This window comes from Schistosoma haematobium, chromosome 1 (assembly GCF_000699445.3).
Source record: "Schistosoma haematobium chromosome 1, whole genome shotgun sequence".
NCBI classification, from domain to species: domain Eukaryota; kingdom Metazoa; phylum Platyhelminthes; class Trematoda; order Strigeidida; family Schistosomatidae; genus Schistosoma; species Schistosoma haematobium.
The window spans coordinates 35,286,961-35,359,049 of NC_067196.1; the positions used below are offsets into that span (position 1 = coordinate 35,286,961).

General features: G+C 35.6%; 3 protein-coding genes across 6 annotated transcripts in view; 2 read left to right on the plus strand and 1 right to left on the minus strand.

Moving 5' to 3' along the window:
* Nucleotides 1-538, plus strand: part of MS3_00008599 (uncharacterized protein) — a 20,047-nt gene extending 19,509 nt beyond the window's left edge. For all 3 annotated transcript variants that reach the window (XM_051216934.1, XM_051216933.1, XM_051216935.1), the window contains one exon: nucleotides 1-538. This exon is cut by the window's left edge. The gene's annotated coding sequence lies outside the window, so the exon portion shown is untranslated.
* Nucleotides 539-14,769: 14,231 nt separating this feature from the next.
* On the plus strand, nucleotides 14,770-42,541 carry MS3_00008610 (uncharacterized protein). Its single transcript, XM_051216942.1, has 7 exons — nucleotides 14,770-15,271; nucleotides 17,185-17,771; nucleotides 23,115-23,220; nucleotides 25,029-25,404; nucleotides 28,885-29,249; nucleotides 31,639-31,887; nucleotides 39,804-42,541. The coding sequence occupies exons 1-7, from the start codon at nucleotides 14,932-14,934 to the stop codon at nucleotides 40,268-40,270; spliced, it is 2,490 nt and encodes an 829-aa protein (XP_051073859.1). The 5' UTR covers nucleotides 14,770-14,931; the 3' UTR covers nucleotides 40,271-42,541.
* Nucleotides 42,542-46,398: 3,857 nt separating this feature from the next.
* On the minus strand, nucleotides 46,399-67,960 carry MS3_00008621 (uncharacterized protein). Of its 2 annotated transcripts, none has more exons than XM_051216951.1 (11): nucleotides 67,770-67,960; nucleotides 67,700-67,732; nucleotides 67,607-67,658; nucleotides 67,516-67,574; nucleotides 67,349-67,479; nucleotides 65,302-65,443; nucleotides 58,255-58,501; nucleotides 56,929-57,224; nucleotides 55,239-55,402; nucleotides 47,351-47,932; nucleotides 46,399-47,312 (listed from the first exon to the last, which is right to left on the minus strand). In XM_051216951.1, the coding sequence occupies exons 1-10, from the start codon at nucleotides 67,867-67,869 to the stop codon at nucleotides 47,720-47,722; spliced, it is 1,437 nt and encodes a 478-aa protein (XP_051073861.1). In that variant the 5' UTR covers nucleotides 67,870-67,960; the 3' UTR covers nucleotides 46,399-47,312; nucleotides 47,351-47,719. The 2 variants fall into 2 exon arrangements, with proteins under 2 accessions (XP_051073861.1, XP_051073860.1); XM_051216950.1 differs by adding an exon at nucleotides 53,304-53,462 and having other exon boundaries at nucleotides 46,399-47,932.
* Between the last annotated feature and the right edge of the window lie 4,129 nt (nucleotides 67,961-72,089).

Genomic DNA, 72,089 nt, shown 5'->3' on the forward strand with positions numbered 1-72,089 from the left:
ATTTCATGAATTTTGTGTGGGAATAATATAATTTATTCGCCAACTACAAGTCTATGTATTCGACTTTCATTATGAAGGCAAACTTATAACATTTTGCGCGACTTCTGAAACTGATGTAATTAAGATGAGATTCCCATCTGCATTCTAGGACATGAAATTTGAGTGGTTTAAATAAGAAATTACCGCTTTATATGAAAGTGATACTTCCTCAAAGATACAGAACTATCATACGACAATTAACCACTAAAAATTAGTCTTTTATTAATTTTATGTCTGGTTGATTATGTCAAACTCCGCCTGTAGTTTTTCTAAGGCAACTACCGGTCCCCAGCCCGGATAGATTCGGGAAAGATGTTGCTGTGCTCGCGTTACGAAGAAGAAACTGCTCCACACGCTCAGGGAGTTGTTCTTATGTTATCCAAAGAAGCATGTAAAGCACTCATAGGATGTCAGTCAGTCAGCTACAACGTAGGACCAGGCACATATATGCATCGGTCCAAGTTGCCATACCTCATTAGCACAACAAGATGAACACCGGATCCATAGAAGTAGTTAATTCAATGATGGTAATATATAAAAGAAAGATTGCATATAAGAACATAGAACAGGAAGAAAGATTTAGTACACAGAAAGAAAGATATGAAGCGATTTTATCCTCTTAGTTTAAAGGAAGACAGAGAGTGTATACACCGACGCCATTGTGATCGATTCTGAGCCATGTCACCAAGAGTCTCCAACCATTGGTTACGATAGTCACGCGAACTCCTACCAATTAGTCTGCATCTACCAACATGGCACAGACCAAAAGTTAGTGACTTCAAGCATTGATGCCACGTTGTGGTTTGGCCGCCCCTAACTTTCTTCCAACCATCCCCAACACCAGTTGTCATTGCGCGTCGTGATAAGCAGTGTTCAGGCATACGTAACACGTGGCCCAACCATCTCAGTCGATGAAGATTCACAACCTCATCAAAGGATTTACCATCGTTCCCTAATACCCTGTGTCTAACCTCATTATTACTTACCCGTGATCCCAGCAGATGCCAGCAATAGTTCTAAGGCATCTGTCGTCAAATACTAGTAGCTTACAGGTATCTTCGACTCTTAGTGGCCACGTTTCGCTGCCGTAAATTAAAACAGAACGAACTGCCGCGCAGTATACTCGTCCTTTTATTGATAGACGGATATCTCGCCTTCTCCGTAGGTGACGTAAGTTGGCAAAAGCCAAACGAGCTTTTCGAATCCGTGCTGAGATTTCGTCAGACACCAACCCATTAGGGCTGATCAGACTTCCAACATAAGTGAATTTGTCAACGTGTTCGACTACTTCACTCCCTATCCTTAGTTCAGGTGTTGACGCAGACCAGTCCTGAAGCAACAACTTGCATTTCGAGGGAGAGAAGCGCATTCCAAACATTCTGGCATTTTCTGCTTAGTGCTACCAGAAGACTGCATTTTATCAGCGTCTTCACCAAACAGGACTATGTCATCTGCGTATTCTAAGTCGATAAGTGGATCTCCTGTAAGGAGATCAATACCCGAGAATTCAATCGACGAGAATGTTATTTCCATCAGTAGGTCTATGATGAAATTAAACAAAAATGGAGAAAGTGGACAGCCTTGACCGACACCACTTGAGTCAAACGCTGCTCGTAAGTCAAGAAAGACCACCATTGTCGGACACCGATATGTATGCCTGTGTTCTAGAACCTGACGAATGGTGAATGTGTGGTCGATGCAGCCACGACCAGGTCTGAAGCCAGCTTGATTCTCTCGTGTTTGCAGTTCACGAGTCTTAGTTAGGCGTCCGATAATTATCGAGGCTAGTATTTTAGATACTATATTAGTTAAACTAATCCCTCTATGATTGTCACAGGATGATTTTGACCCTCTCCTATACATTGGGACGATCAGTGATTGTGGCCAGTCAGATGGAATTACGTCCAACTCCCAGATCTTAGCTAAAATATTAGTCAACCTAATCAATCACTGAAATTGGACCACCATCCTTAAAGACCTCTGGAGCCAATCCATCAGGACCAACTGCCCTTCCTCGTTTCAGATTAGCTATAACCTTTTGAACTTCTGCTAGATTTGGGAGACCTACTTCAATGTTCCATTCACACTGTCTGGGAATGGAGGGTATTTGTAGAGTAGCTGAAGGCCAGCTGAACTGTTCTCTGAAATGTTCCGCCCATCGTTCTAAACGTCTGGACTGCGAGCAGATGAGTGTCGCCTTTTTCCGAAATAGTCTGACTTACACTTGACTTATTAATTCCAGTTTCTTTTATTAGTCTGCAGAGCTGTCCTGGTAACCAGTGTTCAGGTATATGTAACACATAGCCCAACTATCTCAGTCGATAAAGATTTACAACCTCACAAAATGATTTACTATCATTACCTAATACCCTGTGTGCAACCTCACTATTACTTATAGGATGGGAATCTCATGGATCCAGGCTCATTAAAGCAAAAGAGGAAATCACAGTGAATATTATTCATTGTCATGCACCCACCGATGATAGCGACGACGACAACGATAAAACCCAGTTTTATAAGAGGCTAAAATCGATCAGTGAAGTTCTCAGGAAAGTACTTGACCATCGTTATGGGATACCCAAACGCCAGTCACAACGGACAACACCGGGTATTAAGATGTCATGGGACGACGTGGACTAGGAGGAAGAAACGAAAATGGTTGGAGATTTGCAAATCTATGTGCATTCAACAAAATGGCTTTATGTGGCACAATATTCCCATACAAACACAAATACAAAGTTACATGGGTCTCACCGGATCACACGACGGAAAATCAGATAGATCATATTTGCATCAGTAAATAAATTCAGGTCAACGGAGAACATAAGAACTAGGAGAGGAGCTGACATACCTTCAGATGATCACCTGGTGGTTGCCAAGATGAAACTGAAGCTAAAATACACTGGACAACAGGAGAAACAGCATTCAAGACGTTCAGTACAGCCTTCCTTCGACACACTGAAAAACAAGGAATTTGAGATAGCTCTCTCAAGTTTCGAACCTTATAAGATCTACTGAAAGAATAAGAAACTACTATAGAGGACTACTGGAAAGGAATCAAAGTAGCACCAATTTCAGAGTGTCAATAAGTGCTGGGTCGCAAGAAGTATCATTATAAGAAACGGATCTCTATGGAAACCCTGAACATGACTGAAGGAAGAAAGAAGAAGGAGACGATTAACAACATCTGAAGAAGAACAGAGGAAATCAAGGCATCGGCCGAATACATAGACACAAACAAGTAAGTGAGAAGGGACATTACAGCCGACAAGTATAAATACGTGTTAGACGTAGACCTGGATAGCAACGATAGCATAAAAAGTTGCAAGAGAAGGAAATATGAGACAACCTTATGACACAACGAAGAAACCGTTAGGGAAATATAGTATACCACAAAACATAGTATACAACAAAGCAGGCAAGTCAATCACTGAAGTTCAAGGACAGGAACAGATGGGTAGAATATTTTGACGAACTCTTGAATAGACCAGCTCCATTGAATCTATCGGATATCGAAGCAACACACACAGACCTTCCTATAGTTGTCAATCCACCAATCAGGATCGCCATCAGACAAATCAAAAGCGGGAAGGCAGCAATATACCAGCTGGAGCTCTAAAACCAGGCATAGGTATGACTGCAGACATGTTCTACGCTCTATTCAGGAGGATTCACGAGGAAGAACAAGTGACGGTAGACTGGAAAGAAGGACACCTCACCAAGATACCAAAGAAAGATCTGAGCAAATGTTAGAGCTACAGAGGCGGCACACTATGTCATTACCGGCGAAAAGTTTTCAGCAAGGTGTTGCTAAGCCGGATGAAAGATTCAGTAGACGTCCGACTTCGAAATCGACTGGTCGGATTCCGCAAGGATCGACGTTTGACAGTCTTGATGGGACCTTCTTCGATACTATGGTGTGAATGTCTGGGAAAATTATCAACATCATACGGAATTTTGACGATAGACTACGCTGCAGGTCGTACGCGAAGGACGATTGACAGATGCATTCCGTGTGAAGACTGAAGTCTGACAAGGCTGCTTACTCGCACTTTCTCTTTCTTATCATGGTTGACTGGATCATAAAAAATACATCCACATGTGAGGGGAATCACGGAATACAAAGAAGAACTTTTAATCAACTAGACGATATGGACTTCATAGATGACCTGTTTCTCCTATCCGATACACAAAAACAAATGCAGATGAAGACAGCCAGTGTAGCAGCAGTCTCTGCATCAGTAGGCATCAATATACACAAAGGAGAAACCATGATTCTTAGACACATTACGGATAATATCAACCCAATCACATTTGATGGAGAAGCTCTGGAAGATGTGGAATCTTTCACGTACCTGAGAAGCATAATCGATGAACAAGGAGGATCAGATGCAGACGTAAATGCGAGGATTGGCAACACAAGGACAGCATTCCTACAGTTGAAGGACATAAGGAACTCAAAACAACTTTCAACCAATATCAAAGTGAGAATCTTCAATACGAATGTCAAGGCAGTTCTACTGTACGGAGTTGAAACTTGGAGAACTACAACAACCACAATCAAGAAGGTGCAAGTATTTATATATAGCTGTCTACGCAAGATACTCAACATCCATTGGCCGGATACCATCAGCAACAGCCTACTATGGGAAAGAACAAACCAGCTTCAAGTTGAAGAGGAATTTAGAGAAAGACTCTGGAAGCGGATAGGACATACATTGCGGGAACCATCAAACTGCATCATGAGGCAAACGCTAACTTGGAATCCTGAAGGGAAATGGAAAAGAAGACCAAAGAACACACTGCGTCGGGAATTGCAAGCAGGCATGGATGGGATGAACAGCAACTGGAAGGGATTGCCCAGCACAGAGTTGAATGGAGAATGCTGGTGAGTGGCCTATGCTCCTTCACGGGAGTTAACAGGTGTAAGAAGTAATTCCGACTCACTAGTCCGAAGGTGATTTATTCAGTGTGAGACTTGAAGTTGCGTTTTCTGGATTATATCAGTCAGTCATACGCAATGTAGAACCTAGTACATAGGCTTCAATTGAAATTCACACAGTATGTCAGCACAATGAAATAAATTTAACAAGAGAAATCGCTTCTTAGAAAAAGTAGTTACAGTTATCAGTGGTAGTAGAAAGAATTAAGAATAGGAAACGTGTTCGTGGAATAAAAGAAGTTTAAGATAAGTGGTTCATTAATGTAGGCAGTGGTTGGGCATAGGTAATACATGTCCGATTCACCTCATTTAATGAAGATTTACATCTTTACCAACCAATTGGCCTTGTACTCTTAGTCTAACCTTAGCTTTATTCACTCAATAGTCCGGAGATACATGTGATATGTTTCGAAGATACTTGTGATAAAATACTCGTAATCTACAATCGTCTTCCATTCTTAATAATCAGGTTTCATATCCATAAAATAGAACAGAGCAAAAAGCTACTCAGTCGACTTCACATGTAACGCAAGCTGGCATAGCCAACTGATTTTGTTAAACCCATACCAAGTTTTCGTTGGATGCCAGCCAACTAGGAATGAAGAGATTTTAAAAATAATTGTAGTCGATACACTAAACTACGTCTTTCTCTATCACTTATCATTTATTGACGCAAACCAGTGCCGAAGTAACATTTCGGATTTAGAGAGAGAATCGCACCCTAAACATCCTTTCGTTTTTGTTTAAGGTGATCAAAAGACACAACTTCGTCAGCATTCTCATCAAATAGAGTTATGTCATCGGCGTACTCCTGATCTACAAGCAAACCTCCTAGTGTAAAACTAGACGGTTGATAGGGGGAAGGTACATTTTATGTGAGAAGTTACAAAATATGTACATATTACATATACATAGCTTTTAACCTATTTACATATTTCGGTATGTTCTGCAGTCTGAACCGTCTTCTCATCTGGTTTCTGTTATGACCTTGGATGTCTGACTTTTCGATCACACGACTTATCTACCAATCCGAATACGACTTATACGAATCTTCACACTAGGCCAACCAATGACGTTCAACCGGTGTGGGCAGTTTAGCGTCCTTATTGGTCCTATGTCCTACGAGCCCTTCCACTTGAGTCCAGAACACAATACCAGCTTCCGAATCAGAGCAGATCAGACCAGAATCAGAGCAGATCGTTTATTTCAGGCATACTTGGTTTATATATCAATCATACAGACCGCAACGTACCATAAAATAGGAAATAATATTTGTACACAAATAAGCCAAAAAGTGGCTGTGAATGAAGGAGGCAGTAGTTAATAAACTGAACATAACTTAAGGACCGTAAATCGTACAATAATAAATTATAGGTCAAAATAAAGCTTATCATAAAAGGAATATAAATATCCATAGTGTAATTGTTGCGTAGTTATACAATAAGAATATTTATAGAATATTAGTCCATGAATAGTCCTTGGAATTTACCTGTAGTTTAATCTTCACCGGATATAACACCTCCCCCTTTTTTTTTTTTAAGATTCCAAGTTTAGATTCTGATTTTTAAGAAAAATTATGTGTAACTTTCAATTTTCCTCCTCCGCGAAATAATGTTGGGTCCTTATGTCTCCAAATTACAACTAATAGGACTTTGTTTAAACCATGTTTCTCGTATTGACTGGAGAATCCACTAAAAGTGACTAGACGATAATGAACGACTTTTGATTTGAGGTCATTATTTTCAAGTTCATTATGAATCTCATTAGCAGATAACGAGTCATTAAGAAAGTCAACGTCTAACAGAATTAAATTAGATTTTTGGCCATCATTCGACTCAGCTGACATATTTCCCTCATTGTTATAAGAAGTTTCATCAAAATCATATGCATTATTCTGAGAATCAATGTCTGGCACACTGTCATTAGAAATGGGATAAGTTGACTCAATATAAAATTCTGTCTTCCGGTGATTTTGAGTAACATCTGGTACAATTTGGTTCATCGTGTTGCTCCAGTTATTTTCTGAATACGAGTCACCATAGCTTTCTCGACTAATAGCACGTGGACCACAATTTTGTTCGAGCTGACGTTTATTTTCGCAGCTAGACAGTACCAGTAGTGTTTCATTTGATTCTGGACTCTGAGCATCATCTACAGGATCTGGCTCCTGATCATCTGGTATTGTCACAACTTCATGTGCATTTAGCACAATATTTTCTTGCTCTGAGCTGGACACGTTACCAATATTACGTTTTGATTCAGGTATAAAAGGATTTGAATCCTCCGCAGGATATGCTTCTGAAATGTCCATTACTGCACCATTATCTGCATCATGAATAGATTTCTTATTTTCTGCTTGAATGCAAAGTCTGCCCAAAACTGTTTCAAATAGCTGTTGTTGGAAGGCCAACATCTTCTGCTGGTGCTGTAATATTAACCGCAACTCTTCGAAAGAAATCGACATTTTTTTTTTTTTTTGCCAATAATATTAGCTCCAGAAATCACCGGCAATTATACAGCTAATTTATTTCCAAAATCTGAGTCACCACTTGTATTATTATTATTTCTTTGTTGCCAAATTCCCGTCGCCAATTGTTATGACCTTGAAGTTGAGGGTTCAAAACTTTTCTCCACCCCGTCGCCAATTGTTATGACCTTGAAGTTGAGGGTTCAAAACTTTTCTCCACCCCGTCGCCAATTGTTATGACCTTGGATGTCTGACTTTTCGATCACACGACTTATCTACCAATCCGAATACGACTTATACGAATCTTCACACTAGGCCAACCAATGACGTTCAACCGGTGTGGGCAGTTTAGCGTCCTTATTGGTCCTATGTCCTACGAGCCCTTCCACTTGAGTCCAGAACACAATACCAGCTTCCGAATCAGAGCAGATCAGACCAGAATCAGAGCAGATCGTTTATTTCAGGCATACTTGGTTTATATATCAATCATACAGACCGCAACGTACCATAAAATAGGAAATAATATTTGTACACAAATAAGCCAAAAAGTGGCTGTGAATGAAGGAGGCAGTAGTTAATAAACTGAACATAACTTAAGGACCGTAAATCGTACAATAATAAATTATAGGTCAAAATAAAGCTTATCATAAAAGGAATATAAATATCCATAGTGTAATTGTTGCGTAGTTATACAATAAGAATATTTATAGAATATTAGTCCATGAATAGTCCTTGGAATTTACCTGTAGTTTAATCTTCACCGGATATAACAGTTTCCACATGTTATGCTAACGCAGTACTTTCAATGTATTGAAACACTTCACTCCATCTGACAATAGTTGCAACATAGACCTCACGTTGCGTTATATACTACTCACAAATGATCTAGTGAGTAGCGTCCAAAACAGTAGTAGGACATCAATGTCTAAAAAGTTGGACGAAAGCGTTATCTCTGAAACTGCATGTATAACAAACTTGAATAAGACTTAAAAAATACCACTTACTTACTTACTTACGCCTGTTACTCCTCGTGAAGGAACATAGGCCTCTCACCAGCACTCGCCATCCAACCCTGTCCTGGGCAACCCTATCCAGCTCCTTACAGTTGTTATTCATCCTTTCCATATCTGCTTTTATTTCCCGACGTAATGTGTTCTTTGGTCATCCTCTTTTTCGCCTTCCTTCAGGATTCCAAGTTAGGGCTTGTCTCGTGATGCAGTTTGATGATTTGCGTAGTGCATGTCCTATCCATTTCCATCGTCTTTTCCTAATTTCTTCCTCAGCTAGAAGCTGGTTTGTTCTCTCCCATAGTAGGCTGTTGCTGATGGTATCCGGCCAATGGATGTTGAGTATCTTGCGTAGACAGCTATATATAAATACTTGCACCTTCTTGATTGTGGTTGTTGTAGTTCTCCAAGTTTCAACTCCGTACAGTAGAACTGCCTTGACATTCGTATTGAAGATTCTCACTTTGATATTGGTTGAAAGTTGTTTTGAGTTCCTTATGTCCTTCAACTGTAGGAATGCTGTCCTTGTGTTGCCAATCCTCGCCTTTACGTCTGCATCTGAACCTCCTTGTTCATCGATTATGCTTCTCAGGTACGTGAAAGATTCCACGTCTTCCAGAGCTTCTCCATCAAATGTGATTGGGTTGATATTATCCGTAATGTGTCTAAGAATCATGGTTTCTCCTTTGTGTATATTGATGCCTACTGATGCAGAGACTGCTGCTACACTGGCTGTCTTCATCTGCATCTGTTCGCGTGTACGCGATAGGAGGGCTAGGTCATCTACGAAGTCCAGATCGTCTAATTGGTTCTGAGCTGTCCATTGTATTCCGTGTTTTCCTTCAGAAGTCGAGGTCTTCATAATCCAGTCGATCACCAGAAGAAAGAGGAAGGGAGAGAGTAGATAGCCTTGTCTGACTCCGGTCCTTACTTGGAATGCATCTGTCAGCTGTCCTCCATGCACGACCTTGCACTGTAGTCCGTCATATGAGTTCCGGATAATATTGACAATCTTCTCAGGAACTCCGTAGTGTCGAAGAAGTTTCCATAACGTTCTCCTATCTACACTGTCAAACGCCTTTTCATAATCAATGAAGTTGATGTACAGTGACGAGTTCCACTCAACTGATTGTTCGACGATGATCCGCAGTGTCGCAATTTGGTTAGTGCACGACCGATCCTTACGGAATCCAGCTTGTTGATCTCGAAGTTGGGCGTCTACTGCGCCTTTCATCCGGTTCAGCAACAATCTGTTGAAGACTTTCCCTGGTATTGACAGTAGTGTAATGCCTCTGTAGTTTTCACATTTGCTCAGATCTCCTTTCTTTGGAATCTTGATGAGGTGTCCTTCTTTCCAGTCCGTCAGCACTTGTTCCTCCTCCCAAATCTTTTTGAATAGAGGGTAAAGCATGCTTGTGGTTACTTCGACGTCTGATTTCAGTGCTTCAGCTGGTATGTTGTCGGGTCCTGCTGCTTTCCCGTTCTTGATTTGTCTGACGGCCATTCTAATTTCTTCCATCGTTGGTGGGTTGACATCTATAGGAAGGTCTATGTGTGCTGCTTCGATGTCCGGTGGATTCATTGGAGCCGGCCTATTCAGGAGTTCCTCGAAGTATTCTACCCATCTGTTTCGCTGTTGTTGGATTTCAGTGATTGGATTGCCTTCTTTGTCTTCGACCGGCCTCTCTGGTTTACTGTATTTCCCTGATAGTTTCTTCGTTGTATCGTGAAGCTGATTCATATTTCCTTCTCTATCAGCTTTTTCTGCCGTCGTTGCTAGTTCTTCCACGTATTTCTTCCTGTCGGCTCTAATGCTCCTCTTCACTTGCTTGTTTGCTTCTATGTATTCAGCTTGTGCTTGGACTTTCTCTGCTCGTGTTCGGCTGTTGTTAATTGCTGTCTTCTTGTTCTTCCTTTCTTTGATCTTGTCCAGTGTTTCTATAGAGATCCATTCCTTATGATGGTGTTTCTTTAGACCCAGAACCTCTTGACACGTTGAAGTCAATGCTTCTTTGATACTTTTCCAGTTGTCCTCCATAGTAGTCTCTTCTTCCTTCAGTAGATCCTGTAAAGCTTGGAACCTGTTGTTGAGAGCTATCTTTAATTCGTTGATTTTGTTAGTATCTCGAAGGAAGGCTGTATTGAACCTTTGTAGTGCTGTTTGTCCAGTTGTCCAGTTTTTCTTTAGCTTCAGTTTTAAATTGGCTACAACTAGGTGGTGATCTGAAGCTATATCAGCTCCTCTCCTGGTTCTCACATCTTCCATTGTCCTTCGAAACGTTTTATTGATGCAAATATGATCTATCTGGTTCTCTGTAGTGTGGTCCGGTGAGATCCATGTAGCTTTGTGTATACGTTTGTGTGGAAATATTGTGCCTACTATGACCAATTTGTTGAATGCACACAGATTTGCAAATCTTCCTCCATTTTCGTTTCTCTCACCCAGTCCATATCGTCACATGATATCTTCATATCCGGTGTTGTCTATTCCAACTTTGGCATTTAGATCTTCCATCAGAATGGTGAGGTCTTTTCTTGGGCACTTCTCTATGATTGACTGCAGACGCTCGTAGAATTGATCTTTAGTGTCGTCGTTGCTATCATTGGTGGGTGCATAACATTGGATAATATTCATTGTGATCCCCTCCTTTGTTTTGAATGATGCTTTGATGATTCTGAATCCGTGAGATTTCCATCCTACAAGTGCGTTTGGTGCTACTTTGGACAGCATTAGAGCAACTCCCTGAGTGTGTGGAGCATTTTCCTCCTCATGACCGGAGTATAGTAGTATATCTCCCGTAGCTAGCCTTTTCTGTCCAGCTTGGGTCCAATGGGTTTCGCTGTTTCCCAGTACTGCCAAGTTGTATCTCCTCATTTCCGTTGTTATTTGACTGGTCTTCCCGGTCTCCCACACTGTTCGGACGTTCCGTGTACCCATAAAAATTTCTGCTCCGGTTTTTAGAAGGGGCATCGGTCACGTGGCTTCCAAAGGAACTCGGCTTTCACCATGAAGCGTCATAATTCTTCTAAATGAAGACCTAACTCCCAGGGCATAGTTAAAATGGTTTGAATTATTTTTTCTGATAAGCGTTTCTTTGGCGAGTTAGTTTTATACGGGATGGGGACGCTAACTCCATGCCCAACTCTCCTCCTTTACCCGGGCTTGGGACCGGCAGTAACTCTGGAAGCGCTACAGGCGGAGTTAAAAATTCTGATGGCAGTTGACAACAAGCTCTCATTTGACCAGATGTGTTCAGTCTTCATAAAGTTGATATACATCTTGAGAAGCTTATTTATTGATAGATAATGTTATAAAACCTGTATGCCAGATGTATCAAATGTTATCTTAAAGACAAGAAATAACACTGTATTCGGGCGTTGGTACGTACTTTTGTATTTCACAATGTCATCCGTACATCCACGTCCAGGTCGGAAACTAGCCTGGTTTCCTCGCGTTTTGCATTGATGTACCGTACTTGGTCGTCAGAAGATCGCAATTTAATGAAATTGTTAACTAATGAACAAAACACAATCTATTTACGAGAAAATGATGGAGCACCAACTGGACTTCTTAATTTAACTCTCGGTAATCACTAAAAAATTCAAATAAACAGTATCTTACACTACTAACAAATGCATGTAAGTAGTCATAGTTTTTTTATTGAAACTAATCAGTCTTTCCATTTATCCTCAGTAGTCAGAATTCATTTATATTCAATGGTCAATAAAAACCAACGTTATTGAAATTTGAATTCATAAGTCAGATCATGTAGAGATAATATACAAACATCAAGTACTAGATAGATTTTTAAAAATTTTTTATTGTTAATCAGCATATGAAAGTAGACAGTATTCTCTTCCAGATGATCTAATTGGGAAAAGTATTATTGTTTCAATTTACGATAAAAGGTCTTCTAATATGTTAAAGTCATTACTATTTAAAATGGATTTTAATTTCATTAAAATATACATTAATCACATTAGTTAATCTTATTACTTAGATTATCATTTAACACATTAGATTTACCTAAAAAATATTATTACAATTAAGTTTATATGAATAGATTTTACATAACTACTATATGAATTTGTCGACAAAATTTTCTCGTCCACCTTCTATATTTTATTTGCATACAAGTGAAGTTCACAAAACAGTGATTTATAGAAAAAGCGGTTCTTTATTGAACAATTTCAATAAATTAGTTACAAATCTCTACTTGTGGGGCATCTGTAGCGTTGACCGCGTCTGAAAGTCTGAAATGAAATTAGGCTTCCTGGAATAACATAAAGAATAATTAAAACATACGATAGTACAAATGACAGCTGATTGCTGTCTAAACTTGATAACAGTTTATCAACAAGCAAAAACGGAACCAAGAACAAACAATAAATAAGGGTTAAACAACTATACATAATTGAAAATAACTGTTAGAAGGATTGAGACAAAGTGAATATAACAAAAAGTGCAATAAGTGCTATAAGTATTTGTAAATATTTTAGAATACTGCACTAAAAACTTGTACTACAACATACGTGTAGAAATTACTAGGAATTCAACTGTTTACTGAATATTAATAAGTAGTATGAAACAAGACACAAAGGAGTTGGAGAGAAGTGTAAGGTTTTGTGACCCTGAATCTGACTCCTATTCGATCGTATGTTGATCGCTATCGAAATAAACATTTCGCCAATCCTCGTATATAATCATCGGATTGAATCGCGTTAGTGAATAACGGAATTAAATAAGTCGAATTCGTGAATGAAATTCCAATGAGTATACTTCATACAATCGTTGATCTGAACAAACAATCAAGGAGACGGAGAGAAACAAAACTAAATGATGCGCAGTGAAGAAAATAAGTGAGCCAACTCAATTTAGCCAAGCGTGAATCGAACAAAAATAAGTTACAGATATGTGATGAATAGGATCAGAAGTGAACTCACATCGCTCATATGATTAATATGATTACTAAGCGAATAATTGACAAGGTCAAAAATATGACTCAAGACAAATGAATAAATTGGCTTGTCCGGAAGCTAGAATAAGCTATGTGGGATTAACATAGCAACTGACACTACAAAGGATGGAGAACGCGAACAGAATAGACAGTTTCAAATATAATTAGAAAGAACAAATTTAGGTATTTTTTTCGACACATCAACTCCTTATGGCCATGATTCAGTTTCATCATAAGTTTTAACATGAGATGTTATGGGAGGCTAACCAGTACAGTCTCCATTATGAACTAATGTCTCTAAAGACTTCATTGGTATCCAATGTTGTTAGAATTTAAGTTTTCCAAGATTTCGTAGCGTACCTCCATTATGCTTCTTTACAGGACTCTACCCAAGACATTTGCAACTTATGACGAGTAGACCACTAATCATATATTGGTTCGAAACTCAGCAATCGTTTTTTCCAAACTTAATCATCTGAGAGTAAAATATGTCAATACACGTCATAACCTATTATGCACATTTTGAGTAGTGTTTCAGAAGGCGAAACGATAGCCAGTTAATTTATTTAGTCTGCTTATGTACTTATTTTCAGCTGTACCTTTTCTTCTCCTTTGTCAAGATTCACAGTTAAACAATGTTCTAACTGCACACGGTGTTATAATCATCATTGTTTCTTAGCTTGTTACATTGTTTTATAGACTTAGTATTATATTCTAAACTTTTATATCGGTAGTTATAAAATATCACTCATGGATTTATAACTGTAGTCTGATAAAATTGTTTAGACGATCATTCGCCGAAGGATCCTTCATTTCGAATAAATAATATTTCCAATCTATCATTTGACAACAAAAAAAATATTTTTATCTGAAAAATTAAAAAGTTAACGCGATTACTTATTTCAAGTTTAATTTTGCCATCAATAACACGTAAGCAGATTCTAAGCTATTGGAAACTTGTTACAATCAAGGTTAATTGCTAGAACAGTTTCAGGATATAGATGTGAACAACCGACCTTTATTTAAATTTGCTTTACTGACATACGGCATCCCTCTTTAACTGCATTTCTTATTTTATGATTGTCTACAGTTGATTAGTCATTCAATGAAATTTGCTGTTGAGATGACTTGAATGACCTTGATATTGATTAGGATTAATCATCACTCTTCTGTTACTATTAGTTCCAATACATTAAACTGATTGACCAATTAGACGTTCTATATGCATTGAATTGATTGGCTAGTTGGGTTAGAGCGAAAGCATTCGTTATTGTAGCACTTCAAGATGGTCTCTTCTATGACTAACAAGCATCAAGAGCGTGTTACACACATGCAAGCACAGCAACAGCATGCTTTTTTAATAACAGTTACCTTGATATACAAACTCGACGACCTCGTATAGACTACGAAAATCAAAGCTGACGTAGACTTACACCGCAAACCTGTTTGTAGTTAGTCTCAGGAAGTTTAGTGACTTCCATCAATGTACAAGCAAGTTGGGTGCTTGTTCATCTTACAATGTTAGATGTTGATATTTTATGGAGGTCAGTCGGTAATATGAATGCGACGTCTATTAAGAACTTTCATACTCTAACGTACGATCTAGAGGGAACAGAAGCTGAAGAAACTATTATTGATGGGAGTTCCACAGGACAATTGCATAATACTCTGGGCAATAATCTTAATCCTCATTCGGTTAAAAAAAATCACGATGATAAAGAAAAAAGACAACCAAACTATCGGTCAAGTTCAACAGAAGAGTCGAAACAAAACTTTACAACTGAGCTTGTGAATAAATCTAATGAGGGACAGTGGAATTTAATTAAAGTTCGTGTAGGTTTTGATGTTACACGTAAAGGTAGGTTTTGTGGGTTTTTCACTTGTCATATGTTAAGTAGGTGTTATAATATCAGATCTAATTTCACTACTAATGGCTTGTATTTATAAAATACAGATATTGTTGCGGCTATTATGAACCGGTTTATATTTATAAGAATTTGTATTTAGTTATCCATTCACTTGTAATTTGGCTATTCAGATATTTGTCTGTAGTTGCAGTCTGAGGTATAAACTAGATGATTGTAAAATGAAGTCGTTCGGTATTTGCATATAGCTTTGATGAGGTAGTTGATATTTAAAATCTATTGGGCTAAATTGGAAATTCTATCACGACTTATTGATCAAGGATATTTGTTTACATAACTGTTCGCTAATTTATTCGACATTACTGTTAAATGTTACTTCATGTTCTAGTCGACCACGTTCCATCCAGTTCATATATAGACTATAGTCTATTCAGTTTTAAGTTTGAGTTTAGATTATTATTTAAGGTAGCAAAGAAATGTATTCTGTAACATGAACTGTTTATTTGCATTTCTTGATTGAAAGTTTTCATTACTTAAATATAAGTAACGTCCCTCTATTAGGTGACTTTTGTTTAATCTTTTGGTACAGTTTTAGGAAAGCGTGAAGTTATACTTTATTTAAATGACTACACTCCATCTAATCAACATGAGGATATAAATGACAAAAACTTAGAGAATGTTAGTTAATAATGAACGCGCACAAAATGTGATTTCGTTTATTAATAAACATAATAAATTGCTGATATCCCCAAAAAAATATAGTTTAGTTGAGATTATCTACATATTAGGTAAACTATTGAATAGGCTATGGAATTTAACCATGGTACAAACATATAGGTATAGGCTACTAAGTCTTGTATTATTCACTATGGTCAAAATGTAATTCGCAATCTTTGTATGCAAATCAAAGACTCTACGCACACCAATTAACATGGAAAATAACTTCACTTTTAATCATGTTGATTTATACTATTTTAATTTATAGATTCGTTTTATTATTTCAAATATATAATACTCAGTATTGATAAACTTATCTACTATATTCTTGAAATTCATCTACGTGATAAGGTTAAAATGGATCGGCCATGAGATTCAAATTAAACATAATATTTTCCTATATAAGTGGGTATTATCAAGTTCCTAACGTACATCTCACAGATATTTATACGGTTGATATTCTTCTATGACTACCATTCAATCACTTGACATTAATATTTAGTCAAAACTAATAAGAAAAACTTATTACCCATTTATTAATTTTTAACAAAACGATTGATAATTCCTACCTACAGTGTCTACAAGAACAAGCACAAATGATAGCTCAATTCGAATTGTCTGAAGGCTATTATACCTCTTAGACGTGTTGCTATAACAGCTGAAACAAAAATTGTTTTTCATAGACAAATTTAATATATCTAATTACTTTGTTATTAAAATATATGGAGCAGTCACGTGGGAAAATATACCAATGATACATTCTTTTCTTAAATACGAATACTTAACTATATTAAATAAATACTGATGTTTATTTGGATTAAATTGATGTCGATTGTATGGAAGTGAGCTGTTTGAAAAAAAATGTTTTTTTTTTATACTGTAAACAAAGATGTAAACTACGAAAGAAACCTATTGAAACATTGTGGAACAAGTCTCTTTGACAACTACATTTACTGAAGCTGTACAAACGTACTTCTAGTTATTTAACCTATAAAAGTTTATCATATATATTGCGTCATTCAAAAGTGCTTTGAAGTAATAAAATCTCAGATACTATTGTAGTGAATCAAATGGACTAAATGTCGAAATTCTCCTCTTCACAACATTCCTGATACCTTATCTGTATATTCATACTTTTGATATTAATCCTATGATTTAATTGATTGTTGATTTTACATCATTTTCTCAGGTGAAAGAAGTCTAGTTATCAATGGATATAAATTTACAAAATCAAGAGATGGTATGGGTGATCGTGTATTTTGGCGATGTTCTCGTCGTGAATGCAAAGCTACAGCAGTTACTGTTTCAAATAAAGTAGAGCATATACGGTCGATTCATTCTCATTTGCCACCAGTAGCTGCAGAATTTTTTTCTGAAGATTCTTCTCGTTGTGAACAAGAAGTGCGATTTAACAATTTAGTCTATACTCAACGTTCTCGCATTCGTAGACGTAGCCAACCGAGTCCTTCTATGAAACTATCAAAACAATCAGTAACGAAATCATGTTTTCTTGAACAAATAAAAGAATTAGCCAACACAACTTCATGTTCTGTAACACCAAACGCAGTTTCGCATAAAAACTATTCTTCAAACCTAAGAAGTATGGATTGTTCAAATGATTTATGCATTGATTCAAGTGAATATGCATCTCCTATAAAGAAAAGACATTGTTCTGATCAAGACCTATCTGATTACTCAACTTTACAAACAGTGTCTGCTCTTTTAACTAAATGGGTCGATTCGAAACAAGTGAATATAGGAAACGACGAGGCAAAAGTAAATTGTTTTACTGTTTTGGAAATGTTCATTTTTCTAGTTTAAGATAATATTTCTAGTCAGAAACTTTTCTCAATTTTGCTTCCGAACATGATGATATCTTGGTGGAAATATATTGGTTTCTTACTGACTAAAACCATTTTAAAAGACAAATTAAGAATAGTAACCATCATAGATCATACTGAGAACTAGTCTATTCGAATGAAAAATGTTTTCGAAATGGCCTATGAAAATCCTGAGAATTTTCTCGCATTGGTTGTCTATAGCATGTATTATTACTGAAGAAATAGAGAATGAAAAAAAAAACAATCACACAGCAATCCAATTTTTCATGGTAGTTCTGTAGGTAAAAATAGGAGCAAGAAAGAGACATTTTTTTTCTGTGAACTGATAAAATATCCTACTAAATCATCTTTTTTAACACCACTTCGATCGTTTTGAAAACACGTAGACACTTGGGACAATGAACATCACTTTCCATTTGTGCCTATTCACCGACTACCCTGACGTCCGAGGAGGGCTGGTGCAATAGTAGACTTGAGGAAGACTAGGGACGTCCAGATCAGTCCATGAGTACTCTGACGTTTGGACTGATCCGAGTAGACAGGTGCAGACTACTCGGTTGGAGTCCACTCAATCATGTTGAACAATGGTTATAAACTTTGGATGGCATAGCTAAGAACAGTTAGGAATGGGGCAGGTATTCTCCCTCTTTACTTTCCCTTGGGTCATAAGTTTTTAAATTCCTTGGAAATTTTTTCATCTCACTAACTTATATTTTTCTGAGTTGTATCTTGGTTGCTAAATCTTATTATCGATAATACTGTCAGTACCTCAACTACTCTGGGTTTTTTCCTGACATTTTCATCTGTACGTGCTAATGGATGGTCGCAACTTGAGCCACTGTACATATATATGTACCAGTTTCTAAGTTATGAACGACTGACTGACTTTTGATTTGAATAAAATGAAGCCGCCTTATACCAATCACACTAATTTATCAAGATATTAACTATTTTAAATCTTGAACCAATACTATACCGCATAAAATTGTCACTATAAAACAATGAACTGTAACTTTTAGTAAGAAAAGTATTCAATATCCTTGTCTAAATGTGTAGATGAAGTCAAAGAAAGTAATTGGGTAACCATTGTCTATAACCGTTACCGACACAGGATATGGCAGCTTTGTTGAGCTGCTAGTATCTTTTCCATATTTCCGTGATATCAAAGAGATCTATTGTGCATAAATCCTGTGTTTGACTTTTATTTTCTCGATTTCACCATTTTAAGGTAACTTTGAAGTATACACTAGATAATTATTTTTGTTTAAAATTAGCGTTATCTTCATTATTTTACGATCTAATCCGTCATTTTACTGTAGTCCAATTATGGTAATGGTAAAAAATGACAATATTCTATCCTCAATCCATACTCATTTACAGAGATTCTGATTTATCATAAAACAAATTCCATTTTCGCTTCATACCACAACTTACAAGATACTACACTTCTATAGAAGTAAATCGATAGCGATGTTCGTATCTCAAATACACCCCTTTTCTCATGAAATTCCAGTAATAGTATAGTCTCTACAAAATATGGGCAGTTTTACAAAACTGAGAACAGTTATCTGTTTAAAGACTATCATCACTCTCAAGTAGTAGTCCTTTTGTTAGTTCTTTTGAGGTTTCATGTTAATGGCACCATTAGTAAAAATCCACTTTTTTCTGGTTTCTGGAAAAGGAGGATCATCCCATAGAATGGATAGCAGACAAGTTTCAGTCGCTTACATCCCTTCATTACCATAAGAGCTTTCTCTTGTGGTTGATAAAAATACTCTAAATTTCTGGCTTAATGGAATCCAATTCCAAAACAAACTTTCAACTTTGAGCAATTGCAAACTTGGACCTTTATGATTTAGAATTATAAGCGTTATCACGAAGTCGTTCGTTCTGTGGCGGATAAAGAGTAGTTTTCATCGGGTTGTATAGATTAATAATGACCAAACAGGAATTAAGTCACTAAGCTAACTACTTTCAGTCACAATTATAAATGTTTCAGTCTTCACTATCATCCGAGAGAACTTTAATACTACCTGTTGAAACTGAAACTGAAAAAAAAGTTTTTCGCACAGTTTAAACAATAGTAGCTTAAAAATTATAAATAGAGATTGGGTAGCACATCGGAAATCTATTAGTCATTGTAGATATTGTAAAAATTCATTTGTAAGATAATGATATTTAATGAGTTCACTATGAACGAATTATTCATATAAGATATATCCCTTGATATTTTCTCATGTTTATTACAATAATACTAAAATGAAATTGGTAGGTAGCGGTAACAAAAATGAAGTTGATGATACATATCAATAGATCCCAACCTAGTAGTTTAAATTTATTATCACTGTGAAATTGAATGGTTTTGGATTGATATCTGTTTACTGTGGTCACTGTTTGTTTGTGAAATACCCTAAACTGACGTTAAACATCTGTTTCACATCTAATGTCAGTTTGGGATGGAAACTAACTTTGAAACTTAAAAAGATCTTTAAAAAATTATTTATCTAGAATTTTACGTTATATGATCATTAAAAGCAGTAATACTGTAAACGTACATACAGATAATCCATCAATTAATGACTGTAGAAAAATAGAATATGGGTCATTCCTAACTATTTAAAAAAATTAGTAAGCATAGCTTCAATAAAATAGAAGTTAAATTATAAATTATAATGAAGAAGTAAGGTACATTCGGAAGTGAATTCAAGTAATTTCTTCTATTCAAGACAATCATAAATGTTGTAATATTATTTATTCACCTTGAAGTTTACATTACTTGGTTTAATATTTATGTTTGTATGAAAAGGTTGAGTTTGAAATTTATCCTAGAAGTTTGGTGGATTATGGTTGATTACTCTGTTCGCTATGAGATCACTATTATTCATATTTAACAAAGTTAAAGCTTAGGATGACAATCAATCTAACTATTCTCTTTTCCTTATGAGCTTTCTGACTACATTACCAAGCAACATCATTTCTTCTTTAGTCAACAATATAATACTTTATGTAAGCGTAGTTGTTATTTGACAAAATACTTCTTTGACTGTCACTTTTTTAGTTTTATATCTTTTAATAAATTATTTGCCTCATGTGAAAACTGAACTCATTTGTCTAAAATGCATTAAGAAACAAATAATTAACCAGTATAGTTCATCATTTATTAAATGACTCATAGTAAAATGTCTAAGCTCAAGCCATTTAATCTATATGTGGATTATTGTTTAACCGACTGCATGCAATTGACGTGAATATTAGTCTTATCTGATAGACAGCTGATTATATGATATGGTAATAATAATAATAATAATAATAATAATAATAATAATATAATACGTTTTGATCATATGGTGTGATAATAGTACATTTTCGTCTTATGATGTTCAAGTATCATTGATGTGGTGACCATTCTAGGAATGTATTAAATCACGAGTTAACAGCATCATAATTTCCTTGTTCATTTTGTTGAGTAATTTTCTCATATTTTCTCGAAGTCAATTGATTGTCAGCATTAGATTGAACTGAAACTACAAATAAACTGTTTGTGGTGAGATTTGTTTTATTAAAAAAAATAATACCGAATGTTTCTCAGGAAATTATTGACATATATTTGTTGACTTTTGGTGTTATTTAACAATTATGCTTACCGATCAAATCTAACATGTAGCGGCTAATGCTTTTCTCTTGTTGGCTGGCGTAAATAGTAGTACAAAATACTAAATTTAGAAGATCAAATTAAAAATTTCATTGAAATAGCAGGTCAACAATGTCTAGAATAACTATTGAAAACTTTGATTGCTTATATTTGAAACCGTATATAACCCATTAAGTATCTGATATTACATATTTGTGAATATTATTCTGTAAATATCAACGTTTCCAGTGTTACATACAATATACATAGTATGAAGATCATTCTTTGAGATCCACGTATGAAGTAGTTAATTCTAAATCAAATTTGATAGATAAGTACCAAAATAGTTCTTCATAATTAATTTCTAATCCTTTAAAACTAAACATAGACCATCAGTGTATGTTAAAATGCATCAAATTACGTGTTAGATTAAGAGTGTTTCCATAGGTCAGAATAATTTACTCTCAAAATACCATCGCAAACATTCTTGTGATAACAGACCTATTGTTAGGGTTTTCGAGTTATCCAATTGTATGTAAGTTTTCGATTTATTTACGTAAAAGTAACACAAATACTTCAAACACATTATTCTTAGCAAAAAAAATGTAACTTTTATAGATATGAGTGAATGAAAAAGTTAGGTAAGATTTACAAATACTAGTTATATAATGTTGGGAAAACAAATTGACTTCTTGTATACAGTTCAAAATTTTTCTTCTTTTCTACTTCCTCATTATTAGAAAATTCACAGAAAAAAAACTCATTACCGTTTCGAATGGTTGTTAGTTTTGTCATTCCATATACATTGGTTTATACATAGTCCACTGTCACTGATACACAGATTGAGATCAGCCAATAAGATATACTTGATGCAGACCATGGAGCAAATATGTATCGATCCAAGTTGCTAAACGTTAGCTAAGAACAACATGAAAAAAAGAAATTTAGCGAGATTCAAATCAAAAGGATGAGAATCCGAACATCAAACTTAGTAAAAAAATAATTATAAGATTTACACTTCAGAAGGAGAAATATAGGTAGAGGAATACAACAATAAAATAGCACTAAGTCCAGAATTTAGAAGATAAGATATTAATCCAGATATGTTATTGTGCCCAATTTGGTGTTGTATGATCTAAGGTTTAAAAACAGAAGTGTACACCTTTCGATATGGCCCACTCTAAAAGTTAATGACCATAAACTGATCTCATTACCTTCATTTGGACTTGTGACCACTATACACTGTGAGAATGACATGACTAAACTAAAACCCAAAGATCATTTCTAATGTCATTCGATACAGAATAAAGCTTCACGACTATTTAATGATATCAAGAATATATACGTTAATCACGAAATGGTTAACTTCAATCACTCACAGCTTTTCAATAGACGCTCTATCGCATCTAGTCAGTATTATGAAAACATTTTTTGATCGGGAGTTATTTTATCATTCCAAATCGATCTCGTGTGTGACTGTGATTATTCATCGCCGAGAATAATTTCAATGTAAAATGAAATAACAGTGTTTAACTCTTCCTGTTTTTCTAGCCAATATCCTTTCGTGCTGGAAAACTATCTTAAAGTAGATATTATCTATTTCGATCAAATCTCGATTTAATTGTCTTTTTTTTATATTTTGTTTAGGAAGATCTCTCCAATATTTCAAAATGTATTTTACCTCCAAAGAAATTGTCAAATAATATCTTGACTAGTGAAGAATACCAGTTATTCAATAGTAATTCAGTTTTAGGTGAGTATTCAAGAAGAAACCGTCATATATAAACATAGAAATGTCTTTCTTTTCATTAATATTTTTATTTTATTACAATTAAATGATAAAGTTTAAATGGGTTGCGTGTGTATACATACATATATACATTATATGTATAACCGCTGTTATTTAAATTCACTGTAAAAACTTCTACATGTCAGTGAATATCGTCCGTTCAGTGCTTATCCATCTAAATTCAGATTGTTTTATTAAGATTTAGTATAACTCACTGGTAATGACTATCTTGACAAATTCTTATCAATCAGAAAATTGTGGAAAACTAGGAAGTAAGGAGCAATTATTTTTTAACTAATACTGATTTAATAATGCCAATCACCTTCAAATTGCTTATTTATTACATTGGAATATAATATAATCATCTATTGCTATGTAAATATCTTATTTTCTGCAACTAATTATATGATATATTCCCAGTGACATATTATTTTAATAAAATAAAACAAGTATACATATTATGTAACAAAATGTCATTAATGAATGTAATCAATATTGTACAGTTTGTTTTTTAGTTGTGAATGGATTTTATCATCCAAGGCAATAGTTTAATTACTATAATAAATGACTATATTGGACAGTATTTGTTGTTTGAAGGTAGTTGATGTTAAGTGCCAGATCAAACGTTTGGGTTTATCTATTATCATCTTGAAGAAACTCTATGCTTCATAAAATGTTTTGATTTATGTTAAAAAATATCAAAATCATCAATGGTATTAATCGAACTCATGATATATATATAAGGTAAAATTTACTTCAAGTCACTGGTAAATCAGTCAATGATTCCAGATTTTTAAGTATTACCTCCAATTCTCGAACATGATAAATTACAAAATCACACATTACATATTGTTCATCAAAACGTTTTCTAAATAAATAGTTAGAACACCCTGTTATCTCTATTTTGTCAACGATAAATTTATTGCTACCTATTAAATTTATGAGAATATGTTTGATATGATAGCAGAAAAAACTAGAATTATTCTCTTTATACATTAAATTTCCTAATTTCTTATGTTATATTATCAAATAGAATAAGTATTTGTTTACTTTACGTAGACGGTTTTTTTTTAAAAAAAAAGACTTTAATCCGACAACTGACATGAATATTCCATGACTTTTCATGAATTTTCAAACTTTGAGCTAAAACTACGTCTAAAAAATATGGTTACAAGTACATTGGAAATGTGACCAGCTGTAGAATTCAGGACAACCATTTCGTTTTATTTCAGACACGTTACCTAGAAGTACATTTATCCCTTGATTAATGTTCTCAGTGAAACTCGAACCCAGGGCTTATCACTTCAAACACTGACGCATTATCTATTGATCTAATAAATCCAAGTGGTTACTAGCTTGTCTAGTCTGTATGAATTTATATGTAAGGGTTTGAATTTTATCTTTGTTAATACTAGGGATTATAACTGTTTGAATGCGAACATCAATAGTAAGATTCAGATACATCCAACTAACGAATTCAAAATAGGACGGAAGGTGTCTCTTAGATCCTACTACTAGCTAAGATCCAAACGTACCTATAACTCGTAAACAAAGACAAAATTTTCTCAAGAAGCATATAGTGTCAATATAGACCACTCAATTAAAATATTTAATATCAACAACATGAAAGCTCAATCCTTTATATATATTTTAATTTTGTTTTGAGAGCTTTGAAAAATAAACATCTATTCGGATTCAATTGACAACAATGTTTGTTTAAGGTATTTTACGTTGATCTCCCTGTTTTTGTTGAATTTTTTTAAAACTTATAGATGTAAATAATTCTTCGAACGTTTATGAGGATTCCTTGTCAAAAGTATCAAAATCAGAAAGTTTCAAAAAATTAACTACCCTGGCCACTTCATCGAACAATATTTATAATCATAGTTCAGAAAATGATTTAATAGGAATAAATAAAACCTCTCAGATCATCACACGGAACGGTACTACTGCTGATGAAGACGATGCTAATCGAGACTTTATAAATGATAATTCACAAAGAAATTCCATAATTAATAATATGTCAAAAACTCAGCAATCTGATATAAGTTCACCTTCAATAGACGTCAGTTCTCTTGAACACAACTGTCAACGTCAAATTATTCTCCTCAATAACGAACAATTGAATGAATTACTAAAAATAATAAAGTAAGAATGCAGACGTCTCATATGCTTATTATGGTTTTCACTCAAGTCAGTTATCAATTTCAAATCGGCTTCTAAAGATAATGACAAATCAGTTTCATCTTAGATATTTTGTAGTATCAAGCTTAAAGGTTTTCTATTCTAGTTGGATTTATTATTTCAGTTACACCATAAATAACATATCACTGGACAGTTTACGATAGTGTGTAACTAACATTACTTCTATGATTACTTCTTAAATGAAGTTATAATTTGAAGTATGTTTACAAACTTTCATCACCATAGACTATCTGTTCTTTAGAATAGTTGAACATAAAAATCGGTTGGAAAGTATGAATTGATACTTTTGAGAACAGTTCAACTGGCCTTCAGCTACTCTACAACTACCCTCCATTCCCAGACAGTGTGAATGGAACATTGAAGTAGGTCCCCCAACTCTTGCTGAAGTTCAAAAGGCTATAGTTAATCTGAAACGAGGAAGGGCAGCTGGTCCAGATGGACTGGCTCCAGAGGTCTTTAAGGATGGTGGTCCAATTTTGGCGATCAGGTTGACTAATATTTTACCTAAGATCTGGGAGTTAGACGTTATCCCATCTAACTGGTCACAATCACTCATCGTCCCAATATATAAGAAAGGGTCAAAATCATCCTGTGACAACCACAGAGGGATTAGTTTAACTAATATTTAGTATCTAAAATACTAGCTTCGATAATTATCAGACGCCTAACTAAGACTCGTGAACTGCAAACACGAGAGACTCAAGCTGGCTTCAGACCTGGTCGTGGCTGCATCGACCACATATTCACCATTCGTCAGATTCTAGAACACAGGCATACTTATCGACGTCCGACAATGGTGGTCTTTCTCGACTTAAAAGCAGCATTTGACTCGGTAGACCGCGAGATTCTGTGGCAGTGTCTGTCATTGAAAGGCGTACCACAGAAGTACATAAACCTTGTGAAGGCTCCTTACTTTCTTTCTTCTTGTACTATATCTCTATATGCAATCTTTCTCTAATATATTACCACCTTTGACCTGACCACTGCTGTGAATCCGGTGTTCAACTTGTTGTGCTGATGCGGTATGGCAACCTGGACCGATGCACATATGTGCCTGGTTCTACGTTGTAGCTGACTGAGTTGCATCTGACTGACTGATGAATTGATATAGTTCTATTGTTTTAATAGTAGTCTGTATTCAATGCCTTTTGTGTACACATATATTTTTTGACAGCTTTTTTCTTATCAGTTAAGATTAATCACTGTTGAGAGAAGTGCATAATTCCGTAATACTTTGTTTTTAGTATTTGTTCACGTCGATAATTGGATTGAAGAATTACTTCTGAAATGCCATCGAGTAAAATTAGGTAAAACCTATCTCATAAATTAGATAGATGGAGAGAAATTTATTTCGAAACAACAAACCTGTGAATTTAATTCATTTTTGTATTGGCTGTTTGAATCTTCCCATTTATGTTTAGGAATGCAATGTTTCAGTTTGCTATTGGCAAATGTACATCCTGTGAAGACTGCCCCGATTATTGGTCCAAGTTAGAAGCATTATAAAGAGAGATGAATAAATTTGTTGTTTTTAAAAATTAGTTGATGTGTATCCTGATGAGAATAATTTAATGGAAAAAGCTTATCAGAATGTTTGCTGCTTCTGATAAAATATAAGTCAGTATATTTTAAAATAAGATCATTTATGTACATATTTTTAAAGCGGAAGAATGTATTTGTAAAATTTCAGCGGATGAATTAAAAGTAAATCCAACGTTTCGCCTGGCAATCTGGTCCAAGCTTTTTCAAGGAAATATAATCAAACATAAAAATTATTGCAAATACTTACTTTAAACATTGTTAACGTTGATTGGATGGCCTATTCATTATACAGTGAACTGGAGAACTATGTACCTATTTATATTAGATAATTTTGATGTTCGATTGTATTTCCTTGAAAAACCTTCAATCAGATTGCCAGGCGAAACGTTGTATTTACTTCAAATTCATTCACTGAGATTTTACAAATACATTCTTTCTCTTTAATGTCTCACATCAACTCGGCGCCCAAATACTGTGAAACTATTCAATCAAATTTAGACGTAAGTTCTTATATATGTTTAAAGCGTTTCTCTTTCAGTCGAAGTATTTCTACTATCCGTAGAAAATTTAAACATAGATAAATTTAAACAGGGTAGCGCATAACAAAAATATCATACACTAGTTTATATTGTTTCACAAGTAAAATAGAATACTAAAATGTTTAATTGTAATACCGAAAGCGGCATCGAAATTCAACGAAAAAAAAATAGACAAAGGAAATTTTTGAAACCAAGAGTTGAATAATAATATACAGTACTAATACTATTTCAATAGCGAATGATTATATCTGAAATACAAAACTTTATATCACTTTTATTACAGTTTTAAGTTATCTTAAATGTTTTCCGATTTATGATTACCCAATACAGACAGATATCAATTTAAGACACGGTATCACGGTACACTCCTTGAAGTCTCAAAGCTCCCCAACAGCATAGAACAAATTAAACAACAAATGGATAGATAAAGAACAAACATTCTAGCAGAATAGCATGAATTCATTTTTTATGTCGTTGGTTCTTTTCAGCTGCTTACAACCTGTGATATTTAAAATCGTAATTACATAATGTGTTTAAATTACTTACATGAGAGGGTTTAGTTGGAAGTTATATTGAAGACATATTAGTTTGAACTGTTGTCACAATCAATGTTGTAGAATGTTCTTTTACATCCTTACACCATTGCTACACTATACTAATATGTCTTCAATATAAATTCCAAATAAACTCTCTCGTGTAAGCAATTTAAACACAATATGTAATTACGATTTTAAATATCACAGGTTGTAAGCAGCTGAAGAGAACCAACGAAATAAAAATGAATTCGTGCTATTCTGCTAGAATGTTTGTTCTTGCTCTTTTCAAAATGATAAAGGGAACTATGTGTATGAAATGGATATATAATAAAATAAACGGAAAGAACGTGGCTCAGAATAAAAAAATAGCTAATAAATATTTTTTAAGGTTGAGAATCAAATAAGTAGTAAATGGATTTGCGTCGTTAGAATGAATTTCCATCCACTAATGTTTAGATCCCAACGTGTTCAACCAACAAAATTAAACCGACATACAGCTTCCAAAATCATTGGCTAATTTCATGAAATGGTATAATATCTTGGTTTATTCAACCTTAAATTGTACTCTAACCCAATCTTACCTTAGCAAACATGGCATAATAGAGTAAATAAACACTTCAAACACACTGCCAATTATCTCTATTATCTAAGATTAACATATGGACGAATACCTAAGTTGAGAAAAAATCTAGTAAAATTACTTATGAATTTCAAATCACACTAATGAATAGTAATAATAATAATAGTTATAATGATAATAATAACTATATATATACATATATATATATCTTTCTGTCTTCTGACAGTTACAGTCGATTCAACAATACGCCAATCCAAAGTGAATCTATGAATTCACCTTCTTTACAAACATCAAGTTTAGTCAATGACAGTTTGCTTAATTCTATTGGGTTGTTCACAGCATCCGATCCTAATTTAACTGGAGGTTTAGCACAATGCACTACTACTTATTGCTGTTCATATTACCCAAGGCTTAACAGTAGAGTTTTGAATCGCAATAATGATTGTTGTCTACCATCATTTCATCATATTTCCAGTTCTACAAACCTAAATTCAAATCCAATTGTATGTTCTTTCAACAATTGTTCGAATAATTTATTCAATAAAATGTCCAAATCAATGGCAGTCAGTGAGAGTAATATTGATGGCTGTGGTAAGTTCCGTACAACAAACAATTTCCTAATGGACGAGTGACTGAACACATCCAAAGGCAATTATTTACTCTTAAGATTTCATCACACATTCAGTCCGAATAGTTAGTGGCATTCTGTTTTGAAAATATCTTTGATGACTGCATTCTTAAAGTAAGGCTTATTAGTACGTGGGTAGATACATTCTGGACGGACTGTAGAAACGTCCATTGTTGACATAGACTATTGTATTTCAGCAAATAAATTACAAAGCTGGATTGACTATAGAAGCTGCAAGGTATCTTTGACAGTAATTAGCAATATTATGGATATCCTGGATATTTGATTCAACTTGCTTTAACAGTAAAATAGTTCACAATTAAAAAGGTTCTCACTGATCTCTATTACATTTACTTTGTGTATAATCCCTTATCAAGTGTTTATCTCATTCATATAAGAAAACAACCTGACGGCAGCATAATGTTCCTATTTCGTACTTTTCAGTAAGAAGGCCACTCACTGAAACTTCACTGTCTTGGGATACTGTTAAACATGGAGAGCATGCAAAATCCCTATTTATATTCGTAATATTTGAAACCAGATTATGAGTTTGGATTTGTTGGGAAATCTATATGTTACCTTTTTACAGTTTATGCTACCTTAATATGTTTCCGTAAACATCCTGTAATTTCTACTATACATTCTAAATATACAAACTCACTAGACAATAACTATAGTTACCTAGCTATGACCTTGTGCTCTAATAGTATTTTTAGATTAGTAAGCGTCTGTTAACATTTTTTCCATTTGCCTTTGTGATAAAAATAGTGCACATGTGTAAGTCGCATGTCTCCTTCCCCTTTACCTAAATTGTTCAAAATAACAGTTTTACTATTATATATGTGTACATGATGGGAGAACGTGGGCGAACATTGGCGAGTCACTTACGCATATCTCAATTGGCTTTGTTTCTTATTTTAGTGCTTACTGGTTTAAATACAATAATATGACTCATCTCTTCACTATTGTCTACTTTTATCTCCATACCCTGTCTCACCCATCCTGCATTTTGTATGTTTAATGTGCTTCATATAAAAACATAGGACTTTAGTAGCTTAATGAGACTACTAATGTGATATTTCCGTTTTTGAAAAAAAAGCGCTTATTTCAGATTGTATATGTGACCAGTTGAATTTATATAGAATTATTTTTGGATGATAAACAAATCATATAAGTCTATTTCTTTAGTTTGAGTCATACACCTGAATTTAAAGACATGTTGAAGATAGGTAGCCGTTATTTCACTTAATTATCAAGCCTATCTGACAAAGACCCAATTATGAGTGGATGTAGATATGTAGGAGACAGGAGCAACTTTGAATTGTCAGGTTGAAATACCACCGTTGTTTTATTTTATACACAAAGACTAGCGATTTCTAAATTGGATTTTAAGGTGAAATTTCTGGAAAGTCTTCATTTATGTTTTACTTCTGATGACGTAGACAATACCTAAGAATACTCGTCTAGTCATAATATAGTCGAATTATCATGTATGAAAAAGTAACAATTAGGAGATTTGTCATTACTGCTATTTCAAAGGCGTTGTTATACTACACGATGAGAATCACGAATTCATCGTCGATCCAGAGTTACTAAATAATTTTGGGTGAAGTAAATGTGGTTGTGCCTAATTTTCAAGGATATTGGGACTTTCAGTCAAACTTTCAATTCTGATTATTACATCTGTAGTAATGGGTTTGATACTTAACTAAAATAACTATTATTTATTAATATTATTTATTCAAGTCAACCATATTTCACAAGAATTGTCTTTAATTGTTGTTAAATTGATATGCATAGTACACTAGGTAAGTTACATGACGTTTCATATCACGGCAAGTCAGTAGGTGAGTTATTCATCAAACCGAAAACCATGACTCACGTTCCCTTCGTGGGATCAGTTGGGTTAAATATAGATGCATGAGATGTTTAAACACTATTCGGAATCCAGTTTTTTCTATCGAACAGGACAGCGCACAGTAGTGTGTCAGTACTATAACAAAAAATGCCATTCTAAACATTTGAATGGCTACTTATTCTTTTCTATCTGTGAATGTGCTTGTCTATAAATTTGTGCAAAGTTACGGAAGTTAGACTGTTTTTTTTCTTATTTTCAAACATCTTAAATCAAACAATGTATTAAGACACTCTACCGTCTATCTCGATTGAATTCACTTCAACTAACTTTCAATAAAATATGTCGGGCCAGCACTTTATTTTATTTCCAATCGGATATAAACAGGGATAATATTTTCTGGAAGTTTATACATAATACCAATTTGGTTTGTTACATAAAAGTACTATTTTCTTATTGTTTTCTTTTTCTAAATGGGATTCATGGTCAATCATAAGACACTCATGTAAATGGTCACAAATCATCATCTCCGAATTTTCTAATTCATTGGAAAAAGGAGAAAATACGTGAATCTGTTGAAGAAGACGGAGTCAATCCGTTGAATGGATTCTATGATAATAATGATACATTTTCACATCAACTCTATCAAGATAAAGATAATAATACATTGGGAATGGTAGATAATTACCAAATATCGGTTAATAATACTCCTATGACGAATTGTTCATCACAATTACTTTCTCATGGTTAGTACAACTTTAATTACATTAATAATAATAATAATCTTATATTAAATTTTTTGTAAGTCAGGTGTAACATTTTGTTCATTGATATTTAATACAGCATGTTTGTATTATCTTAATCACAAATGTTAGAATAAAATCATTTTTTGGGCAAGTTAATTTGATGATATTATGTACGTAGATCAGGTCAAGAAGCGACTATCATTTACAATATATTATAAATTCTCAAATTTTAATGACAATACAGATCATCAGTTGATCAGTCAGTCGTAAACAATTTAAAACCTGGCCAAAATGTATGCATTCTTACGTTGTCGCACTTCATCCAACCACAACCAAATAGAGACCTTACAAGATCAAAAAATGGTTGGAATTTGTCATATCAATGCTAGTAGAAAACTAAGCATAAGTATACACCAAGAAAGAAAGAAATGAAACTGAGAAATGGAGAGTGTATAATAACACTAGTCAATCAGTAATAAGCAACGTGGAATCTGGTACATACTTTCATCGGTTCAAATTGTTACCGAATCGGTGCGACAAAGCGGAGTTGTCAAGATATATGCCAAAATAGTAAAAAATATTAACAGTATCAGCATTAGTAGAAAAGATTAAACACAAGATATATGATTATGAAATAATGAATTTTCAGAGCAGAACTTACGGGTATTTAAAGAGTAAAAATGAGTCATCTGCTCTATTGTGACTGATTCTGAGTTGTGCTATTCGATGTCTCTGACCATTCGTTACGATATTTGATAGGAACCCAACCAAGGAATCTGCACCTACCTATATTGCTCAGTCCGACAATCAGTCACTTCATCGACCGATTTTATGTCTTGACTTGTCCACCTCTGATGTAACAAAATTAAACTGATGATTTAGAAGAAGAATATGATGAAGAATGAATGCAATTGTGTTATTGAAATCGATTTTAAGCCATATCATTTAAAGCTTTTGACTGAAGATTATGATTATCTCGTTTACTTAAATCAGGAAGTCTGAACTCTTCAACATAACCTGGTAACTGCCTGACGTTTGTACTGATTATGTCGTTCAGAAGAACGTCGAAAGCTCCACGACCAAATCATCCACCTCCGAAAACTCCACCTGAGCTATATATATATATATATATATATATATATATATATATATATATATATATATATATATATAGAGAGAGAGAGAGAGAGAGTGAATAGCTGTTAGGAGATAGGTTCAAATTCTGCTCTGTTAACTTCAGCTAAGTCATTTGATTAGCAACTAATCTATCCGAAGATAATCAAGTATCACTTAAAACCGGTTACATGAATTTGTATTTCGTTATTGATTTGTGTCAAATTATGTCAGTGAAAGCTTCACAACTGAGCTATCCAGCTCAAAGGACGAAAATCTACCAAAAAAATACAAATCTTCAGTACCTCATGTTCTACAATGAGTACAAAATCTCCAATATCTAAAGTGTTGATTCTTTTGCCTTTTTAATTAATGATCATAATTTCGCTTAAAAGGGTATAATAATTTATTACACCGACGAATTTCACTGACTCGAATAATTAGGCGAGTTATCAGTATGAGTTCGTGGAGATCGTTGGATTTTACTGAGGTAACAAACTTACCTAAGTTAATCAACCTTTGAGAACCTGGGAGTCTTGGATGGCCATTCAGTTAGTGCATAGCTGCTCATCAGTACTTACCCACGTCCCTACAACCGGAAATCGGACCCAGAACCCACGGTCTCGAGTGCGAACGCTTAACTTCTAAACCAGTGAGCAGGAATCCAACGTTGCAGATGGATCCTTGCTCAGTAGTGTAGAGTTTAAGAGTTCATGACTGAGACCGAAGATACTTTTTGTCTCCGATTGCGGAATCGTGGATACGCACTGCTGAGGAGTCCTTTACTAGAACGAAACGGTTTTCCAGTGTTTCTGTATTTTCAATAGTTGTCTGAGATCGATTCCTGGTGTCATGATAATTATAGTAGTGCTTACAAATTAAAATTCATACGATAATATCCTACTATTGGTGTAATAAACTTAGCTGACATTGTCTTTCTAATAAATGAAACTTTTGTCAATGCTTAGTTTTAAATGTATATTAGGACACCGTCTTACTAGACAGTCAGGCATAAGATATACTAAGAGTTGATAACATCAAAAGATAGAGATTCTATAGACAAATATCGATAATCATTAAATATAATTGCATGGTATCTTGTTAATCTTGCTTATAACAAAACAATTTCAAACAATGCGAAAGTACCCAGCCAAACATAGTTATTAGAGCTAAAGGTCTTGTACTTATTAAAGAACCATTAGATTACAATTAACAAATTCAGGATTCATTTTTTCTGAATGAATCATCTACAGTATGATTATGTTTTTACCATATTAACTACTGCTCAGTGCTTTACACTGACAAAGTTACAATACGTAAGGCGAATGGCGTAGTAAATTTTTTAATTGAGACTTTACAACGAATGCTTAGACGCTGACTCATTACTGCGATATCTATGATATATATATATATATATATATATATATATATATCACGTGGTGTTTATATTTCAGACCAGCTTTTACGTACTTTAATGTTTATTGACATCTTTATAATTGTCTATTTCAATCGCAAATGGTTCTCCACGTCAAATAGTCTTAAAGAAAACTGTAGCATCATCTTGTTATATGTAAAAGTATTTATATGCACGCTCACATGTCTGTATATTCGATCGCAAGGTACTTTCTATAAAAAAATGATTTACAATTTTATAGCTTATCTTATTAATTAATGCCATCTTAATTAACCATATTTCCGCTAGAAAAAATATCCCATTTAGACGCTTAGACAACAAGAATTAAGCAAGAAAGTGAATTATCATTAATATATTCAGGGACAGATGTGGGTTGGCTCAAATTTCCGTACTCCATTAACATGAATTTGACTTGATGAATAGCAAAGGAGATCGGAGTAATATATAGATATATGATCGATATCACGTACTATATTCCCAATCGCATCGGTGACTTGTTTCATGAATTTACACACTGACTGATGAACAACATCAAGTATTAGCGCTCATTGGTTTTCGGGTTCTTTTTAATTCAGTGAAAAATCAGAAGACGCAGGTAGGAGGCAGATTAACCCTGTATTATACCTAATTCTATCATGCCTCAAAACTCAAACAACAATAATATACTGAAAATGCTTGATCACCCAGTATATCAAATAAGAAGTCACACTTTTAGCACAATTATGCTACAAATGATTGAGGATGGAGCAAACAGTAGATGATTAACCAGCAATAATCAGGGAATAGTGGTAAGTATAACAATAGTCAATAGGCCCACTGAAAGCTAGAGATGCAACAAAAATGTTTTATTAATTATACAATAAAGGTATAAATAATGATAATCTAAAAAATAGCGCCAAGAATTTTAGCTTTCCTAATACTCGTTCTCTTATAATAAGAGAGATGTTCAAATTAATTTGTCTCTGAGTGGCAACCAATGTCGAATTATCGAGTCGAAATGGTAGATAACCTATTTAAATTAGATCAACATTTGATAACCAAAGGAATACTCAGAAGTCATCGATGTCTGTTATCTAGAGAATATAATGAAAAAACTCGGCTACGCTATTTACATCTTTGTCTATGGTACCTATTTCTTATGATTTAACTAGACCACCTTAGTAATGTTTGGGTGGTAAGAGGTGATTTTGTGCAATCACCTTATTGTATTTTGATGAATTATTAGAAAATAAACATATGAACTGCATAAATTTGGCAAGTGTATTCTTTATACTACTATCCTTTCCTCTATACCATCTTTGTCAGTTGATAATCGAGCTAAAATAACTCTAGTTCATTTAAACTGTATGTTCCTCTCTCTACTACTCGTTTAGTATGTTCAAGCACAAACCTAGATCACGTGTTAACTCACCTTACACAACCCTTTAACATTGAGGATTAATTATTAATGTACTTTGTGATGGTGTTACATATGTACATTCTATCTAACCTCAGCTAATTAATTTTGATTTGGTTATTTATTCTCTGAAGAACTGGCTTACATTGAGTTACAAAACGTCAGAATATCTAATTTTTCTACTCATTGGTATATTACAAGTATATTAATCTATTTATAATAATCTACCCAACGCTCAATTTATTCGAAATTATCAAGTCTAATCTTGTTAATGATATCTATTCAGTTAAAATGGTTGATCACTTCACCTTACCATACATTTTGTGAATGTTGATCCTTTAAAATATTTTGAATTCGATGACAATTTTCATAATCTAACTAACTCTCATCTCATCTTACTTCTATTGGATCATGAATTTCTTGATCATTTGAATTCCTGAAAAGTATCATTTATTATTAATTTTTTTAAAAGTTAAGTATCAAAAACGTGAGTAAAAATAAATCCCCAAAATTCATTTTAAAAAATATCTGTAGTGAAGGTGAACACAGGTGAGGACAACCGAATTGTATAAAGCATGAATTACAGAGTTACTTGGTAAAATATATACTAGTTACATCGATATAAGTAGCACGCACCACATATCTACTTCAAATTTCTGTACTATTTTCATGATTAAATATTTATCAAAATTTCCTTATCATTATATCTTTTAAATAGGTAAGAGTTTTATGCCAAATATTTGCTCACTCGATTAAAATGTATAGTGAAATGTGACCGAAGTAATGACGATCAAATTAATAATAATAATAATGATAATAATAATAATAGTAATAATAATGGTAATGGTAATATTAGTAATAATAATGATCGTACTTATTTTTCTGTTCGACTTAATTGTTGTAAGAAATAAGAGAAAAAATGAACTTGTTACTGTGACTCATTCTTATGTCAAATAAGAGTTAATAATATGCATTCAACGTTTACAAAAAATGTAAATAAATACAAGAAGCCTGTGATTTAATGTACACATATTGATATTTTCTGATATATTTCAATCCCTAGATGTTTATTTATATATTTATATACTCATAGATCTTTAGTTATAAATTTATTATTATGGGAATATAATTTGTGTAATGCCAAAAATTACAAAAAAATTTTCACTGTTATCTGTCAAAATTTTATAATTACTTGTCTTTAACTTAAATAAGACATACATACATATTCTACAAAATATTTCTATAAGACAATATAAAACATCGGTATAAATATTATGGCGCCTATGATAAAAAATGAGCTATCTATTCAATTTATATCATTGCTATAATTAACACTATGGTATTAAAAGTGATAATAATGCATTGAATTATTCAATAGACATTATCATAATTAACATTATTTTATGCATTCGGCATTGTTGACATGAAATATAATTTCTTTCTATAAATAAATTTAGATTTTAATAGATGCCAGTGTACTTTAATCTTTAGAATATTAGTGTTTTACTATAATATACTTTGAATTTTCTTAGTCTATATAATATTTTATTTTACTTTTTAATATTTGCTTATACATATGTATGACAAGTAATTCTAGTTCAGTTGTGTTCTCATATGCTAGATAATAGTACAAATGATGTTGTCCAGAACAACAATGAAATCTTCACAATTAAGTTATCTAGCTCAAAGAATATAACACTATCAAAAGCATACACCTGAACTGTAAATCAATTCCATCATAATAAATAGTTGTATCATTTTAATGAGTTTACTACTATGATACAAACTCAGAACCATAAAAACACATCAATTTTCAGTATAGGGTTGTAGAGATTGTTGAGTTTTAATTGTGATCGTGAACCGATCAATGTAAGACCACCATTGAAAACCTGGAACCATTGGACGGACGTTTCTTCCTAGTTTGGGACTCCTCAGCAGTGCGCGTCTATTTGTATTTATATTTTACAATACAGAATTCAGTAAAGTAATATATTGTTACGGTTATGTTTTCTATCTGTTTATTTTTAAATAATAAAGAAATTGAAATGTTCAGCTAATTCATGACGAAATAAGTACATACTTTTTAATTATAAGTTTCTACAGCGGATTATGGGTCACGTTATTGTTTGTTTATATTAATGATTTCCTTCTTATTTTTAAATTTATACTATTCGTCTAATTGAAGTACTTGCTATGAGGAACACTAAAACAGTTGTATGTGATTTGTTTGACATTAGGTCGTAATGACTGTAGTGGAAAATTGTAAATCGATTTAAATAGGATACATATAAACCAAATAAATCTCCATTCATCTAAATGTTTAATGTTTTTATCATGAATATTAAATTGCCTGGATTCGATTTATTATAATCTAATAAATCTGTATTTATACTATTGAAAAAGCGTAAACTATGTTACGGCAATTTATCCAGTAGTCATTTTCAATAATTATTTACCCCGTGTCATTTTAAAATGTATAATGTATGATAAATAAATACTCAATAAACGTGTATGTGTTTATAATAGACAGATAAGTTTAGTAAGGATCATGTTTAACATCATACAGGTTATTAAAATGGATTTAAGATAACTAAGATTACTGAATAGCAGGAATATCAGTGTGGCGTCATATATATAAAAACAGTGAATGATGTTGACAGTAAAAAATAAATTTAATAAACTCAGTTTGATCGAGATTCTTTTAAATTTTAAGGGTCTTCATGGAATGCTTCCATATGCATTAGGATGAATCTTTTTGTTACTTCCTTGCATTTTAAAAACATATAGATTTGAATGATTTCATAAAACTACTACGAAAGTAGATTGATTTGAATTCATTTTCGAAATTGAAGGTGATGTGGAAAAGCATTCGAACGATAGTGTTATTTTCTGGCACCAGTGAATATTGACGTATTGTTTTAATTAACCAACGCTCAATAAACTGTTTTAACAGTTGTGATCTGAACGCTAACTTTCAATTAATAACGGTTTGTAATTTTCTCCCATGATAAGAGAGAGGAAATTCCATCCATCACTAACTACGCTTAGTTAAGGATAGAAAACGTTGTCTGTCATATAAACTATTATTGTTTAATTACAACATTAGTGATCAAATTCAATTTAACGGTAAACTATGATCAGTGAAAATTGTATCCTCTCAACCAAAAGCCATGTGTCACATACGTAAGTAAATGGAGCACTCTTTATGTAACTAGTAGACTGGGCGGATTCGGACATATCACACGGCTGTGTTGATATGCCATCTCAGTTCCGAATGGTGAGTGAAAAATGATAAACAAGGCAATCTATTAGATAATGTTGATCATATAATTCAAGGTTTTTTCAGCTTATATGTTTTTTTCTAGGTCAGAGGGACAGATATGTGAATTCCGATCATTCGTGTACACTTTATTTGATTTTTCAACCATAGTTTCTTAATTATTCTATCTTACCACTCACAGGAAGCGTGTTTTGTGATCAAGAACGCAGGTGGGGACTACCATTGTATTTCAATAATAAATTACAGAATATCTTGGTGAAATATAAGAACCATTCACTGAATACTTTATTTGCAAATTTCCATCATTTGTTCTCAACATTCTGTATGATTCTTCAAGTTCACAATTCCTTTCTATTTCCATTTATATTCTCTTCAACTCGAACTTCTTAAGCTTCTGCTGCCAGGTTTTCTACTTCCGGTTGGTGTTATATAATATTTATATCTGTCGATTAAGTAACACGCCGCATGTGTATCTGGATCTGAATACACAAACACAGAACATTAACAGTAACTTAAAGTACTCAGTTTAAATTAAACAGCTACATTACTTTTCATCTAACCTTATCATCCTCAAAGGGTACTTTGGTTCGATTTTTATTCGATGTACACTTCAACTTCCTACAAATAAGCGAATTATTGATGGTATTTTTTTACCATTTATCAAAACAAAAATGGTTCTTTTATGTTGCTTTGTGTTTATTTTGAAAATTTAGGTATGAATAATAGATTTTCCAGTTACAATACATTCAGTTCAAATTCAAGGACTACAAATACTACTAATAGTTATGATAGCAGTAGCAATAGTAGCGCACGTGAATTAATTCAAAGTCAATCTGAAATTACCATTCAGTCATCAGACGATGACCAATTTTTATATAATCAAATCCAAGATGGTATTCTCATGAAAATACTTAATACAGTACAACAGTTAACCGCTAAACTTGATGCAGATGCTGATCCCCCTGAAGTAATTCAAAATTGTCGAGCTATTCAAGCTTGCCTAGATACAATTACTGCTATAAAAAGAGCCAAATCAAATCAGTTCTTTATTGATAAACAAGATGAAACACGTTCAACTAATACACTTGAAGAGTCAAATGATAATTTACAACCCAGAGAATTCACCTCTAAGAATCAAGAAAATTTCCAACTGTTTTCGCCTAATTTCATTCAATCATAATCGTTCTGCTTGTTGCCGTTGCTGGCAGTCAGAAGTATTAATAGTTGTAATACTCATAACAAACAGTAATTTCTTTGCTAACCGGGTTAGTTTTTCTATAGAAACAGAAAAGATTCATTTTTTTTACACAAAAGTAAATAATATCACATTTCTAAAGGAATTAAGGTTATTTTCGTAGTTATTTTTCTGTGGAAGGTTTTTCTATGCTTTATTACGTTTGTGATTCTGTGCATTACTTGGATACATTAGCTATTATTTACACTATTCCCAATTCATATTCAATCTTTGAGTTCTTCCAATAAAATAGTTTTTATGTTATGTTGTATCAGTCATTAAAATTTTAAAAAAAGTTAGATATCATAATTCATTTTTAGTCGCATTTCATATAATTACAAGATTTTAGTATTTTATTCCTTAAGGAGTATGTCAATACATTGAACACTGAATGATATTAAATCAATAGACACTTCATTCATCTTTACTAGTTCCGATTTTTTTTCTCTGTTATTACGTATTCTTGATGTGTACAACATAAATATTATACTATTTTTTACAGTTTTCTGCATCATAATAATTTTCATATTTGTATTTAAATGAATAATTTCTTTTCTTGAAATCGTGTTACATACAAGTTACATACTAACAAGTAAACCTTTAAACATAACTTTCCTCATAGTAAAATTCATCGAAAATACAAGAAATGATCCGATATTAGTCTCAGTACATCAATCGGAATGCTCAATTATGAAGCAGAAGTCAATCGACGAAGTTTTGCAGTTCAGACAAAAAAGCCTGCACCATCATCATACGAAAATTATTCAGATCACTACCATTTTTTCGTCTCCATCTAGTTCAATCCAAAAGAACTGAAAACAACTAGTCATAGTGTGAATAATACAAACTTGTATGAAGGTGGTGTGACAAATTTCACTGAAATAAGAGATATTGATCTACTGAGTTGGTGGTCATCAATGATTAGATTTACCTTTCATTGATTTCTGGTATTTGGAAGGTTTCAGTGTACAATCTGTCAAGACATTACTAGCTAAACATTTGTCAACCCGTTATTTTATAGTCTTTACGTTTGACAAGAATTTGACCTCTTAGAAACATTAATTCGAAATATCCTCGTAGTAATCAGAAAGTCAAAGTCAATGATGCCATGCATTTCAAACTATGTAAGACCAAATGACGATGTATGAATAACTCAGAAGTGAATAATTATTCAGTGCTAATAAACGAAGATACATTTACAGCGTTAATGTTAGATATTCAAATGTATCTGAAAGATAGCATATATACGACAGAAATAATTGAACAAAAGAATAAATACTAAATAGTTTATTCTCTGTTATTACTCCATAATTCGACAGAAAAATCTATGACTTTATTAATTTCATAAACAAACATACAACTGGCAAATTTTACAACTTATCATTTTGTTTGAATTTATGAACTAATCTATCCACTGTTCCAACAATACGTTTTTCACTTATAGACGTTAAGAACTCATTTTATTCGCATAGGATGATTTGAAGCCATTATAATTAGGTGTGAAATTAAGATAATTTTAATTATGTATATAATGTAATTCTCATCGGGTGAATTGCATTTAGGTGTTTGTCGATCAAAGAATCGATACGAACATATCTTGCACACCACAGTACATATAATTTGAAATATCAAGGTACAGTTCATACCCAGTAGACTATGTTGAAATAGATCAGATGAATTCTTGATATATCAAAGAAATCCATTAGATCCATCAGAAGGATTATGAAGTTCACAATTACACTCACAACCACTAGAAGTTCAGTAGGCATTATGAACAAAGTATGTGTTAACTTATTGGTGTTTTATAGGAGTGAATTAAAGGTTAGTATTTGAATAATCTCAAAGTACTTGATAAACGAGTTGATATTTAGTCAAACTAATTTCATTGTGATTAGGTAGACGGCTAGCATTTCATTGTATTACCTTATTGCTATCGTATTTTACTTGGACTCCATTTCTAATGAATACAGACATAAATGAATCGTATTGTTTGAACAATCCTATCCGTTGTAATTGAGTCAAAAAATATCCCGTTCATAAAGACCTATCCTAAATCATTCACTTCAATCGTTCATTTGATCATACCTCAGTAACATCCAATTTCTTATCGCCGTCAGTAATCTGAATCAGTAGTCTGTCTTTCATATCCCATTCTCTAATGATTGATCGGACAGGTTTATCTGAGGTTAATTGGAAGCTTAAGTCACAATACAAAATTGGCCAATTGAGACTATAACTCGATTATCTTACAAATAAAGAGTAATCAGTTTACGATCATCACACTTAAGGATGAATTTCCCAGCTAGTTGTTCTGTAGTGAACAAGATCACAAGTGAGGACAATCGAATGTGATTAAGTACAAAATTACAGAACGTCTTAGTAAAGTGTGAGAACCATAGAGTAAATACTTCATTTGCAAAATATCAGTCAACCGTCTCAGACTTCGTTTCCACACCAATCATCCTGTTCTCATTCTCTTTTCTTTGATCTTCTTAACCGTCTGCCACCAAGCATTTCACTTCCGATTGATGATATATCCTACTCATATCAGCCGACATCAGTAGCATACACCACAGTTCCATTAAATTCAAAGATCTTGAGTTATTGGAAATCAGGTAGAGATAAGTGTAATAGACCATGCTGTATTTTCACATCCATGTAAGCTCTGCTAACTAACCTCTTCATATTCTCGGTAGTTGATTTTTGAAAAACATAACTTCGTCATAATTAGGTAGTTCATATGAAATAGTCCAGCTGAGTTTGCTTCCCAACTTCAGAATGCCACTTATCATATTCAGGAAATACAAAAATGAAATAAATATTAGTCTGCATAAATTGCGCATCACAATTATAAGATGGTATATTTCGTGATGCATCCTTATAACGACCTTGTGGAGTTCGATTATAGAAATATTTATTTAATTGTGGCATGATGTTCCAGATTAAAAGAGTCACCTATGAGGATAAGGTGTCCTCAAACTATGAATATCTTCAGCAAATGCAGCATCGCTTGCCCTTCGGTTACGCTCGTTTCCACCAAGAGGCCATCAAACACGGTCTGATTAAAAATGTACTAACCCGCCAAAAATGCGAAGTAAATTGTGAGATCGTATTAACCTCATCACCTCAACAGGTTTTCTTTACTGAAAACGAAACAAGGCCCCGAAGGTTAGATTTTTGATTATTAATTGGGGGGAGATTATAAAGACTGAAGTACAGTTCGTGACTTAATGTTCGAGAAAATGCTGAAGAAGTGATAACTCCCAAAAATATTATGGGCTATTTATTATTCATACCTTTATTCCATAATTACTAAGTAAATGCACTACCATGTTTCTATATTACGTTTATTGATCCTTCTTGTTTCTCTAACCATTACACTACGTCTCATTATTTCTAGTTGATTGCTTATCTGTTTGCCCGGTCTAACTGCCATTTCTCATGTTGATGTATAACTATGATTTTCTATTTTATGGTGTGATTTATTTCGGCATCTCCGTAATATCAACCCATTTTTGCTTGGAACAAACGAGAACTGGACCTTAGCTGCAATTTCATCTTTTCGTACTGGTTGGGAATAGGAAAAGCTGAGCGAATCTGCAAACCAATAGGAGCGAAACTTGAATTATCTCAAGGTTAATTTTGTCGGTCAGATCGCATCACTCGTTATGACTAAGGATGCTAGGTTACAGCTCAAATATTATATGCGGAGCCAGAACCCTGATTTGCGAATTTAGGAAATGATACCGAATAACGTAGGTCATATTTAATATGTAATAGTACTCAGGCAACGTATATGTAACTCCTCGAATAAATGGAACCTACCAAAACTAACCATTCACAAATCCTAAATATAGGATAAATAGTAAATATTTCAAATCAGTAACCGTAGTTTTCGGCAAACATGTGAGTTGAATGTATTATCGGTTTATAAACATTTTGTTGCAGGAAAACGTGAATACAAAACAAATTTACGACTGACAGAAATTAGGTTACATTTATTTTGCCTTTGTCGTACATTTTTAGCACTAAAGGAATATTCGTAACAAGCATATATAGAGCCAAAATTTACTTCCGTTAGTTTTATTTTCATAAACTAAAACTAGAAAGTCTACTATACCACAGAAACACTACAAATTCCCTAAGTATTATCATTATTGTGAATCTATATTTTGGTATGCTCGTATTATAACTTATTTTGTAGACGCCTAGACACTCAACCGGGCGCTTGAAAAAAACAGACCATATCTATCTGCCATATTAATATATGGTTCCCCCCCCGACGCTATGTATGTCTGCTTGTTCTACCAACCCATGCAAACTGGGTGATATAGAGCAACTCTTTAGAATTTTATATTGTACCATTAATAATTTAGACTTTCGTAGTTGATCTCCGACATTTACGTTGGCTGACGAAAGGTGGTTCAGCAGAGTTGGGGAAACGTATTATTTAAGGAAGGTAGCAACTGTATTAAGATCAAGTAAAAAAAACCTACTGACTGAAGGAACAGGTATGTATAACACTGATGAACCTTAACGCTACTGTACTGCATATTTTCAAATATCATCTGAAGAAAATCACTAGCAACCACATTTGTAGTAATACATTACTTTTTCACGAAACCATACTGCTGTCCAATCGGACAAATCTAAGTTCCGAGGAATATGTATAAGCTGTAATCACAACTCATGACCCGTTGATTTGATTTAACATATTCCATCAAGTTCAACTATACCAAAACGTGTAAATACTCGCACTGTTTTAGTTTTTTAAATGACAAGAAATCTCCGTATATGACAACTTAAACTTATAATCACCTGTTTAGCATAGCAGACAACTATGTGACTGTTGAAGAAATTTCAGTTCCATCCTAGTTATTTGTACTTAGTAATAAAGCTAATTTATACTCAGACTGTAGCCCTTTTAGGGTTACTGCTGGTCCCAATCTCGAGTAAAGTAATTTCGGGTAAAGGGTCAGGAAACTAATCCTGTAGGGAACACTCTTGCTAAAAGATACTTACCAGGAAAAAACCAATCAAACCGTCCAAACACTGCCTTGAGAGTTAAAGGATCTTTATTCAGAAGAATTATGATGCCTCATGATGAAAGCCGATATTATTCGGAAGTTGCGAGGCTGATGCCCTCCTCTAACAAACAGAGCAACAATTAGAATAAGTTCACGTAATAACTGGAGAATGTGAGACCGGAAGGAACAAATTCCTGCAGAAATGAGATACTCGGTGGTTCTTGGAATAAGTTAAACTCATTGGACCCAAGCTGGACAGAAAGGGTTAGATTTGGGAGGAATTGTTGTACTCTGATTATGGAGAAAGTGCTTTATATAAACGAGTTGCACCGATTATATCCAAAGAAACACGGAATGCATTTACGGTGTGGGAGTCTTATCATCCAGAATCAAAGCATTCTTCAAAACAAATGAGAGAATCAGAATGAATGTTATCAAGTGTTATGCACTTACCAATGATAGCAACGAAGACGGTAAAGATCAGTCTTACGAAGCTGCAGTCGGTCGTGGAGAAGTGCCCGGGAAAATGACACGACTATCCTGGTAGTAGACCTAAACTCCGAATTCGGAATTGACAACATCGATTAGGAAGATATGAAACAACATGGAGAAAGAAACGAGAATGGCGAGATTGTCAAATTCATGTGCCGTCAATAAAATGTCTATTAGTGGCATGATATTTCCCCACAGCATACATAAAGCTACATAGGTCTCACGTTACAAAGAAACGGATCGATTGTATTTGAATCAATAAAAAATCTTAAGGTTCATGAAAGGCAAAGACACTATGGGATAACAGGAATGATATTGCTTAAGATCACCACGTGATGATGCACAAGCTGAACGCTCAGTTAAAGAACTGGATAACTTGGTAAATAGTATTACAAACGTTCAATACAGACTTCGAGATACTGACAAACTTATCTAATTCAAGATCGCTCTCAGTAATAAGTTTCGAGCTCTACAAGATCTACTAAAAGAGAGAACTATTATGGAGGACAAATGGAGACACATGAAGAAAACATTAGCTTCAATAGGGCTGGTTAGGCTGGGTCTCATGAAACACAATCATACAGAATGAATCTATTGAAACCCTGGGCAGAATTCAAGAAAGGAAGAACAAGACAGCAGTTAACAATAGTCAAACAAGAGTAGTGAAAGTCAAGGTGCAAACCAAATACACAGAAGCAAACAAGTGAATGAAGAGAAGCATTAGAGCCCGTAAGTAGAAATACGTGTAAGACCTAGCAATGACGGATGAAAAGTTTGCAAGAGAAGTAAATATGAAACAACAAAGAAACTAGCAGGGAAATACAGTAAACTGGGGCGACCAGTCAAGGAAAAAAGCAAGCCAATCACTGAGATTCAAGAACAGAGGAACAGGTGAGTAGAACACTTTGAATATCTCCAGGATGGCCCAAATCTATTGGACATTGAAGTAGCACATACAGACTTACCATGCCTGCTACTCTACCAACGATCGAAGAAATCAGTATGGCCAATCAGGAAAAGATGCTCGATGGTGATAGGAAATATATATATAGGAAATCAAACTGTATTATGAGACAAGCCCTAACTGGGGATCTTGAAGACAAGAGTAAATGAGGCAGATCAAAGAACACATCACGCCGAGAATCAAAAGCAGACATAAAGTGAATGGAATAGCACTTGGAAACAAATGGAAGGAGAGCCTAGAACAGAGTTAGTTGGAGAATCCTGGCCAGTGGCCTATGTTCTATGAGAGGTAAAAGGAGTAAGTACGTGGATAATTCTAAACGTCTATCAGTGTACATTTATGTCTCTGAATAGACTTTGGATTATCTCAAAGGATTAGTTCACTGACCTATATATGCGAGACAGTTGATGTGATTCTAATACACATCACTCAATGTATATTCTTAGTTCATTCAGTCATTGTATTGCTTGGATGTCTGTCTGATTATACAAATAAAAATTTTCATCTAGTTAAAACAATTTGGATCATTGAGGATAATAATACCAATAGGACAGTTATGAACGTTCAGATCCAGTTGTTTGGTTGGTTCACTTAGAGTTCCTCGAATAATATCGGGAGATGTTTGAGATTTTTAAAAATGGAGGTATTTCATTATTGAACAGGATAGCCCAGGATTGGATAAGACGCTAATACGTGAATAAAGAGATAAACTTAAATACAAAAGATTGAACAATGAGTTGATAATTAATGAAAATCACCAGAATAACAGGTAACAAAAATAAAAATGTAGATAATTTATTTTGTAGAAATGTGTAAAAAAACAAGTTACGAATATACGATTACCGGGTTTGTTAATCAAATGATAAAAAGTCGATAAGAACAACAGTGGGAAACAATTACATGTAAATCTTATTAAATTGGTGTGGGAGATATTTCAAATGAGGGAAAGTTTAAAGGTCGACGGCGGCGGGAAGAGTGTTGAATATTCACTTCAGTATCAGTCGTATTTGTAACCGGAACATTCTCCTTTCCCTTGTCATGTTGTTCTAGGTCAATATTCCAAAAACCATCTGGTGTTGATGGTGATGTTCGATTGACTGATTTTCCATGAGATTTTTTAGTAGGCTGCAGAAAATTATTTATAATGAATAAATGAGTTATGAGAGGATGGTAGAGAAAACATATTAAATTAGATAGTCTATCAAGTCGAAAAATTAGTCCAAAAGATAAAGACTATTCGAAATTAATCTGAACCAAATCGAATTGAGATCAGTTTTAGATGAAGAAATTAATCTAATTAATAACAGAATTTGAGTAATTAGATACACGTTTGTGATGTATTGACTTACATTTATTGTTGTAGCTACAAATATGCTATTCAACAAAGGAAACTGAAAATTAGTGGCGATTGCTAACCTGTAACGATACGATTAACATTTGTGTGTGACTAAACTGCTAAGTTACAGATCTATTTAGAGTTTGAAATGGATATATCTATCTTGAATGAGGCGAAGGTCTTAAAGACGAGTGGAATTTTTTAGTGAAATAAATAAATCGAGGATTGTTACTATATAACTATTTTATGTGCGAAAAACGATTATGATAGCTGCAGTCATTTTTATTCGCTATTGCAGAACAATTACTAGCCATCTACAAGAACTCGTGCTTACGTGACTGAAGAAAAAACAGTAGTTCAAGATAACACTTACAAGGTCATTTTATTAGATATTGTGATGAGTCACCTGCTTCGGTTTGAGCACCCGGGCAGTATCACAGCCCACACGCAAATCAAGTGACTTGTGTGGTGCATATGTATTCGTTGCCCCTTTGTACCAATATTTATGTGTTCAAACAAATAAATAAACACACATGTTGACTAATATCTATACGTAAGACAACGGAGATAATGCTAACAATATAATTGTTCAGTGGTACTTTAAGTAAAAAAATGATTAGGTTGGTAAGCATGTAGAAAACAGAAATGAATTGAAATCACTTTCTTCTATACAAAATAAATACTTTGTAAAAGTATCAAGTTTATCCATCGGTTTAACGAAACATGAACACGAGCTATTTATGAATGTTACACCAACTATTATTGAACCTACACTGAGATTAGTAACATTCTCTAACGATCATTACCAATTGATTACAGTAATTTTATATAAAGCAGTGACTCTATAAAAAAGGAATGAAGAAATTAGATATTGTTCCTAGGGAGATATATGATAATTTACTTCTGTCCACAATAATTTTTCTATACAAACAACATGCGATATCGTAATGCCCACTTTATATATATTTTCGATCGATTAAAGGATAAATTTAAACATTAATTAATGGACAAACTTAACTCTTCCTTGGACTCTTCTGGGGCTACTGCCGATCCCCAAGCCCGGATAAAGGAGGGGGGTTGGACATGGGGTTAGCGACTCCATCCCGTAGAAAACTAACTTGCTAAATAAACGCTAGCCAGAAAAAATTATTCAAACCACTTAAACTCTGCCCTGGGAGTCAGAAGGTCTTCATTTAGAAGAGTTATGACGCTCCATAGTGAAAGCCGAGTTCCTTCGGAAGCCACGAGGCTGGTGCCCCTTCTGACAACCAGAGAAACTATTTATTTAGGTACATGGAATGCTCGTACAACGTGGGAAACCGAGAGTTTTCCAAATCGCTGCAGAAATGAGGAGATACAACCTGGGGGTGCTTGGGATCAGTGTGACACGTTGGACGCAAGTTGGACAACAACGACTAGCTTCAGAGGAGCTTCTGTTATACTCTGGCTATGGAGAAGAAAATGCCCCACATACACAAGGATTTGCATTGATGCTATCAAAACAAGCACAAAATGCACTTATAGGATGGGAATTTATGAACTAAGGATCATCAAAGGCTCCTTCAAAACAAAGAAAGAGAGCATTTCAATGGACGTCATCCAATGCTATGCGCCTACCAACGACTACAATGCAGACGTTAAAGACAAATTCTACTATAGGCTGCAGTCAACCGTCGAGAAATGTCCAATCAAGGACTTGACCATTCTGATGGGAGACCTAAATGCCAAGGTTGGAATGGACAACATTGGATATGGAGACATCATGAGACGACACGGAATCAAAAAGGGTGAGATTTGCAAACCTGTGTGCCTTTAATAAGCTGGTCATAAGCCACACTATATTCCCACACAAACGCATACACAAAATCACATGGACTTCATCGGATCACACTACGCAAAACCAAATCGACCATATCTGCATCAACAAAAAGTTCAGGAGGACAATGGAGGATGTGAGGACTAAGAGAGGAGCTGGTATAGCATCAGATCATCACTTGCTGGTCGCCAAGATGAAATTGAAACTCAAGAAGCACCGGACAATGAGGCGGACAACAGCACAAAAGTCCAATACGGCCTTTCTTCGGGATACGGACAAACAACAAATTCAAGATAACCCTCAGCAATAAGTTCCAGGCCTTTCATGATCTACTCAATGGAAAGGGAACTACTATGGAGAGCAACTGGAAAGGAATAAAAGAAGCAATCACTTCGACATGTCATGAGCTTCGGGGCCACAAAAAGCATCACCGCAAAGAATGGATCACTGTTGATACACTGGATATGATTCAAGAAAGGAGGAACAAGAAGGCAGCAATCAATACCAGCCGAACAAGAGCAGAGAAAGTCAAGGCACAAGCTGAATACAGGTGAAGAGGAGCATCAGAACTGACAAACGTAAATATGTGGAAGATTTAGCAATGGTGGCAGAAAAGGCTGCAAGAGAAGGAAACATGAGAGAATTGTATGACACGACAAAGAAACTCTCTGGAAATCGCCGCAAACCAGAACGACCAGTGAAAAGCAAGGAAGGCGAGGTAATCACTAACATTGAAGAACAACGAAACAGGTGAGTAGAACACTTCAAAGAACTCTTGAATCGACCAGCCCCACTGAACCCACCCAATATCGAAGCAGCACACACGGACCTCCCAAACAATGTTGGCCCACCAACAATTGAAATCAGCATGGCCATCAGACAAATCAAGAGTGGCAAATCAGCAGGACCAGACAACATCCCGGGAGAGGCACTGAAAGCAGATGTAGCGGTAACTGCAAGGATACTCTACATTCTCTTCAGCAAGATTTGGGATGAAGAACAAGTACCAACAGACTGGAAAGGACTTCTGATCAAAATACCACAGAAAGGCGATCTCAGCAAGTGTGATAACTACAGGGGCATCACCCTTCTCTCAATACCGGGAAAAGTCTCCAACAGGATATTGTTAAACAGAATGGACTCCATAGACACCCAACTTCGAGACCGACAGGCAGGATTCCGTAAGGATCGATCGTGTACAGACTAAATCGCAACACTACAAAGTATTGTGGAACAATCAATTAAAACGGAATTTATCACTCTACATCAACTTCATTGACTGAGAAAGCATTTGATAGCGTGGACAGGACAACACTATGGAAGCTTCTTTGACACTACGACGTACCTGAGAAGAAATTCACTATCATACGGAATTCCTATGATGGATTAAACTGCAAAATCGTGCATGGAGGACAAATGACAGACTCGTTCGAGGTAAATACCAGCGGCAGGCAAAGTTGCTTAATCTCGCTCTTTTTCTTTCTCCTGGTGATCGAATGGATCATGAAGACGTCAACATCTGAGGGGAAGTATGGGATACAGTGGACAGCTAGGATGCAGCTGGACGGTCTAGAATTCGCAGATGATCTGGCTCTTCTATCGCACACGCAACAACAAATGCAAGAGAAGACGACCAGTGTAGCAGCAGTAGGTCTCAACATACACAAAGGGGAAAGCAATATACAACACAGCATGCACCAATCCAATCACACTTGATGAAGATTTGAAAGATGTAAAAACCTTCACATATCTGGGCAGTATCATTGGTGAACACGGCGGATTTGATGCAGATGTGAAGGCGCGGATCGGCAAAGCAAGAGCAGCATATTTACAACTGAGGAACATCTGAAACTCAAAGCAACTGTCAACCAACACCAAGGTCAGGATTTTCAATACAAATGTCAAGACAGTTCTACTGTATGGGGCAAAAACCTGGAGAACTACGAAAGCCATCATCCAGAAAATACAGGTGTTTATTAACAGTTGTCTACGCAAAATACTTCAGACCCATTGGCCGGACACCATTAGCAACAACGTACTGTGGGAGAGAACAAACTAGATCCCAGCGGAGGAAGAAATCAGGAAGAAGCGCTGGGAGTGGATAGGATACACATTGAGGAAAGCACCCAACTGCGTCACAAGACAAGCCCCCACATGGAATCCTCAAGGCCAAGAGAAAAGAGAAAGACCAAAAGACATATTACGCCGGGAAATGGAGATAGACATGAGAAGAATGAACAACAATTGGATCGAACTAGAAAGGTAGGCCCAGGACATAGTAGGTTGGAGAATGCTGGTCGGCGGCCTATGCTCCATTGGGAGTAACAGACGTAAGTAAGTAATGGACAAACTTAGCAACAATAAATAGATTAACTTACTAATTTTTAAGTTACGTCAATTAAATAGTTTAGAATTTAGTGTGACAATTTTATGTACAATACAAAAAGCCAAATTAAGATCGACTGGACAATTCAGAGTAATGTCTAAAACTTAAAAATATTTGGAAGATAAGTGTTTATCGATTTCTCTTAATGAATTGTTACGAACTATTGGCTTTTGGATCCATCTAAGCAAACGAATATCCAGAATGGTTTGTGTTATATCCGAGTGGAGATTAAATTACAGGTAACTCCCGAGGACTATTAATGGACTAATATTCTATAAATATTCTTATTGTATAATTATTCAACAATTACATTACGTATATTTATATTCCTCTTATTATAAGCTTTATTTTGACCTATAATTTATTATTATACGATTTACGGTTCTTAATCTATGCTCAGTCTATTATTCACTGTCCCCCTCGTGCACAGCCACTTTTTGGCTTATTTGTGTACACATGTTATTTTCTAATTTATGGTGCGTTGTGGTCTGTCTGGTTTATATATAAACCGAGTATGTTTGAAATAAACGATCTGCTCTGATTCGAAGCTGGTATTGTGTTCTGGACTCAAGTGGAAGGGCTCGGAGGACATAGGACCAGTAAGGACGCTAGACTGCCCGCACCGGTTGAACGTCATTGGTTGGCTTAGTGTAAAGATCCGTATAAGTCGTATCCGGATTGGTCGATAGGTCGCGTGGTAGCAAAACAAGACATCCAAGGTCATAACAGTTTGCGATATCCATTGTTTCTCTTTTATATCTTTGTTGTTCTTGAAAATGTTGGTCAACATTCAATCAAGCCGAAGTAATCACCAATTTATGTTGCAAAAAAAGATTATATATTGTTTATATATTATTTATGATTTAGTAATAATTCAGTTACCATTCAAAAAAACCGCTCTACGTAAAAGGATATATTTCTTAATTTAAAACGAGTATGGGAAAAAAAAGTACCTAACCTTAGCACGATGAGCACATTTTTTGTGACTACAAAGAGCAGGTTTATGTTTAAAGACTTGATCACAAAGGTCACACGGGTAAACGATATTCTCATCACTATTTTCTTGATCCACATCAGACTTTTCAGACGCATCGTTCGTATCAGTCTGATTAAGACACTACTTGTGTAAAAGAAAATATAACTCAATGGATAAAGATTTTACACTTATCATGATAATTATTTTATATTGACAAAGGCGAAATCTATTTACAGAAACCCCGCATTTACATGAATAAAGTCTCGTATTAGAAGAAAAATCATTTGAATCAATCTTTGGAATTGACATAATCTTAGCTACGTGTTAAAATAATACATAAAGTGTCAAAGTTGAGTATAGACTTGATAAACTGATCTGAATCACTATTAATTCCCAGGTGGAATGAACCATTGACAATCTTGAGAAAGTTGTTTTATGAATTTAATATCTCGTATTCTTATTTTTTCAACAGGAGAGAAGAAGGAAGTGAGTTATGAGATTTTAGTTACAATAGGAACAAGATACATGAAATAAATGATCTGAATAAACCGCGTGAAACAATAAAATAGTATTAGTTAAAATAAATGGGAAGTTTCAAATTTTTGTTCACCTTAACCACGGTCTGTCTAATGTAAACCTCACCTCAAAGCATAGGCTATAACACTACACCGTATAGGTCTACAGATATGACTATTCATTTTAGCTCCATGCCATTCTAGTCACTAGGGCAGTGATGATACAAAAAACTTAGAGGTACAATTGTGTATAAGGAGATAGGAAAATATTTACACCCCCTTTTTCACCTATGAAACTATGCATATTGGAGTAAGCAGTTGATAAGCATGAGGAAAACGGGAAAATATGGAGGACCATTAATCAAAAAAGCCTTTCTATGTAATCATCCTAGCCACCTTCCGCAAAATTTCATTATGTATCGGTCATAAAGATATATCAGCTACATTTGCCTACAGGAATGATTATATTACGTTTAATTTTATTAAAAGGTGTTGAAATGAATACTCGATTAGGATGATATCGCTTTAATATGTATGTTTATCGTATAAACCAGTTTTGAACAGCTGAGTTTTTAAAAGAATATAATTCAAAATATTACTTCTGCGATAAGAACTCTTTAAAAAAGAACAATTACTTAGTCAAGCCATTTTAAAAAATATGCCTGAAGTGTATGTAATTCATGTTGTGAAGTTCCTAACAAACAACAATGAACCATCAACGAAAATCGTTGGAGGCAATCCATTAAGGTTTGAAGACCCGTCAAACTGGAAGCTTACAGTGAACTTACTGATTTCAAACAAATATAAGATAAACAAAGATTTGTAGCTTAGGTGGATGATTTTGGTGGAGTTTTGTTCTCCGAGCTGGATGGTTTGGTCGTGGAGCTTTTGTCGTTATTCTGAATGACATCATCGTGATGGACGAGGCTACTGTATAATTACAATTATTTGAGACAGTGAGCGAACAATACGGAGTAATGAACTGTATTGGTCTACCTGTCCATATGTTTGATAACAACTTTCTATATTTTTAGTTTATAGCTTATTCATCTTTCTGAGTTGCTAAAAATATGAATAAATGCATTAATATACCCGTATGTACTATCTGATAAATCCATTGAACACTCAGACCAATAGACAATATATACAAACAATACATTCAATGTTACATCAGAGTAATGACTGATGGAGTAATTTACATTGTGGACTAACTTGAGCTAAACAACTAAAGAAAATCAGGAAGCACTGGATATTCATCTCGTCCTTAGAAATCACTTCTCAGGAGTACGTATCCCCAACTCTTCCCGGAATTAAGCTTAGAAACTTTAGTAATAGCTAAGACCTTCTACAACTTCAAAAACTATCTAGAGTATTGCTTTTGGTAAAAATCACGGAAACGTACCATTACACCAACGCTATTTGCAACAGAAAGTGGTTTTTTTGCAACCAAAGTTGTACGTTGTGGAGGAAGTGGAAACTTGAAGTTTGACTCATCACGGGTCGGTGAACCACCAATAGATGGGAAGTGAGATTTCGCTTTATTACGTTTGTGCTTTGTTGATGCATCTAGGATGACGAAAGGCAAATATGGATAAAAACACAAATGAGAGTTGCAGGGTTTTGTAACTTTCATAACGAGATCTTAAAACGTGGTTATCCAACAGTTCTGGCGTTTCTGAAACCCTCAGCATGTGAGACGCGTGTGGTACTGTAGCGTAGCTTTCTGTGTTTCACATTGTCTCAGTAATTATATCATGAATAGTCTGGACTAAACATCTTACGAAAGTATGGAGTTTATTTAGCTTATTCATCCGTATGAAGCATAAGCAATTTACTGCTTATTTTCAACTGAAGTAGAAGACATACTCCTATATATATATATATATATATATATATATATATATATATATATATATATATATAGAAACATTTATAAGTTCCTACAAACCAATTTGACCATAGGAAAAATTAGCTTACTACTTGAGATACATATTAATGTATGGTCACTGAAAATTTTATCGTTTTGATATTGAGTAAAATGATATACGATCACCATATTCCTAATAGTGATGGAATTTACTTTACTTTTAACTTTCGACACGATCTATGGGAGAAATAGTGATTACTAGTCCTAGTGTTGTTATTTTATCTAAATAACTAGTTCATTTAAGTGAACGACCTGCAAAACTAGGATCGTTCAATTGCTTATGATAATCATAATTATTTTTTGAATTAATAAATCGTACATAAGCATGTAATTTTATTAGATAGAAATCTATTCTGGTTAACGATCTCTTGAATATCAATCCATTATTGGAACACACACAAAACACCAGAAATTTATACATTCTAATAGTAATAACACAAACTATTAAGAATATTTGTACTATTCTTTAAATTATATATGACGAATTTGTATTTTACGTAAGTATCCAGTCAAAGTGATTTTCTAATCTGACGTTTGTAAAGGAATACATTTACGGAAAATTTATCAGATTAATTTCATCAACACAAAAATGGGCAACGTTTCCATAAAACGATTGTGACGAGAACAGTTATGATGTAAAACCTATTCTAATGCTTTCGGTGTTAATCTGCAAGGTAATTTATGCTGCCTATGACAAGTCTTACGTTGCATGACAAGCGGAAAACCCCGAACTAATCAGTTCCACATGTTTTGCAATATGGTTGTCAAGTAATTGTTGATAATTTCTTCGGAAGTCTTGCTGTTTTAATATATTACTGTTTATAGTATTCAGTATGTATGAGTAAGAAATATATCGCAAACATGCATCTTTATACTGTCTACTTGGTGTGTGAATTGAAGCTAGATTCAGGGAAGAAATCAAGTGATATTTCCCGACGATAAGTGAAGCACATTATGAAAGATCCTTAAATATTAAGTTCCAGGTAAAGCTAATGAAATTGAAATCACTATTGAGATATTCACAAGTAACATCTAGGGTATGGTTTATGGGTAAACTAACTCATCATTATGTTAGAAATAATTATTACAATGAAGTATTTGGATATTTATTAAGTCAGTGAATGTTAAATTATAAGTATTTGAACTTCAAAATGAAACAAACTACCGCTAGTAATGGATTTTGGTGTTAAATGAACTGATGTTTCGGATTCGAGAAAACCAGAAGGCAGACTTATGTCATCACCAGTATCATCAGATTTCTGTTTTTCTTGCTTGTTTTCTTTACTGGAAAATGTACGATGAAAGTAACGACAAGATGGTCGATGTGTACGTTTTGGTCGATGACAGACAACCTGAACCTGGTCAGGGCCGTTCGCTGATATTAACTTGTTAGGGTTTCTAATACCTGGAATAAATTCTGCGCCAATAGGTCCCGTCCGGTTAGTACTTGGAGACTCTAACCTAATGTTGAAGAATTAACATTCAAAGGGATTTCAGCATTAAATTTGAAAGAATAACAGAATAAATAACTTGATTAGAATAATTAATATTCTTCTTGTTAAACTGAGACAGTCTTGTCGTAACAGTTAAAGGCATTGCCTAGATACTTAAGCTAAATAGAAAAATACATCTGATCCCATGATATGTAAGGTGATTTGATAGTCTAAGCAGACTTTGCTAAGTAATGCATATTACTTTTATGATGCGAAATCAAACACAACATTGACATATTACTTCGAAAACTTGTAATTCAAGTAAGTTTTGTAAAATCCATCATAACGTAGGACTTATGGTTACCATTTTTTAAATGAAGATCCGCGTTCAGTAGAAAAAATAAGAAATCCATTTACAATAAAAACCATGGAACAAAATCTGCTTAATTTTTATCAACTGTTGGTAAGGTGAATTGAAATTATTCATTTACAAGATTCTTAAAAGGAATACAAAGGATAATTAAAAACACCACTTGTTACAAGAATTCAGGTAAACATTCCACATTATTTGTCTTGGTAGCACATTGGTAATAATAAATATAACAGTTAGAAAGTTAGGCAATAGGAACAATCCACTTATTACTACCATTACTTACAGCTGTGAACTTTTTGCTTCATAACTCTATATTACTTACGAGTATTCAATAGTTGTTTTTCTCTAGGTACCTCATTAGTTAAACTAATTATCAACTCTGTTTACTCTCTTATTAGTTGAAATATACTTTGCTTGAATAGCCATTCCAAACTATCTATTGCTTACGTTTGACTGCTTTGTGGTAGGTTACTGTTGTCTTATAACTTTGGATGTAAGCTTAACTTGAACTCACCATAGTTTGTTGTAGAACTACATATTACTTATATTTTATACATTAATATTTCCAGGAAGACAAGACGGTCTTTGGACTCAAATTGATAGTGGGTGAGTTATTTAAGTGAATATGACAATAATAGCTAAACATTACTATGAATAAAATAGCTGTAAGCAGTATGATACATACATGTTCCCTTCATTATTTGCACCTGACATATCCAACATAGAAGAATCCCTGCAAGTAGCATCGTAATCAGCCAGATCGTTGTGATTAATTGCATTTTTTACTGCTAAGGAAGCATCATAAATTTGTGATGGTGGGCTAAGGGAACCGACAGGGAAAACGCTGTTAGTTAGTGTTGTAGATTCGCTTTTGGATACTTCGTCTTCACATTGACTCTCATCAGGTGCTCCAGAAGGGGATTTGCGAACACCTGTAACAGGAAAATTTTTTGACCATAGTTAAAAAACTTATTTGTAGTAAAAAGAATCACAAAGATTAAGACGCGGCGAACTCCTTTATTACGAAAGCAAGTGATTTAAGGTGTTGAAATTTAAACTTACCAAGCAAATCTAAATAAAACGATCAGGATGCTAGCTTTTTTTCAAAACCACCCAATATTTGCATTTCCGAAGTGAAACAAGAATATTTAACTGAAGTGCTTATTGCGTCAACCGCGAAATGCAAAAGTCACCCTCTTTGGAGTTTAACCACTTTGAAATAGAAAAAGTTGATCTAAAGAATAGCAAAACAACTAGAATAGTTTTCTAGGCAATCTGTGAGTCACTGCATTCAAACCCTCTTTATTCATTGAACGATAGTGACTTAAATCGTAGGAACAATCTCCATGAACTATGCTGACTGATATTACGCACACCAACGAATTGCATTACTCCACGGAACGTTTAGATAGAACAGTTTCCACCACAGGCGAGCTGCTGTATAAGTCCATCGACGTCTTGGACGATGGGCAGAACTATTGAGACGCTACAAATCACCGGGCCCAGGTGACGTACCTATGGCCCTTTTTAGAGATGGTGGTGACTTTCTGACTAAGGAACTGACGACGTTGTTTACAAAGGTTTGGGAGCTAGAAAGTGTACCAACGTCATGGAATGAGTCGATAGTTGTCCCTATCTTTGAAAACGGTTCATGTCGTTCCTGTAACAACTATCGGGGGATCCTGACCGTTGTTGCTACCTTGACGTGGTGGTCGGGCTTGCCTATCGTGATGAAGCAACCGAGCTATACTGGCTGGAACAACCGTTCCTCAAGGTCCTACCATGTCAGACAGGTCGGTTGAAGAGCGGTAAGACTAAAAGCAACAAACCAAAGGTCCGAAGGCGAAGTCGTACTGCTGACTGTACAGAGGTGTGACAGCAATAAGGTGTTTCCTTCAGACAACCAGCATGACAGCGATGCTGCCTTCCCACAAGGAGGGGTGGGGTTAGAAAAGGTCGACCCTGAAAATGCACACCTCACCTTTCCTCACGGATTTCCGTCTCCGGCGGTAAGGCCCTTTGATGAACGGAGCTAACAAGTCAAAAACCTCCCACGAAAAGGCCGTGCGCGACCGGCCTCAAGCAGTTGTCCCTTGGGCACTGCGGTCACGCTCTCAGGTCACTGAGACCACCTCTAATCCAATTTCCTTTTCAGGTACCTCCAGAAGAACCCTTCCTCGGTGTGGGCAACCCGGAAGTGATTCTAACAACATCCGAGACCACTGTATTCATAATCAACCTCCCTCTTCAATTCCTATTATTCCTCCTACATCGACTTTCAACTCTAAACTTCCTCTTTCGGCTTCCCCCTCAAGTGTCACCATACCCAACGATTCTAGTGCTCAAAACTCTGTCCCAGGTCTACTGAAACCTCGCTCCAAACTACACATTGGAGTCTTCAACGTACGCACCCTATGTCAAATCGGTCAGCAGGCTTCCTTGGCTAGAACCCTAGAATCTCGTACCATTGGTGTGTGCTGTGTCTCCGAAACACGCATACAGGATCCTAGTGTGGTCGTCCACTTGACCTCACCTCGGCAAAACGGAGAGCCAACGAGATACACCCTCCGTGTATCTGGTGACCCGATGGCCAGTTCTCGTGGACTGGCAGGTGTAGGCATAGCACTAAGCATGAGGGCGGAACAAGCACTGTTAAAGTGGATCCCCGTCAACAGTCGTCTATGTGCTGTTCGGCTAAACGGCTCCGTAAAAACTCGGAAGGATAGGGACACACGTCGTTGCCTTTTCGTCGTTTCTGCCTACGCTCCCACTGACTGCAGCTCAGATGATGTGAAAGATGAATTTTACAGAAAGCTATCTGAACTTCTTCAGAAAGCTAAACGTTCAGACATAGTACTCATAGGGGGTGACTTTAATGCTCAGATAGGTAGCTTAAACCAAACAGAAAGACATTTAGGTGGATATTTTAGCATTCCGGCACAGCGAACAGATAATGGTGACCGTCTGCTGCAACTGTGCTCAGACAATCGCTTATTTTTAGCAAACACAAATTTTAAGCATAAGGAGAGACATCGTCTAACATGGCGACCCTCTACACCAAACCGACGATGGATTCAAATAGATCATACTGCCATCAGAGGGTCGGTAGAAGATTGCCGCTCATTCTGGAGTACCTGCTTGGACTCCGACCAAGCCCTAATACGGGCACGCATCTTCTTGCGCCTCACTGGACGCAAAATAGCCACAGTAAAAAGACCCATTAGAACCGAACTGAGTGGCGAGGAAACCAAAAGTAGGTTCCAGGAACAACTGAGGTCACAATGAGGTAGTTCTGAAAACGAGGTTGGCCCAGATGTTGCTTGGAAAGCCATACATACAGCTGTGGAAACAGCAGTGACATCTATCAATGATTTAAACCACAGAGTTACAAAGAACCAGTGGATTTCTTCAAAGTCTATCACACTGATGGATTCTCGCAAACTCGTCCCATCAGGTTCCGAACATGATGAAGAGCGACAACAAATCAGATCTAGGTTAAGAAAAAGTCTAAGAAACGACCGTGAGCAGTGGTGGGCAATGAAAGCAAAAGAGATGGAAGAGGCGGCGACTATAGGGAACACAAGACAGCTCTACAGACTAATAAAAGAAACTGGAATTAATAAGTGTAAGTGAGATTATATCGGAAAAAGACGATACTCTCATCTGCTCCCAGTCCAGACGTTTAGAACGATGGGCGGAGCATTTCAGAGAACAGTTCAACTGGCCTTCAGCTACTCTACAACTACCCTCCATTCCCAGACAGTGTGAATGGAACATTGAAGTAGGTCCCCCAACTCTTGCTGAAGTTCAAAAGGCTATAGTTAATCTGAAACGAGGAAGGGCAGCTGGTCCAGATGGACTGGCTCCAGAAGTCTTCAAGGATGGTAGTCCAATTTTAGCAATTAGGTTGACTAATATTTTACCTAAGATCTGGGAGTCAGACGTTATCCCATCTAACTGGTCACAATCACTCATCGTCCCAATATATAAGAAAGGGTCAAAATCATCCTGTGACAACCACAGAGGGATTAGTTTAACTAATATAATATCCAAAATACTAGCTTCGATAATTATCAGACGCCTAACTAAGACTCGCGAACTGCAAACACGAGAGAATCAAGCTGGCTTCAGACCTGGTCGTGGCTGCATCGACCACATATTCACCATTCGTCAGGTTCTAGAACACAGGCATACTTATCGGCGTCCGACAATGGTGGTCTTTCTTGACTTAAAAGCAGCATTTGACTCGGTAGACCGCGAGATTCTGTGGCAGTGTCTGTTATTGAAAGGCGTACCACAGAAGTACATAAACCTTGTGAAGGCTCCTTACTCGAACACTACTAGTCGAGTCAGAGCTTATGGCGAACTGTCATCTACTTTTGCAACCTCAAGTGGTGTCCGTCAAGGCTGTCCACTTTATCCATTTTTGTTTAACTTCATCATAGATCTACTGATGGAACGTCGACTGAGTCCTCGGGTATTGATCTCCATCCAGGAGGTCCACTTATCGACTTAGAATACGCAGATGACATAGTCCTGTTTGGTGAAGACGCTGACAAAATGCAGAGTCTTTTGGTAGCACTAAGCAACAATGCCAGAATGTTTGGAATGCGCTTCTCTCCCTCGAAATGCAAGTTGTTGCTTCAGGACTGGTCTGCGTCAACACCTGAACTAAGGATAGGGAGTGAAGTAGTCGAACGCGTTGGCAACTTCACTTATCTTGGAAGTCTGATCAGCCCTAACGGGTTGGTATCTGACGAAATCTCAGCACGGATTCGAAAAGCTCGTTTGGCTTTTGCCAACTTACGTCACCTGTGGCGAAGGCGAGATATCCGTCTATCAATAAAAGGACGAGTATACTGCGCAGCAGTCCGTTCTGTTTTACTTTGCGGCAGCGAAACATGGCCATTAAGAGTAGGAGACACTCGTAAGCTATTAGTATTTGACCACAGATGCCTTAGAAATATTGCTGGCATCTGCTGGGATCACTGGGTAAGTAATAGTGAGGTTAGGTGCAGGGTATTAGGGGATGATGGTAAATCAGTTGATGAGGTTATGAATCTTCATCGACTGAGATGGTTGGGCCACGTGTTACGTATGCCTGAACACCGACTACCACGACGTGCAATGCTCTCCGGTATTGGAGATGATTGGAAGGAAGTTAGGGGCGGCCAAACCAAAACGTGGCATCAGTGCTTGAAGACACTAACTTCTAGTCTGAGCCATGTTGGTAGATGCAGATTACTTGGTTGGGGTTCGCGTGACTTTCGTAACCAATGGTTGGAGACTCTTGGTGACATGGCTCAGAATCGATCACAATGGCGTCGGTGTATACACTCCCTGTCTTCCCTTAAACTAAGAGATTAAAATCACTTCATATCTTTCTTTCTAAGGACCAATTCTTTCTTCTTGTACTATATCTCTATATGCAATCTTTCTCTAATATATTACCACCTTTGACCTAACCACTTCTATGAATCCGGTGTTCATCTTGTTGTGCTAATGAGGTATGGCAACCTGGACCGATGCACATATGTGCCTGGTCCTACGTTGTAGCTGACTGACTGACTGATCGGGGGATAGGTCTACTTTCGATTGCATCCAAACTATTGTCTTCCGTCAGGTTGGTTTTCGTTCTGGTCGAGGATGTATTGATCATATATTCACCCTCCGCCAAATGTTAGAACACCACCATACTTATCAAAGGCCAACAATCGTAGTGTTTCTTGACATTAGGGCTGCCTTCGATTCGTTGGATAAAACTATTCTCTGGGATTGTCTATAGAAGAAGGGTGTGCCTGAGAAGTTTATTAACATCCTAAAAGCCCTATATACAAACACCTCAGGCAGAGCGAGGGCATACAACCACCTCTCTCCATTGTTCCATTCGAGCAGTGAGGTTAGGCAGGGTTGCCCAATCTCACCATTCCTCTTCAACTTTGCCATCGATGACGTTCTGGAAACAGCTCTGATGGATGTAAGTACTGGCGGTGTGGATCTGTTGCCTGGAGAAAGACTTCTTGACCTTGAGTATGCGGATGATATTGTCTTACTGTGCGATAACGCCCAAGCCATGCAATTTACACTTAATCAGTTGGCAATCAATGTCCGTAGGTACGGTATGTGCTTTGCACATTCGAAGTGCAAAGTACTTCTACAAGACGGGCAGGATTCTAATCATGTACTCACCCTGGATGCTGAGCAGATAGAAGTAGTCGAGAAGTTCCTGTATCTAGGTAGCTGCATGAGTGCTGGTGGTGGCGTGAGTGATGAGATCAATGCACGTATAGTGAAAGCCAGAGCAGCTTATGCCAATCTGGGCCACCTTTGGTGCCTTCGTGATGTTAGTCTGGCTGCAAAAGGTCGGATCTACAACGCGTCGATGAGAGCAGTTTTGCTCTATGCCTGTGAAACCTGGCCTCCGAGTTGAGGACGTTAGACGACTCTCTGTGTTCGATCACCGCTGTCTCCGAAGGATTGCTGACATCCAGTGGCAACACCATGTTAGGAATGCAGAGGTTCGGCATCGTGTGTTCGGGCACAGAGACGATAATGCAATTGGTGTCACCATCTTGAAACACTGACTTCGGTGGCTTGGACATGTTCTCCGAATGTCGTCCCAGAGAATTCCACGTCGTGCACTATTTGCCGACTCTGGGACTGGTTGGAAAAAGCTGAGAGGTGGTCAGCGTATGACATGGTGTCGGGGTATGAAAGAGAGCTGCCAAGGGTTGGCTTCTGTTGGTCCCTCACGACTCTCTGGCTGGGGTCTGGGAGATGGTGCGACACAGTGGCTAGAGACGTTATCAGATATGGCTCAGAATAGAAGTCAGTGGCGATCCTGCTGTAACCTTCTTTTACTTTCTTCGTAAAAAGTGGTTGTATCTTCCTAACTGAAAGATTTCTTGTGATTGTACCTTTCCGTTCCCCCCATTACTACTATTAGTATTATTACACTACCTTACACTAATCTGTTCGTTATTGCTTTTTTTCTCTTCGAATTCTGATTGTTTTGTGTGGCGCATATATATTTGATGCCCTCTTGTACCAATATTTGTGGTCAAATAAATAAATAAATAACTCCACGGAACTACTGTCTGTAAACACAAGGTACGAGGCAGAGGTCTACTCACCGATGATTGTGGTTAAAGATATTAACATAATTCAATCCATTTAATTGCAATAATCCAGACAAACTAATTCTCTTTTTATAAGTCTTGAATCGCTTAAGTTATAGCTTCTGGTCTCATTCATTTCACTTGAATAACGTTCCTTATACTTAGTTTTTTATGGTAATTAACACCATTGATTTAACTCGTTATCTGTGATCATGCTTATTTGTTAATCCGAAATGTGATAACTTGGAGATGAACATTCTTTTATACAGTATACAAGTCCATAAACACGTTTTCCTCATACAAATAATAGGAGTGGGTGTCTTACACAGACAGCACACATTTATCCAAACCAAGATCCTGGTACTGACACTAGGAACTTAATAGCCAACCTTTTGACACACTGAGTAGTGGAATTTAACAATTAGTACGATAGTTTTAGGTATTTGATGATGAAGCAATCAAATGAGATTTTGATATTTCTTGCTCAGTACAAATCTGGTAGGATTTATAGCACAAACTGGATTATTGACAAATTAGGACTGCTGACTTCTATCTCAAAAATCTGAATGTTTGTGACATTCTGAACGTTTAGAGGAAATAATTAAGATACTTACCTTTTGGTGTTATGTTGTTAATGTTTTCTACATCGGCGCTTTCAACATCGTTCGCCAGCATATATGGACGTTTTTTTATGGGCTGCTGAATATGACTATTTAAACTGGATTCCGACAAACCATCTGATATCGACGATGAAATCTTATAAAAATCGGACAAAATTTTTATGCACTATATATTTTAGATGGGTAACTTGGCAACAAGAGATATTTAGTATACAAGTGAGTAACAGATTAGCAAGGAAAGTATTTCAAAACAAAGCGTGAATCCAAATAGGGTATAAAATGGTAAGACGAAAACACTGTGGAGGTGCAGAAATAACATTACGATGTGGAACAATGGATTTGGCTGCCTACAAAGAAGCCTTAAGTAGAATGTTATTCAGAGAATCATCTGCTTTCATGATACCTTGATTTTACTCAAGTTTCGGGTGAATTTACGGGCATATTACTTGATCTTAAGACACATTACATGGTAGTGCATGTTTAAAATCCATTTTAACCTCCCAACAGACATACTTTGGATGTAACTAGAAACCCTATAGCATGAAATGGGAATGACTTCATGCAACATGTTTACATACAGCTTTGAGCCAGACTTTACGTGAAGGCTTGTGAGATTACTTGACAGTTTAAATTTAAGGGGAACTGAAACTGCAAGCTGTCGATTGAAAGGTAACCGTATCAAGCACTGAGTCATCGATCTATAGGAAGTGATTATACACATTAGTACGATGAATCGTATTAGGATCACAAATGGATTAATCGAGTGCATAACATAACAATTTGATAAAAATCGAGTAATGCATCGACAGTTGTTTTTATGGGTGTAAATCGCTATGTAAAGATAAGACTGCCAGAACACAGCCCATACAATCTCAAGTAGCTACAAATAATAACGACATAGCATGAGGAAGCGCAAAGAAATAGAAATAAAGATAGCAATGGTTGGGAAGAATTAAAAATATGAAGCTACAGAAGCAATCACAAACGAATAAAGTGGGAAAATGAAAAGTACGTCACAATGTGTCGATCAAGTCAAGACTCTGACAAAATGCAGAATCTTTTGATAGTCTTGAGCAAATATGCGTGTGCGAGACGCGTTTCTCCGCTTCTAAATGTTAAATGCTTCAAAACTAGTCTCCATCAACCCGTGAAGTAATGGTGAGTGGACTACTAAGGTGTAGTTACTCTATAAGCCTCGTCAAGTCCGATGGCTTGCTGTCTGGGGATGGGTCGGTACCGATTCAAAGCTCAGTTGGTTTTCAACGACTTTTGTTATTTGTGGAGAAAGCGAAGTGTTTGTTCATTAGTGTGTTTATTGAGTGACAGACCGCTCTATATTACTGCGTGGTTGTGATGTCTATCAAAGTAAAAGACATGCGCAGAGTTCCGGATTTCGAAGTACAAGAATTATGAGGATTTTGTAACGACCGAGTAGGTAATACTGCGGTTAAGCATAGGATTTTGGGTGAATACGTTAGTCCGACTGTTTACCGACTGAAGTAGTTTACTTGTGTTATACGTATGTTTAATGACTGTCTACCTTGAAGTATAGTCGCGGCTGGTGTGTAAGTATGCTAGAGCAAAGCTAGGGGTACCCGGGCGGATATACTAGGAGTTCAAGTTCGAGGGAAATCTAGGATTGTTGGTTAGTGTTGACCAACATGGCTCACAGTAGGTCATTTATCCAGACGCACTCACCCCTATTCTCTCTCTAAATATTGGGTTCTAGTATTCTTCTATACACATGTTACTTTTTTCTCGAACCGTAACGTCTTGTCAGTATTGATGCAATAACCGACTTTTCGTATATTTAGAGCTTTAATTTTGTCTCATCATTGTGATGTTGAATGGAAACTTGGTCTAAAGCACGTTAGTGCTAGGTTCGACAACGATTATGACTAGCTAACTGGTACTAAACCAAGCACCATGAATCAAAAGTCACCATTGAGATCGAAAATAGACCTGACGTAGTAAGCAATGAGTAACATACACAAAACACGTGGTAATTATTCTTATCAACCTGCTAAACCAGATAACTTACTGTCGTAAGCGGGCGTTTCTTGGTTGGGTTAAAGACAGTGTTTCTTACTGAAGTGTTTCTAGCTTGGATAGAATCTCCAGAGCAATTAGAACACACACCTCGCCCAGCCGAGAAGCTTTGCAATTGATGGCCTAGAAGTTTTTTCAACACTACCAAGTGAAGCTTACGTAACCCATATATTTCAATTTCTTTTCCTTTTATCATTTCCTCCATCTGCTGCAAAGTTCTGCGAAAAATCAGCTAAAATGATAGCCCTACCGAACGAGAGCTTTATTTTGTTCACGTAAGCGAGAAATCTCATTATTAAATTCTATAGAAACAAAAATGAACAATTAACTGTCAACGACTTACCGCTCTGAACACATAGGAACTGCCGTCGTATTTCTAGAGGAGATATGTTAATGAAGCATTTGCGACCTACTAGAAACAGAAGCGGAAATCTCTCTTGAGACTGACCGCCTCAGACTAACCAGGGAACTACTGAACGTATATTCTAGAGATAGAAGATTGTTCGAGTCCATCACTGTATCAAGCGCCTTGACAAATTACTCTCCACAACCGATCCTAACTAACAACATATCCCAACATGGAAGCGCTCCAATTCAATTCTCAATGTTAATACAGGATGTTTAGTAGCTAACCATAGCTCCTTATTTTAAAATACCCTTAGTCAAGTAGCCATAAGTACATCCATGAATAATGCTATTAGCATTAGGTATAGATGGAAATTTCATTCGTATCTGCTAAAATCGTGTATGCTAGTTGACTTGTCGACCATGCCAAAGGTAACCTCTTAATTAATGTAGCCTATTTTTTGGTGAACCAATGTAGGGTGTAGTTATTGATCGTCGATGAGAAAAAATCAATTATGAGGTTGTTAACTGTAACTGTGCTCATGCTTGCCTGAACCAAGTGGAGATACAAAGTACAAAATTCTGTATCACTATAAATCATCTTAGAAGTTTCCTCTAAATCAGCTGAGATAACGAAAAACAATGAGAACTTTTGATTTAATAGATCCAGCTTCATGTGAAACTTCAGGATATCCTGAAAAACTTTCTCAGGGGCTGCTTGTGGTAACTCCATAAAATGAATGGTTTACAAGCATTCGGTATTTCTACTGACTTTTAACTTTGATGGGAGCACATGGTCAGGTATCACCGCCAAATCTCTGCAAGACCTCACACAAAACTCTTCCTAGATATTAGGTAACCAGTTCGCATGTCACAGGCTCCCCTACCACTGTGCGCTATCAAACATATCTTTTCTCCCTAACTTTCTTTTATGTCTTTGACTTTAAATCGTTAAAAATATGTACTTGGGTACCAGTATTTTTTTCAAATAAATCTGGACAGACCTAATCTGGTTCCGATTATATTACCTTATTATGTTTACATGATGATTCCTGGTCGATGACTCATTGAAAGAATACTGGATCTAACCTACAGTCAGTACGAAGTCAGTTCTCGCTGTGTATCTGTCCAGGGTAGTCTGATAATCGTATGATCATCATCATTAAGTTTCCTATCTATTTACAGCGTGTGGTTCTCTGGCTTTAATTTATGTTCGATTGAAGTCAGATGCATATCTTCCTTTAACTTTCAGATGTCTTTAGAGACATGTGTTGGGAGGTCGTCCGACATTACTACTAATATTCAAGCCTCCAGTATCCTGGCCCAACCTGCTACTTGAATGGGAAACCAAGATTTATTTCCGGGGTATAATTGGTTTACCCGGATCAAAGCACACTCATCTACTCACTCAATAATAAAGATAATTCCACTAAAAAATGGAGCCAAATTTTCATCCAATGCTGTACGTATATGCTTCCCCGTGAAATTAGGTCAGTTTATGCCCAGCAGCACGCACTCATTAGCACCTCTCACTTTACATTTGACCATGAACTGATTTCCGATTCCTCAGGTCTATCAAAACGTGTCTAAAACTAGGTTAACCCACAAATAATTCTTTGTGTAGAAATAGCAGTTATATGCACATGTCATCAGATAGTCCGTGCTTTCTACAGCACACTCTAGACAGCATCAAGCTGAAAGTAGCAGAAACATATTTTGCACTCGAAGATTATATGTTCAGTGTGCCGAAAATGGTTCCTAAAACGCTTTACATTCTCAAAGACCTTGCTAAATACTTGAAAGAATGTAAATGCTATACTGGTGACAATGTGGAGAAATTTAATTGTAAGCTATCTGACTGAGGTATATTACTGACGTCCTAGAAATTGGCCAACATATAGGCAGTTTGTCTCGGTCAATGTGAAATACGATTCATCCGTAAATTTGTCGTACTTAACAGACACAACCATCGTGCAATGACTGGCGAGTTTACTAACTTAGGGAGTAAAAGAATCAAACTGAATGAGAATCCAGAATGCCATCGATGGAATGAAGGATTAAGTAACGATAAAGATTATGATTAAAAACCACTACATGGAGGCCATTGTCACTGTTTAACAAGCGCTGACACTATTAAAACATTTTAGGGTCCAAACGTCCTCGATTCCGCTCCCTGAATAATCGTAGTTCCATCGTAGCTGATCGTGATCGTCGCACTGCGGAGTGTGGAGGGATACAGTGAGTAGAAAACAAAAATTTTCCATACAGTAATAAACAATAGAAGTTCCTACTTACTCAACGTTCATTTTGTAAATTTGTGAAATATTCACTTATATTTGGCATTTCGGCCAATACGTTTGTTCTAGCTACCATTATTCCCACCTCGTATAATATACCTAGACTAATTACATGTGTGAGACCGCAGAAACAAGAAGCCAAATACGGGTTAAGTTGGGTGAATTTATTTCAGGTTCTCTTTAACTTAGGCAGACATTAAGAATGACAAGCGGGAACCGAGGCTTGGTGGAGGACGAAAACGTAATAACTCCGTTTGGTAGAACGTCATTCACTATTTTTGACTAGGACAAAGACAAGGCAGAGTCATGTGGTGGATAGTATAAGCGACACACATACATGCTCGTATAAAAACAGTCAAGTTTATAGGAGAATAACTGACAGGATCAAAACATGACTCAAGAAGAATAAATTGACTGATCTGCTAGGAATCTACAAATATTCGTATGGCCCGAATATAGCACTAAATAATACAGGTGAGCAAATCGGTGCTTTAAGGAAAATAGACCTAGTCCAAAGTTGTAGGATTGACAAGATGTGATTACCTAATGTTATTCTGAAATTATATCACTTTCTGTACTGACTCGTCCTGCGTGACAGTCAGCAGTTATTTGTAAAAACCTCTAAAGAATACAGTTAAACTGGCGATAGAACAACATATTGGTATGCGTAATTGTCTAATTTTGGGTCAAAAATAAGCATGATATGCTTCAATTGGCAGCTCTACAATTGAAATAAATAAAGGTCTATTGGCATATGGAATGGATACGCGATGAACCTGTACAAAAACATTTTTTATTCTGGAGGGCTTTAAAGGTGATATTGACTAGACTCCCTGCAACATGAATGGAATGGTCAAAGGTCAATGATGGGTATACTCACCGGACCGTGGACACTGGAAATAACCGTTGGCTTGCACGTGCGGTCCATATAGATCCAGGTGGGTTGTAAGACGGCAGGGATCAGCACAACAGGAGTGAATTTTAGATATATACATGTAGTACTTAGGGTACTAGGACCTATCCTGATCTGGTTACATCAAACTTTCACCGGTACGCGATAACTGTTTGATACAGAGTGATGGCAAAACGTTATGAAGCATTGCTATCTGGTGACCACACGTTAATATTGGTTTCCATTCAGGTTAAATTTGAATTTTTTGGATGACGCTAGTCATTGTGATCACAACAGTTTTCGATGAGGCTGCATTAAGAATGACATGCATGGCAGTCCCAAAAACTCCACAGCGATTGTATACCAGGGACATTTTGAGACAAAAATGCTTGAGACATAGGAGGGGCTGAATTTATTCAAGTGAAAGGTATTAGATGAGTGGATTTTGTGCCAGTCCATTTAAGACTCCATCAGAGATAGAATTGTAAACAAACATGTGTTTTAAAGAGAAAGAATCGACTAGATGAGACCAAATAAGCGGGGATAAACTCCAAATTCTCGTTTACTTACTTACATAATCGTAGTTATTCCGTATTAATTCTATCATATATATAGTTAGAGGAGTGACGTTTGAACTTTTTAATTTTCTTCATGATTGATTGGGCTACACTTGACACGTGTACAACATAATAAAGTGTTATTTTCATTTTAGAAAACGTCCTATTATTCATAGTTTTTTTGTAGGTAAGCCTCTCGTGAATACGGCTAGTGGCGAAAGCTTTGAGACTTAATTTATTTTCTACATTTGGGGTTTGAATAATGCAAACCATGAAGAACAACTAAATGCAAATATAAGGGAAACAAGGGGGACACGTAATAACAATAATATATTTCTGACATAGTAGTTAAGGTATTTTACAACATCTGTCTACTGATTAGTTACCTCTCAATTAAGGTTATTAAATAAACGAGACCAGTGCAACTGTTTAGTAGGTTAATAGATGTTTTGAAATAGCTATTGAAAGACGCTTGGTATTGGCTGTGATCTTGGCAAACACGTACGTTAGCTTTGTGTTCCAGACACAAAAAGGAGCCCTCTGGTCATGCACTACTAACATAGTTTCAGAAAATAAGAACAAAAGAGCAACAAGGTATTTGGATATAAGACATTAAGAATGCTTAAGCATTTGTAGGAGAAC

What these genes read in the sequence shown, in the direction of transcription:
- MS3_00008610 (XM_051216942.1), top strand. Translation starts at nt 14,932, where the DNA reads ATGTTAGATGTTGATATTTTATGGAGGTCAGTCGGTAATATGAATGCG. An exon ending in GAATTACTAAAAATAATAAA is followed by an intron (nt 25,405 to 28,884) that starts GTAAGAATGCAG and finishes GTCTTCTGACAG; the next exon opens with TTACAGTCGATTCAACAATA. An exon ending in ATCACAATTACTTTCTCATG is followed by an intron (nt 31,888 to 39,803) that starts GTTAGTACAACT and finishes TTGAAAATTTAG; the next exon opens with GTATGAATAATAGATTTTCC.
- MS3_00008621 (XM_051216950.1), bottom strand. Translation starts at nt 67,869, where the DNA reads ATGGACTCGAACAATCTTCTATCTCTAGAATATACGTTCAGTAGTTCC. An exon ending in ACCAAAATCCATTACTAGCG is followed by an intron (nt 55,403 to 56,928) that starts GTAGTTTGTTTC and finishes TCGTCATCCTAG; the next exon opens with ATGCATCAACAAAGCACAAA. An exon ending in AATGTGCTCATCGTGCTAAG is followed by an intron (nt 47,933 to 53,303) that starts GTTAGGTACTTT and finishes AATTTTCTGCAG; the next exon opens with CCTACTAAAAAATCTCATGG.